Raw genomic sequence first — 72089 nt, 5'->3', positions numbered from 1 at the left:
CCTGCGGTGCAAACCAGGTTTACATATGGTAAGTCCAAACAAGGCATAAAACCATAACCCACACAGGGGCTGGAGATATGGAGAGTCCAGCTTGGTGAACATAGGTCTGGAGACAACATTCATCACTACCCAGTTGTACACTCTGCTTGTCCCCTCTCCTCTGAGTAGTACTAATCCCAGATGTACTTGGTGTTGACATTCCACTAATTTAGAGCTTGAGCCTTAGTCAAGCCTTCATGCAGCGGACATGGCATCCTTACCTTCAGAGAAGGGCTCTGTGGGCCGTTCAGAACATGTGTGGTCTCGTGTATTACTATGAAAACAAGGATTTTTAGTGACAGTGATGTTATCATAAGCATTTTGAATCCATTTTGAGAGTGGATTCAAAATGCTTATGATAATATCTATAAGTGCATTCTGACATAGATCCATTCGGTAGTTGTCACTTGATTTGGGGTCCTCCTGTTGAATTTTGTCTGGTGTGGACCAGTTGGACCACAATTAGTTAAGAGACATTGAAGACCTGATATCTTGGCACAGAAGAAAAAAGAGTGGCCTAGAATTAGGACATCTGCATAAGAATTAAAGTTTGGGCTCTGTGTGACTCTGGAAATGTCACCTATAGGACCATGAACAGTAATAATACAGACTTTATTAATTTTCTAGGAATGTTGCAGTTTTATGTTATTGTCTGCTCACTAAATCCTGCTTAAGCACAGACCCATGATTTTGAGACCTGACAGAAAGGAAACCAGGGGTCTATAGAACCTGAAAGTCCAGGGTGACAGTAGCAAGGGTATTGGTAATGCAGGACCAAGTCTTTGTGGCATTGTCAGGCTGTGCAGGCTGGTTGGAGGGACACATCTAATCACAGTGCCAGGACAGAGCCCAAGTCTGTCTCTTCTAAATAGGGCAACTATAATGTATTGTCCAAACTGGGACACTTTGAGAGTGAAGCAGACTGGGCAACTGTATAAACCAGGCCTGTCCTAACCATACGTTGAAGAAATAGTTGAAGGTGTTTTCCCTTCGTATCTATGTAGAGTTTGGTAGAAATATAAGAAAATCCATGATGGACCAGCCTGGTGTCCTGCAGAAATGAAAGAATTGGAATGCAGAGAGTCAGTGATCTGCTGCCTTTACCTCCTCAGTCTTAGACCTAAGACCTAAGATGCCATTCAACTCACAGCTCCTAGGAAGCAAGAAAAGATTCTTAAAGCCTTGACCTCAGGCCCTGCACGCCTCCAACGCTGGTGTCCGAGTCATTTGAATGAGTGAGCTAAAAATGACCCACAATGGAGCCACTTCCCCAAAGGCTTAATTCATGAAGTCTCAGATTTGTAAGCTTTTCTCGGTGATGAGGACAGAGATGCCCCCAACGTTAGCTGGCTTCAGTGCAGGGTCGAGGGTCCAGGTTTGAGGCCCAAGCACTCCCAAAGAGAAGGTCTGAGCAGCCTTCAAAGCAGTTTGGAGTCAGCCAGGAAGTGCTGATGTCAGGCTAGCCTGAGGGAGACCACAGAGAACCTCTCCTTACAACAGCTTCCTAACGCACAGTGACTTCCAGAAACCTCAGAGAGCATGGGCCCAGGACACTGTTACCAGTTCACCAAGCCCAGCTCCTTTTTCCTTCTGGGCATTTCATTTCCAATCTTGTTTTCAGTCAGAGGGAACCAAGTGACAAGAGTGTAGTCAAGACTAGTCTCCAGAGTGGTGGAATTAAGAGGTGTTGTAAACCTTTAAGAGGTGGGGGCTCATGGGTGGTCTTAGGTCATTCAGTGTGCCCTTGAAGGGAATTATGGGACTCTGGCCTATCTTCTTGCTCTCTTTGCTCTGGTTCAGATGTGACCCACCCTAATGTGCTGTCATCCATTGCCTTCATCAGAGGCCAAACCAATGAGGCTACATGATCTAGGACTGAACCTACAATACTGTGAACTAAATGAACCTTTTCTCTTTGTAATTTACTAACTTCAGTTATTTCACTGTAGTAATGCAAAGCTACCAAATACATGTGTCAAGCACTGAGTGATATTTTTGGTTGTTTGGTACCATCTCTCCTCACCAGGATGCAATGCTAAATCTTTCAGATTAGCTAAAACCAAAGCAATAAGGAGGAAAACCTAATGTTGAATGAAAACAGTATGGGGATTGCTCATGGTTATGGATTTTAGATTTTTCTGTGTCCTCATGAGGGGGAACAGCATGAGGCAAGGGGACTTTTGACCTATTTTCCCACCCAGGCCTGCTCAAAGGATTCAGAGATTCAAACCCGCCTGCACTCCCAGTTTTCCTTTCTCTGTCAAGTGGGATGGATTGACGCCTCCCAAACCACAGAATCCAGGCTGGGAGACATCCTCCTCATCGCTTACTCAATCCCTGCCCCGCAGTGGTGCTGCTGGCAAACTTTCCCATAATGATCCCTAAAACCTTCTGAATGACCAGTTAACACATCTCACTGTTTCCCAGCTCTTCCAATGAGGAAGTGCTTCCACTTGTCTGACCTAAATCTCTTTTCCGATGAAAGAAGCTCTTTCAGTCCTGTCTGTCCTTGGGGAGGACACACTCACACTCTCATCTCTAGACATTTGCTGTCACCCCACCCCTGGCCCAGATCCAGCAAGATCCCTGCTTGTCCTGTTTCTAGGCCATGACTTCCCCTCCCCCACTGCCTACCTGGGCAAGACGCAGTCACCGCCCTTTGGAGCAGGCACAGGGGGAGCCAGGCAGGCAGCCTCCAATCTCAGCTTCAGCCTTTCCTTGGACATTGCTTCGCTGGTCCAGATGGTGAGCCGGGTAAACAAGAAGTCCCTGTTCTCCGTCAGCATGTCAGCGAGCCTCTCGCTCCCAGGCATCTGCCGAGCTGGGGGTACGATCTCCGTTTATAGTTTGGCCCTCCTCAGCTGCCAGAAACGCCCTGGAGCAAACACTCACTGCGCTTCCTCCAGGGAGCAGGGTGCATCACAGGGCCAGGAGCACCTTGCTCCCAGTGGCAGAGAAAATGTCACTCTGCCTCCCTAACCCCAGCTCAACAACAACCAAGAGCCCTGACATGCAGGGAGACACCAACTGATTCACCTGTCGACTTTTCTGAGTCTGTATCCAATTGTTCATCTATTCATCCCCCTTGGCTCTGCCACTTACTAGCTGTGCGATGATAAGCAAAGCACTCAACCTCTCTGAGCAGCTGTTCTCTCGAATTATGGAATAATACCACAAGACTCTCCCCTTGCCACTAGGTCTTGAAAAAAATATATGTGAAAAATCTCTTCCTGAGGGATGGCCAGGCCTCTCTACAAGCATTAGTTTTCCTCTTCCCTGTTCTACACCAGTGCAATCCCCTGACATTGTCTGTTAGCCCAACAAGAGGTGGTAAGGACCCTATGTCAGTCATTGGCTTCAATGTCAGGGGATTGCCTTCAGTAGGTTCTCTGCTTGCTGGTGTTAAGCACCTCCCTCGGACTCCCTCCTGCACTTCTCATCTGTTTGCTCTTGATACTCCAGTGACTGCTCACTCAGGATCGCCTGCCTGCTCTGCCTCTGACCTCTGACCCCTGACCTCTGCTTCTCCAACCTTGGCCTTGCTCTCATGTCGGTACCTACCTGGGGATGCTGCTGTTCCATCACCCACAGTCTCCATATCTGGGCTCCCAACTTATGTCAGCGAATGATCAGATTAATGACCGAATGGATGAACAAATGAATATAAATATTATGGAAACTGAAAAATGATATATAACCTTCTCGCAGACTGGCCAGCCTTGAATCCTCAGACTTCATCCATCACTGTAGGGGATTTGTACTCACTATTAAAAATATTCTATGACATTATTTTTCTAGTTCTAGTAGGAGGCTGTGGCTGACACATATGTCTTAAAAGTCAGAGGAAAATTTTGCTACCACTTGTCTTCTGAAGAGAGACCAGCCAGAGACCAAATTTTGCTCTTCTACCCAGAGCTCCCATACACAAGCGGCCTGGGGGCCAAGAGGACCGTTCCTACACCTCATGTGATTCCTGAGTCCTCAGGCTGCTGGCTGTGGCCTGGGTGATTTCCTTTGCCCCGTTTTGAGGGCTGCCTGGAAGCTCTCTCTGCATCTGCAGGAAAACAGATCCAAGTCACCAGGAGGTTGTGAGCAGAGGTGTGTTGGAGCCAGCGGGTGCTAGTTTGCTGGAACTCATTGTTAAACTTTCAGGAATTCTGCAACCCGATTGACATCATGCTGGTATCTAGAAATAGGCCACAGTGGGAGTACTTACCATGGGGATTTGCAAATGCTTCAAATCAGGCCTTTTCTCCCTGAGCGGGTCGACTGCTGAACATCTACAGATACCCACTGGTTGCACAGGTGTGTGCCCTCGCTCTGAGAGCTTTGGGAAGCCAAAACAGCTTGGTACCTCTGTACAAGCCTCAGCTTCCTCCATGTAGATGGAGGGACTCTCCACATCCTTTGAGCTCACAGACCGGCCAGGGTCCCAGGTCGGGGGAAGAGAGGGCCTTCCCGGGGATACGACATGGAGGAATACAGATGGAATCTCCCCATCCAAATCTTAAACCCTGCAGTTGTTCCTAAAGTATAAACTTTCTCTTGGTATTTCCCAGCTCAAGAACATTTGATGCCCCCCGCCATCACTGCCAAGATACAGACAAAGGTTAGTCTCCTTCATGTATTACCCCATCTACCTCTCTAGTTTTCTCTGCTTCTAATCCTTCCTATACCTCTCACCCCAGTCACAGATGGAGACTGGTTTTCAAACAAGCTGTTATGAATAGCTCTGGTTATTGCTGCTCACTCCCCACGCCCTTTCCATTGGGGGAGACCACTTTAACTTTCAACACCATTTTCTGGAATAAAGACTGGGAATGTCTGAAGGGCAACCAGAAATGAAAAACATGGTAGGAGGTATTGCTTCAGGGGTGGGGCTCTGGAGACACACTTCTTGCAGGTGAGTTCAGTTCCACCGCTCACCTGCTATGTGACCTCAAGAGAGTTACTTAACCTCCCTGAGCCTTGGCTTTCTTGTCTGCAAATGCCTACCTTATGGGCGTTGCTGTGAGGATGAAATAAGTTATTGCATGTCAAGGGCTCCACACAGTGTGGGGTACAGAGCTAGCATTCAGTAAATATGAGCTGCTCTTATCATCATCATCACTGTCATTATTATTCCCAGCCTCAAGTCATCGTCACAATTGTGATTCCCAGAAGCATAGGGAAGTCTTTGCTCATGCATTCCTTTGTGTTTTGGTTTCCTGGAAATTTCTTCAAACCAAGAAAGGTTCTGGAAATAAGTCAGTGCCATCCGTCTTCATCCCCCAATGCTGCTGAGGACAGGTTTTGAAGTCTCCTGGAGCCCACGAACAGTCCTGACTTTCCAAATCCCTTATCAAAGCCCCACACTATGAGCAGATAAATAAACTAATAGCCAAGTAAGAACATTACTTTGGAAACATACAAAGGCAGAAGGAGTGTTCTACAAATGAGGCTCCATCCCGAGCTCTTCCCCTTGCACAGCTAGGTGTTAGCTCAGTCCACATTCTTTGCTGAAGACATCTCCTTCTAGAAGCTACACATTTTTTCCAAAATGGAAGCCCAAATGGCCAGGGCCATCTCTCCCCAGACCTTGCCAGGACAGCAGAAGTGCCCCAGAGACGGAGGTGGATCACCCCAGGAGGTTTAAAACAGGGAGGGAATGACCCAGGAGAGGCAAATGTGTTATGAATATGAGAAAATGTTCTCCACATTCGAATGCACTCCCATGGCAGCTCCAGGGAGCCCCTACGGCCTGGTGCATGGCAGTCAAACTCCCCAGCTTGCCAGCTCCCTCCCCAGCATGACTCATCTCGAAGCATCAGTTTGAAGTTCCAGACTGGGTTCACCACAAAGCCAGACTCATCTGCACATATCTGAAGGAGAATGTAAGAGGGGAGACCCTAACAGAGCAGGGGCCCTGCATGAGGCACTGACACCTACTGGGAATCATGGATTGCAGACTGGATCCACTTTCCATCTAGGAACACCTGGAGCTGCACGAGTCGGGAGGAGGGACTCGGAGTCACGTCCATTCCTGCTGCATCGCTTGGGTGGCCTGCCCCTGGACCCACACCCACTCCTACATGGTGGGGAGTGTGAGAAGGAGTGGAACCGAGAGGTGGGGAAGAGCCAGCAAAGTCTGCTTCCCCTCCAGGGGTGCCAGGAAGAGAAAGACGTTCACCAGCAGCTGAAGCAGGACCAAGAGCCTTGTGATGTTGCACCAGAGGCATGAGAGGAAAATGATCATCAACTGAGCACTAGCTGCCAGGGTAAATTTGAGGGGTCCGTGAGGTACTCTGGTGACACTCAGAACCATGTGGGAAGACTTTGGGTGGAACAGAGGCTTCTCTGGAACATAGCTTGACTCTACATGAGCCCCTGATGAGTGCCCAGGTTGGTACCCAGTCCTGGAGACAGAGGACTGGGCTGACTTCCACAGCATGCCAACATCAAATCCTGCCCCACCACTGGCTAACAGTGGCAGAGGGTCTGAGTGTCCCCACCCCTGAGTTCTCTGGGTCTCCATTTTTTCACCTACAATTGTACCTGCTTCTAGGGTACCTGGATTAGCACGTACAGAGGACTTGGGGAAGCACCCACCATATGGTTAGAGGTCGGTGCTAGCTATGTCACCACCCTACCAGCATTGTCCCAAGGTCAAGAGAAGAGCTGAACAGCCCTGAGCCTACCCTGGACCAAATTGTTCAGGTTTGAATTCCAGTAACAACACCCCCCCACCCCCGCCCCCACGCCCACCCCCATCACCACCTTATTAATTGAGAGACGAGACATTGGGCAATAGACTTTCTTCCTCTGTGCTTTGTTCTCTCTACAAGTGAGAATAATGCTAATAATTCTCCCTTAGGGTGGTCACAGGGATTCAGCAGCCCACAAAAAAAGGCTTCCATCTGATTCTTTGGAAGCACATCCTAGATAGCATTTATGCAGCATCTGGCTGGTCTTGCTGGACTTCTCACTACCCGCTGCCAGCACCCACCCCATGACAATGCCGAGCCTCACTGCTGCGCTCTGCTCACGCTGACCTCCCGACAGAATACTTGCCTTCTCACTTTCATCTTTCTAGACCTGCCTCAAGCGCCGCTTCTCCAGAACAGGGATCCCTCGCCTCTCTGACCTCTGATTCAATGTGCTCCCACACTCCTGATCATTTGGGTGTTCTCTGACCCGTGCACCTGCCACTGAGGACCCACCCACTACTGGACCCCTTGACGATAAGGGAAGTAAGGTCCTAACCAAAAAGGTCCTTGTCCTCAAGGCTCAGGTTTTGGGGGAACAAAGGGGCGTGTGCATCTGAGTTGACTGAGGCAAGGACAAGCCTGAGTTCAGAGGTCTGGGGAACATGGGGAAGAAGACCTCAATAGGGGAGAGTCTTCCAGGCAATGAGGACCTGTGTTGGGTCCCGAGGAGGAGATGCCAGCCAATGGGGGAGCTGGGAGAAGAGTACTCCAATGGTGCTCATTGCCTAGGGTCCATGGAAACCATCAGACTGGGGGGCTCCAAACATCATAAATTTATTCTCTCATGTCTCCGGAGACCCGAAGTCCAAAATCACGGCATCAGCTGGGGATGCTCCCTGCAGAGACTCATGGGAAGAATACGCCCTGGCTGCTGCCAGCTCTGGTGGCCCAGGTGTCCGTAGCTTGTGGCCCCAATCTGTCCCCAGCTCCACATGGCTTTCTCCTCTTGTGTTCCCTCTGTATGACTCTGATGTGGATATTTGTCACCAGATGATGCAGGACAATTGCATCTTAGGATTATTAACCAAATGACATCTGCATAAACTCTTTCCACATTAAGTCGTACTCACATTTCCAGGGGTCAGGATGGGGTGGCCACATTCACAACCTACTGCATAGAGGGATCAGGATCTGTTTGCCACCCTCCCGCAGGCACTCTGAGCCTCGGAAGCCAAGGGGCCAACCCTTGCCTCGTGTTGGACTTGGCCTTTGACCCATCCTAGCTTGACAATGGGGCTTTCCCACCTCCCCAGCATCCTTAGCACTCCCGCTTGCCAGGTCCCCCAGGTCCATCCTGTCCCTGTTTGTCCATCTCCACCATCCTCACCGTCTCCACATACTCCCTACAACACGCATACCCAGTGGTGGAGGAGGGAGAAGGTGGTGGGGCCAGTCCAAGCCAGGAGAGCCCCCTGGAGCAGGCCTAAAGTGGCCCCTTCCTCCAAACTGACTGGGCCCTTGAGGGAGCTCCAGCCCCGAGCCTGGCCCCAGCCCTGCTGGCACATCTTCCTTTCCTCCCTCACACCTGGGCTCAGAGCTTCCTCCTTGAAGCTGGCCCTGGTTAGCCCACCTGGCCAGGAGTGGGCCTTTGCAGTCAGAAAGTTGGTTTCTGGTTCCAACTCGCCACTCACCTGCGTAGCGACTTCAGACCCACCTGGGACTCGACTTCCATTTCCTTCATCATAAACATACAGAGTCACCCTGATGTGCTTGTTGCACCGCATATTGTCCCCTCCCCCCATTGGTTCTTTTCAGTTATACCTGACAGTGGAATCCTTTCTGACATAATTACAAAAGCATGGAGTATATCTTGTTCTAATTCAGACCCCAGCACCTCTCCTTCCCCTCCCCTCTCCCCACTCCCCACTCCCTTCCTGCTATTGATCTTTCTGCCATTTACCCATAGTTTCGTTTTTAATTAATTTCTTGTGGATGTTCGTGATGGTGAGATTCACTGTGTATGTCAGATTCATTCCCCGTCCTTCCTTTCCCCACCCCCTTCCCTTTATTCCCCTTTGTCTAATCCAATGAACTTCTATTCTCCTTCCTCCCCCACCTTTATTGTGGGTTAATTTCCGCACACCAGAGAAAACCTTTGACCTTTGGTTTTGGGGGACTGGCTTATTTTACTTAGTATGATAGTCTGGTCAGAGTGTTCTAGAAGTGGGAGCTCAGAAACGGGGGAGTCCTGGGAAACTGAAGGAAACAGGAAAAGAAGGTAAGGTGTGAATGGCAGATCGCTGTGGTCTGGGCAGACCTTGCAGGGAGCATGAGAGTGGGGCTGTCAGTGCTTCTAGGAGTGCACAGAGGTCTTCCCCACTATCTTGGCCTGTCCACAGTGCCAAGTGCCGGTTGCCACGTCAACTCCTACCCAAGGAGGGCGGCCTTGCCCAGGGCCCTGCCAACACCACTGGTGACACACAGTAGCACCCCAAGCTGCACTGGTCTGAAGGGTGTGATGGTCTGCTGGTGGCTGGTGTTCAAGACTCCCTCCCTCACCTCTCCCTCGCTGGTCACTGGAGCTCAGCAGAGGAACTGGAGGGACAGCACACCAACAACCCCAGTCATTATCAGGGCAGAACCAGGCCATGGCCCCAGGAACTAGGTTCTATGGAGAGAGAGAAACAAGGGGCACAGGAGTCTAACTTGTTTGGGTGCTGCCAGACTTCCTGCCAGGAGGAGCCCTCTGTCTGTTCACAACATGGCAGGCAGAGATAAGACAGGACTTCGGTTCCACAACTCTGGAATTTTCTACCCAGGCCCCTTCCCACTTGCTCCATGAAGGTCTTGTAAACCTTGACCCCCCCCCCCCCCAAATCCCACAGACCTTTGAGTAACTAGTTAAAAGCCAGATATGGGAGTGGGAGAAGACAGGGCAAGGGGAGGCTCTGGGGATGACAGTATCCCCACTCTGGACTGTCTCTGCTCAAGTCCCTCTGAGGGGGCTTCCTTTTTACTTCCTTGAGTCCTCATTTTCCCTCTTCTCCAGCTTTTCTGGAGCCTGAGACCTTCCTCCAGCCATACACAGACCTCATCCAGCCCTGGCCACCTGGGCCCACTTAGGGTCAGCTTCATGACCAACATATTGTCCGATACTGTCCACAACCCAATGTGCTTCTGTGCAATCATGCCATGAACAGAGGAGATGGGGAAGAGATCTGAGCACAGAAATTCAGAGCAAAGAAAAGAAAATGCGGCAAATTAAACCAATGGCCACATTCAAAGGCAATGTCATTGCAGGTTCTGGGTGACAGCCAGGCTACTCTGAACCCAAAGCCTCCGGTGATTTGAGGGAGGGGCATGGTGGGTTCTTCCTGTGCTCCCAGCATGACAGAGCTCCTGCCCTCCCCCACCTGGGCATCTATCCTCTCCCGGCTTTGCTTAGGCCTTTCCTGACCACCCTGTGATCTGCAGGCAGGCCCACCCTCTGTGCCCCAGCCTCTCCCACTTAACTCTCTTCAAAGTCCCTATGAACAGCGCTGGATGATTTGGCCTCCGTAAGGGCTTTAAAAATAGACTGTGGATCCCCTGAAAAAAAAAAAAAAATGTCCCTGGCTAAAAATAGCTCTCAGCATCTAGGGGAGAAAAAAAGAAACTGCAGCAAAATTCAACTGGAGCAGTGACTTTCCTATCTCTGATGTTCCGGGTCAGTTACAGCTTGGAGAAGGCTGAACGGGAGGGTGGGGAGGGGGGTCCTTCAAGGACAAGGGAGGGATCACAATTACAATCTGCGGCAAGTACTTCTCTCTGTTCCCTGAATTTTGGTCATTGGATCCTTCCGGGTCCATGATGCAGCCAGGCAGCATGTAACAACAGCAGAGAGCAGCATATGCCTGGGTCTGTGATGGAGAGGATGGAGGGGCCCTCAGGGTGGCAATGGGGTGCAGGGCTGCCAGGGAAGGGTGGGCCTCCTGCAGGGTCCCTAAACATGTGCATGCAGGGGGAGCTTTAGGGCAGCCCAGATTTGATGCTGGAAGTACCTGCCATCCAGACAGCAGTGGACTGCCAAGGGGCAAGGGAGACACTGTGCACCAAAGAGCTGCTGCTTCTGCACTCAGCAGGGCAAAGAAGCCTCTGAGAAATGGACTCTAGGCTAGTCTGAATTTACAGCCAGGGCTGGAGTGCAGGGGAGGGGAGAATATAGGGAAGGGGCACCCCATGGTCTTTTGTATAAGATCCTTTCCACAGCCAACAGTGAGGTGGGCTGTCTGGGAGATAAGAACAGCATGAAGACCTGGTTTAGTTTATTAAAAAAGCTCTAGGAATGTTTGGGATGGCACCTGAGAGATTCCAAGCACAGACACATATACACATACAATGCATACAGACGAAAATACATTTATACACACACATGCACACGCACACTCATATACAGATGCACATACATACATACTCATACACTTGCTCACATACATACTGCACACCTACACACATATACATGCTTATATACATGCACAGATACACACCCGTACACACTTTTCATTTACAATCATAAAAGAAGCAGGCTGCTCCCTTGCTCAGGTGAAAGTAACAGTGAATGGGAGAAACACAGGCTGAAGCTGGAGCAGAAAACTCTGTCCCTCTTTTGAGGTGTCAAGGGGCTCTGAGCAAGGGCTTTGCTTGCATTGGTCACAGGGCCAAGAGAATGCTAATACTCAAGTAGAGAATGCACTAGGGATTAAAGGGCAGCTCCCTGGGAGAGGCATGAGTGTTCTGTGTGCACCAAGTCTCCAAACTAAATTTTCACAGCTGGTGTTTTGCTGCCATTATTTGCCACAGAGGTCGTTCACCCCATGCACACAGAGGCGCTCATGCCACACACACACACACACACACACACACACTCATATTGTGGAAATGTTTTCTTTAAGTGAATTAGCGTTCAAAATACACATCAGGCTCACCAAGGATCCCATATGTGTTACCTGGACTCATTCATATCTTCTCTCTAAAACCACTAGACACATGCCAAGAAAGGGGGAAAGGGATTCTCAATGAATGAATTGCAAATAATGTTTGCAAATAATCAAATAATCTGGGAAAGGTTGAAGTTATTTCCAAAGCCCATGCATACTCTGGGGGAGATAGAGCCTCATGTGTGAGCAAGGGGGCTGTCATAGAACATTAGGAGGCGAGTTCCTGGTCAGCGGGCACTGCATCAGCTTCTCCATCCACCGTGGTGCTCAGAGCACGCCTGTCCCCTGAAGTGATCAGCTCACAGGGTGCACAGTGAGGACATGAGATGGCCCATAGACTGCACATCTTATCAAGTTCGGGGCAGGTAAAATGCCCTCTTGGTATTTTGTCTTCTTAGCCTCGAGGTCAGCCTTACTCGATGGGTCCTCTGCTTCCAAAAGAATTCCTGGACCTTCCCCCCACCCCCCCAACCCCCAGGGGAGAACATGATGATCAGCAGCACAACACGCGGGGTTGACAGAGACCCCGGGCTTTACCCTTCCACAACACACCTGGGCAGGAAACATTCTGGTCCAGCCGGCCCGGCCCTCCCCACTGTCTTCCTACGCAACCTCCTTTCTCCCGCTCCTTCACTTACTCCATCCGCAAGGTGGGCATAGCGATGGTCTCTCTTCTCATGCCACCCGTCATGTACTGCATAATGAGACTAATGTGCAGCACTTTGAAACCAGATGACTTTGGAAATAAACAAAACCCCTCCCCGCCAAGCCTGTGGCTCTGGATGGTGTCTCCGCACCAGATTGCGGCGGTGAGCTGGGTCCCGGCACGCAGCGTTGCAGTATTTTCTCGAGGCTTTGCTCACAGGCGCCCCAGTACTTTTCCTCTTCTCGTACCCTTCCGCTTGGAAAGAAATGGCCCTGGCTCCCCCTAGCGGCCAGAAGCTTATGGCGCTGACCTAGGATGTTTCCCATTGTCGTGGTAATTAGCCACTAGTTCAGTTGCAGCCACACTCTCCTCTGTTTCTTTGGAGACTTAACTATACTCTCATCTATTGCATTGACTGTTGCCTATAAGCTCAAAATGAAAAAAAAAAAAATCCAGGTTATTATTTTAGAGGCCACTACCCTATACAGTGCGGTAGATGACAACCTGTGTGTTCCCCTGACCTACAGTGCCAGCCCTGCCTGGGAGGTTGATAGAATTTTCATTCTTGGGCCCCTTCTCATCCCTACTCAATTGTTACCTCTTGGGGTTGGAGCCCAGGAATCTGCATTTTAATAGTGCTCTAGAGGATTCTGATCCACAACGAAGAATGGGAAGAACTGGTCTAGACCAAGCATCCATGGTATTTTGTTCCTATTAATCTCCAGAAACCTCATTTTATTATTAAAGAGCTGCACAAAAAGACTGTCAAAGACACTGCTTCCTTATTCCAATCAGTAATGAGCAATAATGCATTAAAGACCTTCCAGGAGCCCAAAAGACCTTCCAGGTTTGTCTCTGGATCCCTCTTGTAATTAAATGGAGTCTGGGTTATTCAGGCATCTTTGGAAGGAAAAGCTTGGAAATTAAAAGTGAGAACCCAGCCTGGGAGGCCACTTCAAAGAACCCCCATCACTTGGCACCAGCCCACTGTAGAAACCAGAGGCCCCCAAAGAAACTAGAGAGCACGCAGGTTGAATCAGAAAGCCTAAACTTTGGCTCTGTTTTCAGACTTTTCCAGTTTATTGCTATGAAATGCATCGATTGCTTTCAACACTGTTAAGCAAGGCAAGGCTCAGGATCAGTTGACTGGTTCCAAGAGGGTAATTTTATTTTTAAAAGATATTTATGTAGGGAGCGGGGCACGTTTAATAGATTCCAATTACCAGAAAACTAGTGACCAAAGGGCCTCAATACAGAAGAACAAACTGAACATACCACTGTCACAGAAAGGATTTTGAATCAACTCCCTGCTTGACAAGGGGGAAACTGAGTCCCAGAGTAGACTTGCACTGGTGGGGACAAAGTTGTGCACAGGGTCACCTTTCAGTCTGTCTCCAGGTACTTTCAACTGATTCCAGGTCCAGTCACCAGGTAACAGTTCTAAATCATTCCACCTGATTCTTAGCCTGGTGGGAGTCCAGAAAATCTCTGTGACCAACTGGTATTTGAACTGGAAAAATCATTTTTCTAAAAGACACCTGATCGCTTTGCTATGTCATCTCCTGGTCCCTATAGATAATACCCTTCCACAGAGAGCAAACTGGGCCAAAGTCCCCAGGACGTCAGTTCTCTGTTTGGAGTTTCCAAGGCAGTGTCCTTCAGTTTCCGGCTGCTCTATTGCCCCTTCCAGGAGATTGGGGACACCCCACAGGGTCTACCCCACAAGGGCTCTTGAGATTTCCCACCTGCTTTCACAAGCCAGGGATCAGAGAGCCTGTAACATCTGCACAGGAATAACCCTTCCAGGGGCAGCTCATTGTCCACGTTATCTCTAGACATCCACAACAGCATGGCTGGCTGCTCCTCTCTGCCAGGGAGAGCAACCAATAGGCCTAGAGGAAGGGCAGTACAGACTGTCAGCCCAGAACAGATTTCCACAACACCTTTGGTTGGTCCTTCCAACCCAGAGGTGCCATGACAAACCCCAGGGTAGGTAGGCTCTGAGGGGCTTTGGGGAAACTGGGTGATGTTGGCTCCCTCTAGTGGCGTGTTGTCGGAAATTGAAAGTGGCTCTGTCCAGTGAAGAAGGTGCAAAGGAATCTGCTGGACATTATAGAACTGAGGAGTGTGTCGCAAAGATTTTCACACACATCACCTCAAGTAACACGTCCGGTTTGTAAAGGAGGCTGTTTGGCTTTCTCCATCACATCGAGCACAGAAGGTCTGGCTACAGAGTCACTCCTGCTCTCTGTCTACGGGCCCATGACAACAGCAGGTCAGCTGCCAGAGCACCAGCAGTGCTGATCCTCTGCCCCGGCAGCCTCCTCCAGCCACTGTCACACTGGGGACAAACCACCTGCACTTCTCTGTGGATTTCTTCCCTCCATTAGTTAGGGAGTGTGGTGTCCAGGACAACCAGCTGACCCCCAGCTCTGAAATGCTGTAAAACACCATAACTCCATAGCCATGACTCTAAAATGAGCTCAGTCTATTGCTCATCTAAGAGGAAGCTGAAGCATTGTTCACAACCTCCTACGTTTGCCTGGAGTCTGACAGCAAGCACCTTCACGAAAATGACAGAACTTTGCTCTCACAGCCGCCGTCTGGCACACCTTATCCTGAGCCCTCCCACTCTGCCCCAGCAACCAGGTAGGTTTTGTATTCTGAGATGGAGCTAAAGAGAGAAAGATCCTCTTGTGTGGTCCACAGAGACCAAGGCTCCAACCCAGTGTTCAATGAGGTTCTTAGCTTGGCCTGGAAGCCCCGTGAAAATGAAGCAGAGGAACCCACCCTTCCTGGGCAGGAGGAAAAAGTCTATGTGACCCAGCCCATAATAGTAATGATAATGATAATGATGGTCAATGCTTACACTGGCTTACTGCCAGCCAGTCAGCACTCTGCTTATATTAACTCTATGTCATAGGTAATCCATAAGCCCACCGTTCTTGCCTGGATACCAGAATCCTTGTAACAGAAACCAAAGTCACCGTTATTATAACTTCCTACCACACAGTATCTAAACATCAAAGAATTGAAACAACATGGAACTCACTAGGAAAGAGGAAAGGGCTTTCATTGTCCATCATGGACCTGGAAATTGGCTTGCCTTAGGTTGTTCAGGTGCAGTTTTAAATCTCAGAACTCCAAAGCGGAGTTCCCACAAAGTGGGAAGCAACACAGGAGACCACCTGGTCCAACTCCCCACTCCCCAGATAGACAGGAAGAGTCTTGAGGTGTATCACGCAGTGAGTTAGTAGCAGAACCAGATCTGGCTCCCAGGGCTACAGATTCTTGGCCCAGAGTTCTTCCCCCTCTACCAGGCTGTGACTGTCCAGCACCTGAGCTGACGGACAGTGCTGGAGTCTCCCCCTTGAGGGCTGCAGGCACTCCCTGGTTATCAGCCAGCCCACATGAGCTCAAGAAGCAGAATCCTTCTAATGGCGACCAAAGGCACCTAAACTTCTGTCTGGTAAATCAGTTGTCTGCCACCTTGCCCTGTAAACAAAGACAGTAATTATTCCTGAAATAACAGACACAGAGAGCTGGGACAATCTGGGGCAGCCTGTGACAGCACTCTTGTCCACCACATGAGGAGGAACCTTCCTCCTTTATCCATCCACCCATCCACTCTAGACAAGACCTCCCAGGTCCGCACCAGAAGTTTTCATCAGAATTCTCTTCTTTTCTCCAAAGTGACTTTCAGTTCTTTTGCTGGTGCCCACCATGCACCCCACCTTTTCCTCACCCATCATCTCTGCCCTGGACATTTTGACCCACTTTCCATTTTGGTATGGCTTCCTCCAGATGTGACAATACTCGGCCACTCTGTCACTTCCCAGAGTCAAGTCCCTGACATTTCCAGGAGTGGTCCTGGTGGAAAGAGAGCCTCCCAGATGGTTTCTCTTTTTTACTCCAGTGGGCCTAGACTTGGGCGGCAGTTCCCTGGTCCCAGGGTACCCTAAGGTTCGCTGGCCACTTTGTTTATGGGCGCTCTGTCACTTGGCTGGGAAGCAGACTTGCTCGGCTCTCGTCTGAGTGGAGAGGGAGAGGAACGTGAGGAGGGTAGTGAATACAGTCCGGGGGTGGGCGCGTGGAGGAGGAGAGTGAGAGACCAGAATGAATCACGGAAACTCAGAAGCATCCTGTCCTAGACATGGGGTCAGGAAGACAGATGGGGCAGGGGCGACAACAGCTGCCCCCTCCCACTGGCAGCTCTTCCTTGAGAAAAAGAGGTGGGGCTGGGAGACAGTCAAACTTCAATGTACCTGGAGGAGTCTGCAGGGTGCAGAGCCTGCTCTGCCTCAGGGTCCTGGGGCAGCCCAGCCTCTGGGAGGGGCTCACCGGACTCCACCAGCACTGGGGAGGGGATCCAGCTTCCAACCTGTCACTGGCTTAGCTGCCTTTCTTTTCTTCCATGTGTCACTCAGATCCACCACCTTAGAGTTGTCCTTGCTTCATTCTTTCTCTCACACCCCACAGCAGTTCTTCCTGTTGACACTCCCACCAAAAGCTTCAGAATCGGTCCACATCTCACCATCTCCACTGTGACAGCCTGGTCCAAACCACCATCAGACTCCTGCTAGGTTATCTGACTAGTCTCCTACCCAGGAATTCCATTAACATTAAAGTCCAATCATATCATTTTTCTGCTCAGAACTCTGCAGGAATGGCTTCCCAGCCAGCTCGGTGCACAAGCAATATCACATAAGGCCCTGGTGGCCCGCTTCCCTCTCCACCGCCCAGCTCTCTCTAGCCTCATCTCCTGCTGCTCCTCTGGCTGCTCACTGTCCTCCAGTCATATGGCCTCCTCGCTGCTTCTAGAACATTCCAGCAATGCTCAGACCTCAGGGCCGAGCACAGGCTACTCACTCGGTGGAATGTTCCCACAGATATCTACAGCTCACCCTATGACCTCCTTCTGTTCTTTACTCAAATGCTACCTTCTAGGTGAGGATTTCTCTAAATCCCCTATTTTAGCCTCCTCTCCACACCCCCCCCCCACATTTCCTGATTTTCCTCTATTGCAGATCAACTCACATAGCACACAATAAAGTTTAGCTACTTATTGCATCAATTGCCTGTCTCTCCCCATCAGAACCTAGCCTTCTTGTTCCTGGTATTTATTTAGTGAAAAATGCCCTGCACATAGTCAGTACTCAATAAACACTTATTGAATGAACCAACAAACAAATGTCAGACACATTTTGAGAAGTAGGCCTTCACAGAGTAGGAAGGGAAGCCTGGTGAAATGGTATGTGTGTGTGTAAGAAAGAGAGAGAGAGAGAGAGAGAGAGAGAGAGAGAGAGAGAGAGAGAAAGTGTGTGTGTGTGTGTGTGTGCATGTGCGTGTTTCAGGGATGTTTGACAACCACCTTCACTTGGATTCAACAATTTGCGAGCACTTGATTATTTGTATACATGTTTTAAACTTATTTATTAACCAGAGTCAACCCTTCATTTGTTCTCTTGCTCAGGAATTCACCAGACACTTATGAGGGAAGATCGGTATCAGGTGCTCTGCTAGACATGTGGTAAACACGTGATGAAGAGCACAGTCCCTGCAGTATGATAATGAGGGCCCAGCACTTGGAACAGAACTGGGAGGGCCTCAGCATTAACTCAAATGGAACCCAGCCACATCTAATTGGAAATTAAATCCAGTGCAAGAAATTTATCCTAATGTGTTTTGCCACCAAAGGAAAAGACATTTGGATGAGTGGCTATGAATGGGAATGTCCCCATCCAGAGATCCTGGAAGAGCTTGGGATTGGTTGTCCAGGGCGTTCCTAGAAGTAAGACTGCGCTCCTTCCAGTGAGGACAATCAAGGGTGAGCAACTGTTAACTATGAGAGGGAGCAATGTGGGTGACTAGAAAGGCTGCCCTCTCTGAACACAGGAGACCCTGCACACCGTGTCCTCCCCGTTTGGGAGCGCACGTGAGAGACAACTCTGACCTTGATATTTGTCTAGTCCTGTAGATGTAAGGGGCAGATAACTCCTGACATGGTTGATCTATCTTGCCTTCTTGGAAAATTTCCCCTGTCTTTGGTGACCTGCAGAGGGGGATCAAGCCCTTTCTGTGCAGGTGCCCTGCACATGCTCACGTGTACTGACGACAGCTGGCAAGCTGGTCAGGGGACCTGGCATCTTGGCTATCTGCCTGCTTTCGTCAACCCCCTTGACGTGTCAGCTGGACTCAGCAGTTGATGTTTTCACGCAGCGTAACACACAGCCTCGGAGACTCTGCCATTTATTTATTTGTTACTTTTCCACAGCCACCTGCTCCTGGGTGGGTCTGCGGCTCTGCCATGCACTTTCTGGAATCTCCAGTCCTCCCCATACCTTGTCTCTTTTGACCACACCACCAGCTTTCACCCTCCTCCTCACAGCCTCACCCCAACCTTCTGGGCCCCATCTTTGACTCCAGGGGGTCCGATCTCAAGGTTTTCTGTCCTGGTTGCTGCTTGTGCAAGGCCACCAGAGGGCCATCAGGCAGGGTCATCCAAGGAAGGGTCTCGTCTTCCAGGGAAGTTGAGGGTTCAGGTCTTCTCTGTTCAGCCACTACCACAAATGTATGCATTAGTCTCCTTTCCAGGACCACTGTGCCCACATTTTCCCTGCCAGGAAGGAAGGAGAACAAAAGGAAGTGCAGTTAGTGACATGATGGAGGGACGTACAAGGGACGTATGAGGATTCAGCTTCTTTCCTGGCTCGTCGGTAGTGGCACTGTGACACCCCCTCCCCATCAGAACCTTATTCCTGGGCTCCCCAGTTTGCTCAGACCATCCTCCCACCAACCACTTGGACCCAGCAACTCACCAGCAACTACTGGACATGCAGCCTGAAGCCATTTCTGCTTGACTTGTCTTTCTACACTGCTGTCCTTAAGTCTCTACCTTGAATAGTCCCTTAGTCCCCCGAGAATCAAGTCCAAGCAATCTGCTTGCCTTCCAGACTGCCAAAGTGCTGCCTTCCATACTCCATCCAGCTGGTCTCTCTCTAACCCTTCTGGGCATCTACTTACACCTCAGGGGGACATCTCTGATCCTCAACAGGCATTCAAGTAAGGAACAACCCTCCTTCCCTGGAAGAGTCCTTGTCACGGCCTGACTCCTCCCTTATCCCACTCCCCAGAGCGCTTCTATTTCCCATGCCTACCTTCCTCAGTGCTCCCCTCCAGACCCAGTGAAACCCCACCACCCTCATGAGCCTCTCCCGCCCTCCCAAGGATGATTGATCTCTCTCTCTCTCTTCTCTGATTTCCTGCCGCTTTGCAGTGTGTTCGTTCTCAAGACACAGTGTGGTTGGTTTCTATTGGAAAGTGAGTGAAATTCTCAGCTCAAAGTGTCCGATGCCTGCCTCTGCCAGGCCCTGGGTAAAGAAAACAGAACTCCTCGTTTGTCAACCCCAAGGAGATGCGTGTGTCTCTGTAACTAGCACAGAGCACTTCAAGAGCAGGCCCGAACCAACATCACTTGCAGCTCTGTTTCTGCATGTGTGAAACCGGGCATGACAATGACATGGTTGTTCCAAGTGTGTGGAGCTAGTTCAAGATTCAGGTGTTTGTGAAACTGCTTTGGGAAAAGTGAAGAATCGCAAGAACTCCAGGTGATGTTGTTATCATGCCTACGCCGTGGACTCCTGCAGGATGAAGATATCTAATACTTGTAATTTCAATTAATTAGGAGCTTTCCCAAGGGTCCCACATCTGGAGGGACCTCACTGAAGCATGAACTGAAGGCAAGCGCAGACGGCCTGCGTGGACTAAGAGTCGCTGACCTTCTAGCCATGAGAGGACAGTGCTTTCAACTGGCCTCACCAGTAGGCAGCAGCTCCTACACAGGGATTACAAACAAACAGGAGCCAGGGACAGTGGTAAAAGCCTGTAATCCTAGAGGCTCTGGAGGCTTTGGAGGCTGAGGCAGGGGGATCACGAGTTCAAAGCCAGCCCCAGCAACAGCGAGGAACTAAGCAACTCAGTGAGACCCTGTCTCTAAATAAAATACAAAATAGGGCTGGGGATGTGGCTCAGTGGTTGAGTGAGTTCAATCTCCAGTACCAATAAAACAGAAAAGAAAGATTAAAAAAAAAAAAAAAAAGATGGATGGGGGAGGGGTCCACAAAAAATAACAGTAACAAAATAATTTTCAAAGAGGAAGGAAGAGGTGAAGTAATAAAGAAAATAAAAATTAAGAGAGTAGATGATGGAAGTAACAGCATTGAACTTGGAAGGCCAAGATTTAGGCCATGCCATTGATATAGAAGTTGATTAACTCCAGGGAACCCACAGTTGCTCAGAGTTGGAGATATCCCAGTACAACAGAAGCAGGGTCAAAAAATGATCACAGTGAGCCACACCCTTCCAGCTCTCCTCCACCATCTCAGAAAGCCATGCTGCTACGCATTCGCTAACCTACCAAAAGATGAGACGTTTATTGCAGAGAAACTGGATCAGAAGGGCTGGAGTTGGGAACAGCTGTCACTGTGTAAGACGGGCTGGGGTGGTGCACTGAAAATAGGGGACTTAAGGTTGTGATGTGAGAGACCACGTGCTCAGTGGTGAGACAGTCTGCCACCTTCCTTGCTCTGCTCCCAGAACAGTATCAGGCAGACAGTATCTTTCCTGGAGGAAATAAAGAGTTCCAAAAGAGAAGGACCTAGAGCCATTGGCTCCCAGAAGTCCCCAGTAAGACGTTCTGATCCAGCTTCATCACCTTGCAGTGAGCTCACCACGCAACAAGCCCAGACTCAGAGCCGCCAACCAGCTTATTATTAGCACTCCACTCTTGAAAATAAACAGGTATCCTCGGAGGACAAACATCCAAGGAAAGCTTCCAACAGTTCAAAACAGAAGAGAAAAGCGGGGGAAACAGAAAATCCCAGAAATAGAAAAATACTTGGAAAATATTCTAAATCCCCTGATAAATGAGAGAACATTTTACATATGAAACAAGAATAGACTGTCGTGAAAAAATGAACCGCCCAAGAAGAAAAGATATTCTTAAAAATCGTAAAAAATACGATAACCAAAATTTAAATGCCAATTGAAGATCTAGAAGACAATGTGGAGGAAGACTTCCAGAAATCAAGACAAAACTATCATGGAAAAGAGAAAAGATACAGAAACTTGAGAACCAGTCCAGGAGATCCAAAGTCTGATTAATAGAGTTCTAGAAAAAGAAAACAGGCAAAAAGAATGGGGGGAAAATAATGAAATAATTAAAGAAAAATGTTCAACAGTTGAAAAACATGCTTTTCAGATCAAGAGTGCTCACTGAACAACCATTAAAGGGGATAAAACTAGTCCTACAAGGTCCAGGACCATGGAATCTAGAAATTAGAATGGCATCAGATTTTACCAAAAGCATCACAAGGAGTTAGAAGATAATGGAGGTGATTTTCAACCTAAAATGCTATTCTCATCCAAGCAAGTGGTTTCCTAGTCCAGAGGTGAAGAAAAGCATTGGATAAAGTCAAGTTTAAGGTGAAAGTTAGCCTGGTATGTCCACATGAACTAGGAGATTTACATTGTTCAGGAGACATTTACTGAACCCCACCCTCCTTTTGGGCATCAAACAATGACAAGTATATAAAAAAATTAAGCAATAAAAAGAAGATATTTAGCGATTCCATAGGAAAATAAAGTCATGTGAGCAATGAAAAATAATTATAGCACAGAACACTAGGTGGCTCGATGAGGAATAATATTAACACAGTCATAATAAAGTAGAACTGAATAGTGAGCTAATAAATATCATGACATTTATACTATAGTGAGTTGAGAAGGTCTATATAGTGGGGTGTTTGTGTATATCATGGAGAGTAATGGTGGGTGGTGTTAAAAAAGCTAAAAGCTTTCCTAGTAGGAAGTCAATTTTTTAAGACTCGAAAAATAAAAATTAAAAAGCAATGGAAGTGTATTATTAGGAAGCACAGTCACAAGTCTAGATGAAACAGCTACAGAGCTGAAGGAGATTCTATTTGGGAACACAAGAGGGCAAGTTCACGGTTGGCTAGTGGCCTTATTGAATACATTATCTTTTAAGCTTAGACTAATATTTCAATTTAGAGGAAAAGAAATAACACATGAAAAATTCCCCAAACCAAAAGACGCAAGTCTCCAGAATGAAAAGCCAAGCTTCTAAGGTTGCCATATTTTAGCACAAGTAAGGACACTCAGTTAAATTTGCATTTTGGATAAGCAGAGAAAAGTGTTTAGTGTAAGTATGTCCCAAATATTACAAACTCTATTTACAGTTTATCTGAAATTCAAATTTAATAGGCATCTTCTGTCTTGTCCAGGAAGCCTATACCCAACACATCCACATGAAAGCACAGAGCCATGATTGCAAAGTACCAAGAAAAAGAGAACACGTTAACACTTGAGGGGGAGGGGGCACCTAAAAAGGAGTCAGAAAAGCATTGACATCTCAGGCAAGACTGGAAGTTAGGAAGGAGAGGAGGAAGGCCTCCAGAATTCCGAGGCAAAATGACATCCATCCTGGAATATTATATCCATCCAACCATAAATGAAATTTCAGAATTGAACAGAGGCATTGTGAGGGAAAGGTTAAAAACCCTAGTGTCTACTTACCTTTTCTTAGAAGTTGACTGGAGGATTTCCCTTCCCCAAAAGGAAATAAATCAAGAAAGAAGGAAACATAGTCCAGGAAAACAGAAACGCAACATAGAGGAGAAGGAAAACAAATTCCCATGATACTAGCTGTGCTGGGGCAGAGAGAAAGCAGGCAAGATGGACGGGGAGAATGAAGGTTCCAGAATGAAAGATTTTAGGGGGAAATTAAAGAACCCACAGTGTGATGCATTCTATACATTCAGTGTGATACCACACACACACACACACACAAAAAAAAAAATGGTGTCTAGAGGGATTTTCCAACTCAGTCGGAGAGTTCGGAACAAATTATAAATATGAACACAGAAAATTAATCAGGTGAAGAAAATGAGGCTATTATTAACAAAATGTTTACAAGAGATTAAATGAACATTATCATAATGCACTGCTTGGCAATGCAGAAAATAATACTTGATAATGATAATGACATAAACACTGAACACTGACTTAAACAAAATATTATGTGGGAGGCAGAGAAAGCAGTAGAAGATATATGGCTTCATGGACAAACACAAGAGGTAATGTTCTACCTCTCAGAGTCAAGGTGTTAAGAGTATCCCTAAATGATCTGTCAGTCCACCTTACCACTCTAACCTTAACCCTGAGTGCTGTCCCACGACTTATTTTGCTCCTGCGGTGAGGACCATAGGAGGTTCTCTTCCTCAATTATATCACATCTTCCCACCTCAGGGCCTTTGCACATGCTGTTCCCTTTGCTTAGAGTGCCCTTCCCCATGTATCCACGGGGCTCCCTCCTCCTGTTCTCCAGATCTTTTCTCAGATTTTTTTTTTCTCAGTAGCATCCCCCACTCCCACTTCCTTATTAAGGTTGCATTTTATCCCTGATATTCCCTATGTCACCCTCACCACAGTTTATCATTCATAAACTTCTGCAAATAGGTTACTACTTCTATAGAAAGAGGTGGTTAGAGTAATAGTTTATTTAAACATTTAAAAAATTTACTCTCCCCACTGGACCAAGGCTCCATGATCACAGGGAATTCTACTCCCTACATGTATCCACAACTTGTTCACCGATATATCCCTGCATAGAATACAGTGCCTGGCACCCAGTAGGAGCTTTAAAAGTATTCATTAAATGAAAAAAAAATAAATCAAGAAATAGCAGCATATATGTTTACTGAAAGACAAAGGTAAATACAAAAAAAAAAAAAACCTGTTAAGATAATTGAAACTCTCCTCTGAGGACTTGCTAAGGACAAGAGAGGGGGGGGGTGTGCTGGTTTTCCTGAGAAGACTTATATTCTTGTTTGGTTCACCAAAGCATTTTCAAATATTACCTTAATGAACATTAAAGTAATTTTTAAAAATATGATCAGTTTTTAGCCCATACACACCCAAATCCTACTTCACCAATTTCCAAATGACATGGTGACTGGTCACCTACTCCCATGTTCAGATGTGGTTTGAGTGTGTCTCCCAAAGGCTCATTGGCTGGAAGCATGGTCCCCCGGGTGGTGATGGTGAGCATGGCACCCTGATGAAATGGGGCCTGGTGGAAGGTAATTAGGTCACAGGGGCTCCACCCTCATAAACGGATCAGTGACATCCGGGAGAGAAGGTTGTTGTGGAGTGAGACCATCCATGCCCTTCTGCACATCGCCATTTTTCCTTTCCACTTCTCCACCATGTTGTGGTGCAGCCAGGAGGGCCCTCGCCTGCATGCCGCTGTCATGCTGTTTGGATCATTCAGCTTCTCAAGTTGAGAGTCAAATACACCTCCTTACCCAGCCTCAGGTATTTTATTATAGCAACACAAAACAGATCAAGGTACCTGCAGCTTTATGTAATTAAGGCCTACAAGTCATGCCCCTCTTCTCATCCACCCCTTTTCCTCTCATCTACCACAATCCATCCTGAGTCTTGAAGTAGCTCTCACCTTCTCATAGGTCTCAAACTCACTCACCTCTGTCCATCTGTGTCACTATTGCCCTAAGACCATCTTTCACCTGCACACTAGAAAACTCCATAAATGGCCCACCCACATTCATCCAGTACCTCCAACCTATTACACTGTGGCCAGACTGATATTTTCAAACACAAATCTGATCCTATCACGCCCCCCCCCCCACCGCCACACACACACACCTGCTTAAAACCTGTCCATGGCATCCCATAGATAAAACTCTTAACCTCTATGCCTGCAATTGCCATACCATGTTTTCCCACCCCAGGGGATGGCATGCTGTTCCCTTTGCCTGGAATGCGAACTCCATCTCCTTTGACTACTTAGCTCCTATTCATCATTCGAATGTCAGCTAAAATGTCATTAAACTATATTCCCCTACTTTAGGCTCTCATAGCACTTTTATGGGCATCGGTCCTTTGTAACACTTGGCACAGTTGCAGTTTTACACTCAGACTTATTGGGTTAATATCTGTTTCCACCCCCCATCCCCAACACACATACACACGCACGCACTTACACACACACACACACACACTCCAGAGAGAGGCTGAGTTCTAAGCTTCATGGAAGAAGTCATTAGTTTCATTATATTCCAGCTATGTTTTAAAACTTCAACAAGCAATATAGATGACATGGCTTTAAACTTCCACTCATCTGTCTCATCCCTACCCTAAAATTCTACAACATGGAGACGGCATGCTTTTCTGTGAAAGCCCAGTCACCCTCTGCTCTCTATACCACCAGTACCCATCCTCAGACGTGATTCTGGAAATATATGCTGACATGCAGTGTGCAGGAGATTGTGTTGCATGTAGTTGCTGGCCTGGAGAGGTGTCACCAAACCCAGGAGGTTTGCCTTTTAGACACAGTCATCAATGATATATTTCGAGCATTCCACATATGACCTTGAACTGATTCCTTCCTCCACAATCCACCATACCTTCAACTGGCTGAACCCCAGTGACCATCTAACTGAAACTAAAGATTCACCACTGTAGCAAATCTAATGACTTTCATCTTGTCTCAACACTATTAGCACAAGGCTTTTGTGTTGTGGATGTGAATGTGTGTATTTTCCCTTGTTTTTATAAAATTGGAGTAAAATATATAAGAAACTAACCAAACTATTGCACATACTTTTTTTATTCTTTATTTTATTTGTTTGTTTGTTTGTTTGTTTCATTGGTTACTAGGGATTGAACTCAAGGGCACTCGTCCACTGAGCCACATCCCCAGCCCTATTTTGTATTTTATTTAGAGACAGGGTGTCACCAAGTTGCTTAGCACCTTGCTTTTGCTGAGGCTGGCTTTGAACTCGCAATCCTCCTGCCTCAGCCTCCCTAGTCTCTGGGATTACAGGCATGCACCACCAGTGCACAGCAGCACATACACTGTTATATAAAGCTGGTGATGCTGATTGGCAGAAAGGGCACCATGAGAATGACCATTCATCAGGTAATGCACACAATTCTAAGCTCAGCATCAGATGGGGCATTAGGGGGCTCTAAATTTCAACATTTAATGTTGAACACCACTTATATACACTACCTGTGCAATTAGGCACTACCTGATAAACCAATGTTAATTTAACCCTTTGCTGAGTAAAATAAGTTTAAGTTCATCTTTTTGCTTTCTTCCTCTTTATCCAGAACTATATGAGAAACCAATATTTTTTAAAGTTCCTTTTAAAGAGTAAGACTACCAGGTAATCTTCCTTTAAAATAACTCTCCTTCAGATGCAAGTGGTAATTAGTCATGGGGACTCCCAATTTTTAAAATTCTACAATATAATGCAACTGGACCACTACACTTATATTTTTAAATATATATATTTACATATATTTTTTATATATCCATCTTTCCCCCAAATCAGTCTCTGGCATTACCTACTAGGGATCACATCTTTTTTTTTTTGGGGGGGGGGTATTGATTCAGGGGCACTCGACCACAGAGCCACATCCCCAGACCTATTTTGTATTTTATTTAGACACAGGGTCTCACAGAGTTGCTTAGCACTTTGCTTTTGCTGAGGCTGGCTTTGAACTCACAATCCTCCTGCCTGAGCATCCCTAGTCGCTGGGATTACAGGTGTGTGCCATCGCGCCCAGGTGGGGGTCACATCTGTAGTGGACTTCGCTCCCCAGAGCTTGGACTATGCCATGACATCAGGAAGAGTCGAGGACCAGAATCTGAGGGATCTCCCTTACTGGACGCTGCGTGAACCACTGACCAACTCCATCGCCCCATCAGCACTCCCTCTTCCTGTCACTGTTTCAGAAGTGAGGCCTGACACTGCTCCCCACCATCCTGCCATTTCTGGGAGTGACGCGTTCCTTCCTACTCCCTGCCAATACATCATCCAAGCCCTCTGCCTGCCCAGAGAGGTGGAGCTGTGACATGCGACAAATTAGGTCTACAGTTTATTTCAGCACCCATAGGAAAATTGTCAGGACACTCTCAAAGCTTCAGCTCACCCTTATCTTTAAGGGCATATCAGTCACAATCATGTACGAAAAATAAATTCAACAAGAAATGATTCTATACCCACCAGATTAACGCCTTCCCCGCAAACCCTCAGCTAGAACATTCAGGAGTGAAAAGCGTGACTCTCAAACAGAGCTGGTGATTTCTTCCATCTGTTAATCTCAATTTCTATATTCATCCATTGCAGTTTAAGATTTGAATTTTTTTCCTAATACCCCCCACAAAATATACTCATTATAAACAATCCACACACTTCTGCCATCTAAAAAAAACAAAAAATTTAAAAAAAAAAATTTACACTAAAAAAAAAATCACTTATGTCCTAAATGAAAACATCTTGCTTTGGAAGTCATACAAACTTGGCCTTAAACCGCTTGCTTACTTGGTGGAGGTGAGGATTTGAGACAGTTGTTGTTATAAGTCACAGTGTTCAGTAACTGTTTATAATTTATGGCTACCAGTGTTATTGATATACTTTCTAGTCTATACATATGTACATATCAATGTGTGGATTTTATGTTTCCAGGAGGTAACTTCTGCATGCTGAAAGGTTATTTAGGAGATACATTGTTTTAAATAAATAAATAAATAGATAAATATTCAGTTTATTAAAGTTACAAATCTTTAAGTCAAGTTCCTCCTTAATTTCTTGAGTTTAACCCATAAATTTTATTCTTCTATTCATAAGCAGAGTTTGCTTGTTTTGCATTTCTTTTCTTTTCTTTTCTTTTTAGCAAAAGCATGAATTCCTTGAGAGTCTTTGAAAGCAAATAGTAAGAGAACATTCTTAAAGTTATATGTTATTGACTGAATATTTGTGTCCCTCCACTCCCCCAAATAATTTAATGCTGAAGACCTAACCGGTGTAAATGGGACCTCTAATTAAGGTTAGGTGAGGTCATAAGGGTGGGTCCCTGATCTGATGGGACTGGTGTTCTCATGAAAAAGGAAGAGAAAAAGAGCTCATTCTCTCTTGTATGCACAGAGGAAAGAAAGGCCATGTGAAGGCACAATGAGAAGCCAGGAAGAGAGCCCTCATCAGGAGCTAATTTGATGACAACTTGATCCTGCACTTTGCTATCATGTGGATACCCAATGTTGCCCAAAGTCCCATGTGTTAAAGGCCTGGTACCCAAGGTGAGAATATTGGGAGGTGGTAGAGCCTTCAGGAGGTGGGGCCTAGTGGGAGGTCTCTAGGTCATTAGAGGTGTGCCCTTGAAAGGAGTCCTGGGACCCTAGTCCCCCTCTTGCTCTCTTTCGCCTCCTGGTGATAAGATGAGCAGTTTTGCTCAACCACATACTCCTGCCATGATGTGTGGCCTCACCTCAGGTCCAAAGCAACAGGGCCAACCAATCATGGACTGAAACCTCCAAATCTGGGAGCCAAAATAAACCTTTTCTCTTTATAAGTTGATTGTCTCTGGTATTTGTTATAGTGACAGAAAGCTGGCTAACACAGACTGCCAGGCTCCAGAACTGTCAAAAAATAAATTTGTGTTGTTGAAGTCACCCAGCCTATAATATTCGAGTATAGCAGTCTGAGCAGACAAATTTAATATGAGAAGCAGTGAGGATTCCCCAATATTTTGGGCATAAGAAAAAGTTAGAGGTCAGCAGTAGGGAAAGTGAAGGGACCCACACACCTCTAGATGTGTGGCCAGACTTGGAGATTGGAGGCCTGGAGCTCCCGGTCTAGAAAATGCAGAAAAACTATTGGGTTTGTGAATCAGAGATTGATACTCAGTCTTAAATTCACCAGATATAGCAAATAAAAATGCAGGATCCCCAGTTGCCCTTGAATTTCAGATGATTTTACAATATTTGGGACATTCTTATACTAAAAGCTATTCATTGCTTATATCAATTTCTGGACAGCTTATATTTTACCTGTCAACCCTACCCAGTATAGATACAGCCTCTGCAGTACAATTTAGTTATACATGTCAAAGTCTTTAAGGCATACACAATCTTCAGCATAGTGATTCTACTTCCAGACATTTATTCACAAGATAAGAGATAAATGTGTATAGGTAAGGATATTTATCAGTGTATTGCTTTATAATCATGAAAAAGTGAATTAACAGAAGATGGTTAAATAGTTATGGTATTTCTATTCAAATGTATGCAGTCTTTAAAGTCATAATTTTATGATCTATATTTATTAACACAAAAGGACATCCAGAATATAGGAAGTTTAAAAAAGATAATAAAGTAAATTTAAGTTTGATTTTATGTTAACTAAATATTTTATATGCACAAGACATATACACACCTAAACAAATCTGGAATAATTATGCTAAGATGTTGACAGGAGTGATGTCTGGATTGTGAGATTACTGGTAACTTTTACTTTGCTCTCTACACCTATATGCATATTATATCTCAATAATCAGAATAAAACAATAAAACTATTATCATTTTGAAAAAAGTACTAGTGACATGACATTTAGATAAAAATCATACAAAACATTCTTTGCTAGTTCTGTAATCCTGTATTCTGAAGTAGCAAGCCATGTATGAATACAGAAATTCCTTACACAAAGTCTGAATAGGTTCCTTTTCCTATTTTGGTGTTGGTATGAATAAGCTATGACATTTTTCTTGTGCTGAAAGAGCCATTGAAGAACCTAGATGCAATAGAAACTTGTTTCTCATTATTTGTTTGTTTGAAGAAAGGGTGTTACTTTCTTGGCTACCCAACATTTTAACCCTTTTTTTCATGATGGATTACAAATTTCCCTAGAGAAATTGTCTCCATATTCCATGATCAGTCTAAGTCCTTGGGGTAAAAGCTGCTCCAACCTTGGATCCAAGGTGTGCATGTAACCCAGATATGTCAAATTGGAGCATACCATTCCCTTGGCCTAATAATTTGTCCACATATAAGCAGAAGGTGAATTTCTAACCAATGAAAATCAGATCACAGGCGTTGTCAGGTCAAACACTATTTTTATTGAACGAGAACCTGGGAGGATGTATGCCTGGATTTATTAGCTATCTTGCCATCTTTGGAAGCCAACATGAAGAGCAAACTGCATTAAAAGAAATGAAAAAACAAATACCCCATAGATCACATACTGTACCCTTAGCCCAAGTTTAGATGAAGTTACATGAGTTAATCAAAGTCCCTTTTATGATTATTTGAGCTAGATTTTTAGTCACTTATAACCAAAATAAAGAACTGCACTAAATTAATTACAGAACCAATGAGATCTAAGCAACATAGCCTAATTATAATGATAATTATGTTTTATTCATCAGTTACTATGTTTAAGATGTTTGAAATAAATTAATCATGAATAAATCCATCCATCCTTTGAGATAGACATTATCTTCTCTGTTTCACAGATGAGAATCCTGTGGCTCCACAAACTTAAATAATTCACCCCAAATCACACTGCTGGCTAGACGAAACCAAGACAGCAAAATATCAAAGTCTATGTTCTTCTACTGCACCAGGATTGATCTTCATTGTAGACTTAGAACCCTCAGTTCTGGTCTCACACCACAGAGAATTATTTTACTGGGCTTTGGTTCACTACCAGTTGAGGCAAAGGAACTACCAGAAAGCCTAACTTCCCCTAAATAGCTCTGAGTTGAAGCCAACCATATAAAAAGGACACAGAGCCTCAGTTTAGGGTGGGGAAGGAAGCTGCCTGGTACTAGCATTTTCTCTAATTTCCAAGCAAGAATCAACTACTGAGATTTTAGCTCATCAAGTGAACTAAAATGTCAAACGACAATCACTACTATGAATCCCAGAAACATTACTTAAAGTTGACAATAACTGCAAACCTCCTACTTTTTACTACTTAAAACCATGTATGGTGGACATGAACTTTGCATTAATGCAAACCTGACACACAGGAGTCATCAGATGTCCAATAAATCATCTTACAAAAACACAAGCATATAAATAAAATGATTCAGACATTTACCCATGACCTAGTCTCTACGTAGAATTTATTTTCTTACTTTTCACAGTGACCCAAATCCCTCTCAAGAAAATGAGGTACAACAGAGAAGCTAATAAATTTAAATCCTTGACCTAATAAGCAAGTGTGATATCACAGGATACAAGATCAATGTGCAAAACTTGGTTGTATTTCTATACATCAGAAATGGGCACATGAGAATTGTGATTATAAATGCAATAATATTGACAACTGCTTTTTCAAGACACAGGTAAGCATACATCTAACAAAACATGTAACAGGGCTTGTATGATGAAAAGTTCAAAGTAATAATGAAAGAAATGAAAGTATATCTAATTAAATGGAGAGATGTAGCATATTCTTGGATTAAAATACTCTAGATGGTAATAAGATCAATGCTGAAATCGATTTACAGATTTAACACAATTCCTATCAAAATCTTAGCAAGACTTTTTTCCATGTAGAGTTAATTATATCTTAAATTTTATATGGAAAGGCAAAGGAACAGAAAGAGCTAAGGCAATTTTTCAAAGAAAAATAAATGGGGAAGAATCAACTGACCAGATTTTTCATCAATTTTTTAGCTGTAGTAATTAAGTCTGGTAGCTGACTGGATGCATGCATGAATAGAACAGAATAGAGCCCATCGACATACCCTCTTATAAGTACGGACAACTAAAATAATTTAATGCAGGAAGGATAGATTTTATAGCAAATGGTGCTGAAGTAATTGAACATCTATCAGATGGGGGAAAAAAGAAAAAACTTTGACCTAAACCTCATGCTACATAAAAAGAATTTCAAACAGAATATAGATTTCAATATAATATTTAAAACTACAAACTTTTTAAAGAAAATTTGGGAGAAAACTTTGAGGACCTACAGTTTGATGAACAGTGTTAGATTTTATACCAAAAGCATAATTCCATAATTCCTAAACTAAAGTATTGATAAATACGATTTTATCAACAATCTATGGCTCATCTTGTAAACAACATGTTAGATAAAATATTCATATCTAGAATATCTAAAGAACACAGAAAGGCAAACTATTTAATTGGGAATGAGCAAAAGACATGAGGGGACATTTCCCTGCAGAGATTACACAGTTCAAACACATGGAAGGAAACTGAACTTCACTTAGTATCAAGGAAATGCAAATTAAAGACCTTGATGAGCCATCACTACATTCCTATCAGACAGCTGAATTTTTTAAAAAGAAAAAGAACAATAACAACAATAGCAAAAATCCTGATAAGTTAAGTGTTGCATTCAAAGTCAGGCACACAAAACAGAACCATCCTGTCACATTTCGTGCAGGCAGCACTTGAAAAACAATCAGAGGACAAGGGTAGCCTCTGTTATCCTCAGGTTCTGCTCTCCAGGGAGCAGCACCAGGGAACATTCCAGGGGGCATCAAGGCTGGGAGCAATCCTGGAGGAATGGGAGCAGCAGACAAAGCTCTCCCTTTGTTTCTGAATAAGCCCATTTGTCATCTGGGCATGATGACTTCCTGGAAGTGCTGAATGCTTTATTGAGGATATTTCAGGAACAAAAGAGATGTTGTACCCTCCAAGTTGTGTGTGCGAGGTCGGGGAGAAATGTTCTCAAAGCTGCTAGGTGGGTATAGGGGATGTCAACTAGGAAATGGAATGTAGGAGACCCTTTGTCCCTGAGGTCAGTCAAATGATGATAACCACCCCTGGCGCCATCCCAGCCTCATCCTGAGCTCTGTGCATTTTCTAACCTCAGAACTCTTGGAGAAAGTTCTCTGCAGCCTGGTGCAGCAGCACCCCAATACAAATGTTCTTTTGAAATCCACCTCTGAGCTGCCCAGCCTTCACTGGGCCCATCCAACCACAAATTCCTAGCAGATGTTTAGCACGTGAGTGTTGCCCTCCTCCCTGGATTCCTGCAAGAGTCCCTCACCCCACCCCATCTGCTATGAACCAAGCGGGGTGCATTGAGGGTCTGCCCCTGCTCAGGGAGTACAGGGGTACATTGTTCACAGAGAATTTAAAAACCATCGTAAAACTGGCCGAAAGTCAGACCACTTTTTATTTTCATGTCAAATATAAATAATGTCAGTGATAAAATATTCCTCCTGGCCAGGTGGACCACCCTAACACCTCTCCCAGAAACTGGCAATGCTAGCCTTGGCTCCTAGGGGACAGCTAATCTTTCCCATTCCTGTCTTTCCTTCAGCAGGAGACTTCATTCAAATATACGTACTGAGCATGTCCTGCCCCTGATTTAAAATTCTTGCTTGCTCCCATGGCCACCAGAAGGGATCAACTTCTGGTAGCTTCATGGCTCTTCACCATCAGAATCCAACCTCGTTCTCCAGCCTGCCCTGCACCCTTTCTCCCATTTCCTGTACCCCAAGCTCCCAGTTCCTTGAACACACTATCTCATTCTCCAGCTCTGTGCATGCAAATGTTGAAGCCATTTCTTTTATTAAGAATTTTCTTTTCAACCTTGAAATTTCCAGGTCCTCTTCCAAGGCCCTGCTGATGAGGTCATTTCTCTGAGGAACCTTCCCTGATTCCCTCCAGTACACGGGAAGAATCCAGAGCACCTACTATGTGACTCTGTATCACTGCAGATTCTACCTGCTCTGCTTGTATTTCCTAGTTTCCCCTAAATGTTTCTCTAAAGCAGAGTAATTCCTAATCTAAAGGTCAAGCCAAAAAAAAAAAAAAAAAAAAAGGAATTTTTTTTTGGCAAACCAAGTCTTAGTAGTTAACTGAGTTACTGAGCCTTCAACCTGTCTTCATAACCAGCTTGCTTTTCAGTTCTTGGCCCCTTGGGCCAAGCATATTTTCTTCTGTCCATATGATTCACACTCTATGAAACCAACCATCAGGGTAAGTGGACCTAGAGCAACTTTGTGGTCTTGGTTTCTCTCTTTCTCCCAGAAGTCACCTCTAAATGAGAAGGTCACAGATTTTAGTTCTAAGATACATAAGAAAAAGAGACCCTCCCTTTGGTCTGTATCCCCGCCACATGTCTCAATTCAGTCTTTTACCCAAGAGCACAGAATTGCAGGCAACTGGAAGCAGTTTTAATTACATACTAACTAGATATTTTAACTAGATACTAACTAGTTGTATCCTGACTCCTGCATTGTTTGTTTTTCTATCACTCTTAGTGAGAGATCAGTGGTGAAGGGGTGGACAGCTGGGTGGGATCTGGGCCCTGCTGTAAGCCCCAGAGCTGCCCCCAACTTCTACCTCTCACCACTGTAACTTACCACAGCCAGTTGCTCACTGTCTCTGCCCTCAGGACGTGGTCTCGCTACAAAGACTGAAGTCCTGCTTACTTTCCATTTCAGGGGGCCTGGCACATTTAAGCTGCAGACCAATGTCCACTAAAGGGGGACAGCCTCCATGTAGAGTGTCCTCCACACCCTAATGATTCCCAGCCCTGCTGCCAACTCCTGCTTCTGTTTTCTTTGGTCTCTAATCTCCCGTTTTGTTCAGATTTCTGGTCCCTCCCCAGCCCTGCCGGGTGACTCCCACTGAGATCACAGTGGTGAGCAGGTGGTATGTGCCTGAAGCCCCTGCTACTCAGGAGGCTGAGGTGGGAGGATCGCTTGACTGAGAGGTCAAGCACAACCTGGGCAACAGAAGGAGACCCTGTCTCAAAAGTTAAAAATAAATAAATAAACACATCATGGTTATCCCACCCTCCCCGTGATCCTGGTTAGGGAGTGTCCTAACCACGTCCTAGTGGGAGCCGCAAGTTCTGATCCCTAGGAGGACTCTTGGCCCTTCCTGAATTCAGTCACAGCTGCGGGAGCACAGGAGGCCTGGAATTACTGCTGCCATCTGTGAGCACAAGGGGGAAGTCCAGCAAGTCCCAAGAACAGAATCCCTCAAACCAACATCATTGTCTCTGGCAACCCATTGCCAAAATGGTTCCATTTCCCCATGCGCCCTTGGCAAAGTGACTTGGAAGCCCCTCCCATCTGGAGACGGGGTCTACTTCCCCATTACAGAGCCTGGCTTGACTAGATCTTTTGTTTCTAAATGCCACTGTCAGATGCAGCCAAAAGCTCCCTAAAAGAGTGCTGCTGAAGAACTGAAAAAAAAAGAAAAAGAGAGAGAGAGAAGGACCCTAAATAATTTCAAAACCACACCAGCTGCAGAATAGAATACTGGGAATACAGAATATTATTGATTTAAATAGAAAGACCTCTTTTCTTTTATGAAGCAAAGATTAATTGCAAAGCGTCTCTAATCCTCATTAGAACACCCTGTAACAACAAAACCCCTCCCCACTTTTTTGTTGTTGTTTTTTGTTTCTTGTTGAATTTTTTGTTTTGTATTGTATTGCATTGCTGGATGGAACCCAGGGCCTCACAAATGCTAGGCAAGCACTCTACTGCTGAGTTACATCCCCAGCCCTATGATCCCCATTCTATAGTTGAGGAATCAATACCTAAATGTGAGAAATGTGCCCAAGGTCCAAATGCTAGTGAGGAGAACAGCCAAAGTTCAAGTCCAGCTCAGTCAGATGCTGGGACCTGTGCAGTTTCCACTAAACACCATGTAGTGCCTAATTAATATCATTTCTTCAAAATTTGAGCTGAATATAAGCTTCCATAAGATATTATTTGCCAATTCATTACCTCTTAGCCAAGAGAATATTTGTATTAACACTTTGAACACCAAGATCCAGCTCTGTTATAAAGTAGCTATAGTGGCCATGTGGATTTGGGTCAATCAAATGATCTCTTAGGTCTTCAACTCTTTATTTCATTTACAAATGGGAAGTGAAATCAGAAGATGGTTCAGACCCCTTCCAGCTCCCCTGACTAGAAGGTTTGCTATTTCTCCCATAGAGTACAAGCTGAACCAGAACCTTTTGTCCCAACTAAGCTTTCTAGGAAAGAGACTGAGACTGGCTCAAGTTCAACCCTGGTCCATCCACTGTGGGGAAATGGGTCTGACAATACCAATCTGGCTCATAAGCTGTGGATATTGGGAAGTAAAGGAGGTTACTGGGTAGGACTCTTGGGCCATCTGACAGATGTCAGACCACATCCAAGCAGAAAGGTAAGATCCACCAAACCAGATGTTCTGGGTCACATGTAACTCCAGGGACCACTTTGAGAGTCAAAATCTTTCCTTTGCTTTGGGAGAGAAGAGCTGGCCACTACCCTCCTTCCCTCTGCTCCTTCCAAATATCATCCAGCAGAAAGTTCACAGCCACATAAGGATCGTTGTATAACAGGAGAGGGACCCAGTAGCAGGCTGGCCTTGCTGTCAGAGAGAGAGAGAGCCTTCCCTGAAAGTCAGTGTGGGGAGATGAAAAGCCACGGACCCTCCAGGCCAACTTGCAGTGTGCAAGTCCTGCGAGAGGAAAAGAAAGATGTAGCTGCACAAAAAAGCTGGTGGTGGCTTGGCCTCAATGACAGGGCTGCCACATCAGTAGGCGATGTTAGATCAGCATTTGGTACTCCTGTCTAGGTGCAGTTCTGCTGCCTGCATCGCCTGTAAGGCCAAACCCCGCCTCCTCCATCCTGCCCCCCCCCCCAGCATCCCGATGGAGACTGCAGGATGCTGACACAGAAAGCCTGCAGTTGCTGGGAGCTTCTCCAGGATGCAGCCTGTGTGAGGAAAAAGGTTTGGACAAGGAGAAGAAGAGGAAAGAGAAACGAAAGTCCTCGGTTTGAGTCAGGGACAGATTTCGAGCTAAGAGCTGGTTGCTGGGTGGGGGCTGTGGAAGGGACGCATGCAGTTCCTGGTTATGGCTCTTCTTCCCCCTGACCCACCTTGCGAAGCTCCTGTCAACCCAGAGGGGGGACTCAGCCGCAGCAGGAAGTGGCCTCTCAGGAAGGACTCAGGTGGGCTTTGGGGTTATTGGGAAGTAGGGAGGGAGATGGTATTGGGTACAGGGCCAGGGAAGCTGTGATGGCTGTGAGAATGCTTGACTGGGGTGGCAATAGGGGAGAAGGGGACACAGCTGTGGGACAGCCTGGGTGTAGATGAGAGTCTCTTTGTGCCAGCAATGCACTGTGCTTTCTGCAGAGCGACAGCAGAGAAGGGCCTAGATCTGAGGCTAAGGGTCAGCATGTCTGTGTCTTCAGACCACTGTGGGTGATGTGGACTGGCCAGCTCCCAGGCTTTCTGTCCCTCAGTGTCATTCTCTCACTGGTAAGTGGGATGGGGCGTGGGAGGATGGCATCACTGCACAGTGCACAGGGAAGGAGGAAGGGTGCAGTCACAGAGGTGGGTGAGGAGGGAAAGAAAGGGCTTCCGAGTCAGCACTGAGAGGCACCTGAAGGACTGTTTCATCCTGGGAGACTCTCGGGGCATGGAGGCTGCTCTTCCCAAAGGGCCTGGCAGGACTGGCTGTGGGCTGGGCAGAGAATGGCAGCTGCTGACACACAGAGATGCTATGTGACCTTGCACAACACAGTCAACATCTCTGGGACAAGAGCAATCATAACACTGGATTGTTATGGTAGTCCACAGTAAAAGAGACTTATAAAATATTATAAAATTATAAAAGTATTAACTCTAAAATCATATATTCAATATAAAATATTGCATATAAATATAAATTCATTAAATATAAAATTACATATCGAGTATAAAATTGTTAAATATAAAGGTATAATAGAATTTCTTGGGCTAGTGGTGTCTTACTGGCTCCACACAAGACCTCTTGAGAATTTTTTTTCAATGCTGTATCTGGATTTCACCCTGGATCAATTATTCAAATTAGATCAGGGGACAGCAGACAGGCAGGAAGACTTTTTTAAATCTTCTTGGATAATTCCAATGCTCTGTAAAGTTGAGACCTGCTTACGGGTCATAGGAAGTCTAAATATCCTGAAATAATCACTTGGAGCTCATGTATTTTAAAAATGGAGTCTCCGACTTCTCCCAAATCTACTGACTGTTAGGGAGGCCTGGAAGTCTCTGTACAGCTGATCCTTTATATCCATGAGTTTCCTACCCATGGATTCAACCAACCTTGGATCAAAACCATTCAGATAAAGATTGTACCTGTACTAGATATGTACACTATTTTTCTTGTTCATTACTCCCTAAACAATGTAGTTTAACAAATATTTAAATATAGCACTTACATTTTTCTAGGCACACAAAGCATCTAGAGATGATTTAAAGCATACAGGAAGATGTCTAGGTTCTATGCAAATACTACATGATGTTACATAAGGGACTTGAACATCTGCAGATTTGGGTATCTGTGGGGAATTCTGGAACCAGTCTTCTTCAGATTCCAATGGACAACTGAATTTAGCAAGCAATAAAAGCAATGTAGACATGTTTATTCCAGCAAGAGTTTGCCAATTATCTCCTTACTTATTGGATGAATAATCACACCTAGTGATGGTTCCTGAAGGCACATTCTCTTCAGACAGCATATTCAGATGCTTGTTTTGAGGAAGGGGTCCTGTCAGACAGCCAAATCCAACCCCATTCCGGCTCCCCCGAAGTGATGGTCCAATTAAAAAATAACAAATTTCCCAGCCAGAGAGCCTGGGAACTTTAAGATAAAAGGGAAAGCAGGATGAGCTACCTGGATCACACCGATGAGCCGTGTTTTTGTGTTTTGTCGATAAGGTTGTTCAGGATTCCTTGCTTCACATTCTGTCTGCCGACTGTTCCATTCATAAGGCTGTACAAACACACATGCAGACATATACACACGCTCGCACTCACTCTACCCTCACCAAGCCAGGAATGGGAGAATAAAGAGGAATAAAGGAGCCTGTGAACTGGGATCAGGTGACTGTGTTCCAAGGGAACACAAATAGTGTTAGTTATGAAAGGTACCCTAGGGGTTGTTTGGTTCAGACTTTTGATCTCACAGAGGCAATATCAGCAATAGCAGTTGAGAGTAGGACTCCGCAGCCAGATGGCCTAGGGTGAAATCCCACCACCCTGCTTCCTGGAGAGCTCCTTCCATGAAATGGGAAGACCACGGCAGGGCAGCTGAGTAGGTTACAAAGGTGGGTAGCTGTGCCTGGTGTGTGGTGCACAGGACGGTTTTTGCTGCTATGAGCATTATTGCTGATGATTTATTCCAGGCAAGGAAGTCAAGGCCTGGCAAGATGATTGCTTTGTTCACACTCTCTGACTCTTATAAGAATATTGCCAAAGGGAAGAGTCATGAATGTGAGCAAATCTCTATACTAAGAGCGCTCACTGTAGCAGCACTTATAAGAACAAAAAACCAAGCAGCAGCTTAACTGTCCAACAGTGGGGTAGCTTACCAATCTGATGAAATTCGTGTGACAATTGCCTGAGAAAACTACAGCTATAATGTGAAGTTTTTAAAATGAAATCCTGCATGATTTCTGTAGAGATACAGAGACAGAACTAATGTTCTGTCAACAAAATATCAACACAGGGTATCTCTGGTTATGAGTTGTGGGGATTTTATTTTCTTTCTTATAGTTTTCTGAATCATATTAATTTTCATAGTGAGTAGTGAGTGATATTAGAGTTAAAAATAAATAAATAAATAGTTTGTTCCAGAAACTTGCTCAAGGCCAAACAGCACCTTAGAAGCACACAGGTTTTCCACTCCTGTCCAGGGCTCTGCCCCCAATTCAGGCTGGATTAATAGTGGTAGTAAGAGAAGTCAAATGGGACAAGAAGGATAAACAGATACCAAAAAGTGGCAAGATGTGGTGGAAACGTGCAGGGCTGGATCCCAGCCCAGAAGCTTCCTAGGGCATAGTTGCAAAGGCAGCCCTAGACACATTGCCCAGAACCTTCTATCCTAAAGCCATAGTGTGGCAGGATGTATGAGCCCAGCACACAGTGTGTGCCCTGGAGGTTGTTCTCTCAGAAATAGAAAGGAAGAAGAATGTGTGAGAATACGTGTTGGTAGAGGGTTCTACCAATGTTTCTTTTATCCTTTCTGCAGTCTCCCTAAGGTGCTGAGATGCAAAGAGTACTGGTTAGCATCCCTGCTAGTCTGCATTCCCCTTCTCCTTAATATAGAAGTGCCTCTCTGTGCCCAACATTTTTCCAATCATAATGCCAAGGTGCTCGACACAGCCAAAACCAAGGAATGTTTATTTTGCAACATCAAAATAAAAAAGGATCTGGAAACACTTAAAACTAAGATAGATCTCATCTAAGAAAAATAAAAAGGTAGAAAGAAAGGGGGGGGGAAGAGAGAGGGAGGGAAAAGTACAAAGATTGATCTTACTTGATACCAGATAAAATTATTACCTCTCTCTAAAAACTTCTCTATAACCTGTTCAGTTGGTTCTTTAGATGTTAAATTCTGATTTTTTTGTATCTAAAATAAGAAGCTGGAGCAGAGGAGCTTTGAGATTCAAATATTCCATATACAATTGAAATTTTAGCAAATCCAACTCTTTTTCAAAAATCTCTCCAGTGGCAACAACCAAGCAATAATGTGATTAAGGAAATGATCAAGAAGTGATCAAGAAAGCCCCCCCCCCCCGCACGCTTGGTGAATGCCCTTGAGCATCATAGGATCTTCAAGCAGAAATTCAACTGTCCAATCCCACTGTCTCATTTTACAAATGAAGACACTGGGCCAGAGAACAGTGCTACTGGCCAACACATGCTGAGAGCCAGACAGGTGACTCGTCCAGGGCCACACAGCAGCCTAGTGACAGACCCAGAATTAGATGCAATTCCCATCTTCCCCCACAGCCCATTTGTTCTGATTTTCAGTGGATTTAAAGATCAGAGATGCAAGCAGATATCAGAAATGCTTTCTCATGGCTCAGGATGTCTAGAAAAGGAACAGGAACAAAGGCATTCACAGGTAAAAGCAATGACGTCCTTTCTTCTTCTGATTCTGAGCACAGAAGGAAAACTACAGAAGAAAGGGTTTAGTCCTGGGCCAGCTGGTGGAGGAGCAGGTGGTGAGCCTCAGGACCTCTGGGATGAACACAGAAGAGTCAAGGCTGAGCTCCTCCAGCAGCCCAAAGAAATTCTAGCTGAAAAGAGCTGCCCTGGAAGAACCCAGTCCACCTGGAATTGTTCCACACTTGAAACACTTCAGGAGACAGAGCAAGTGTCACACTTGAAAGCAGTGTTTAAGGAAATAGGAAAGAATGAGAAAACCCAGTTGCTTATAGCTCACTAATGGTATTTGTGTCTTGCTCACATTGTGAATAAGATTTTATAAACTGGGCTCTGTGGTGCACTCCTGTAATCCCAGTGGCTCAGGAGGCTGAGGCAGGAGGATCATGAGTTCAAAACCAGACTCAGCAAAATTGAGGTGCTAAACAACTCAGTGAGACCCAATCTCTAAATAAAATACAAAATGGGGCTGCAGAAGTGGCCCAGTGGTGGAGTGAGTGCCCTGAGTTCAATCCCCAGTAACTCACCCACACACACAAAAAAAGATTTTGTAAATATGACAATTAGTAATATGATAATTAGTAAGGTTATGTTCTCATTAGAATAGTGCTCATGAAAACAACCATGTGACAACCTTTGATTTGGTTAAGAACATGCATAGATTAGTTAAGACCACACCACAGCGAAGTGATGCAGGCATCCTCATCCAGCCGGAAGAGCATCCAAATTGTAGACATCTGCTAACAAAGTAGATCAGAAACTGAATCTACAAAGACCAGCTCCCACATCTACCTTCTTAGAAGACTTTCTATTGAAGAAGGCTATAAAGGGCCATAGGGAGAGGGTGTCTCCTTTCACATTATCCAGAGCCTTATCAATAATTGTAAATATTGTGACTTTTATGTAACATAAATTAATAGATTGAGAGTTATTATGATGGGTTGTAAACAAGAATGGCTAGTGGAAACGGAAGAATGGGAGGCTCACAATGGGTTTCCTATTAGGGGCTGAAACGTGGCTCTGTGGTACAGCATGTGCCCAGCATGTACAAGGCCCTTGGTTCAGTCCCCAGGGCAACCAAAAACCAAGAATAAACAAACACTTTCTGCACAACTGAAGAGGGGTGTGGAGAACGCTAAGAGGATTGAAGCCACAACATGGTCCATATGAAAAATCTATGATGGTAGAAACTCCATGGACTCAAATCCATTGGAAGTAGTTTCAGATCTCTTTGACTTTCTCAACATGTATTTCTTGGATTAAACTTTCCATAGGGTAACTTGAGAGAGAGACAGAGAGAGAATCAGTCTGTGGCAAAATAATTATAATAATAATTTTTACAACCCATCATAATAACTCTCAATCTATTAATTTATGTTACATAAAAAGTCACAATATTTACTGGGTTAAAGAATTGACCTAGGCTTACTTGCAAGACTTCTCAGAGCCTTTAATTTGAGGTGCACATGTTCTGCAAATCACATCTGGGGAACCCTGGCATGAGTTATTGTAGTAGCATGGCCAGTTAAGCATCCATCTCAGTAGAGGACAAAATAGGAGAAAGGAAGTCGAAAGTGAGACAGGTGATGTATATCTAAGGCAGGAGGAAAACAACAACAAAGATCATGAAGCTCAAACACAAAGAGTTCAAAGGCATCTGTGCTAGGGATGCTCCTTCTCTGGGGCATATTCAGAACAGGTCTGTAATAACTTAGAAATGCTCCTAGTGCCCAGCAGAGTGATGGATTCCATGAGTTTTACCTAAGTCTCTTCCTGCTCCATTATTCTCTGTCACTTTGCTTTGTTCTCTATTTATGTACCATTAAGTGAGTGCAGATGGCTTACTTGTAAAGGAAACACATTCCTGAAATGCTGTGTATAAAGCAAATATATTATTTGTAAATGGAGTCATATTTTCCACTGATACAATTCCAAAGAAGAATGTTAACCTCACACATCATCAAAGGCGTAGAGGAGGCAATTCCACCTGTGTCCTTGAGCAGCTCTTGAGAGCTCTTCTCCCCAGGGCCAACCCTGGAGAGGGATTGGCCAGGGACTTCTGATCTGAGCACACTGTCCACAATTGGTTATGCAACCTCTCAGTCAATCCCCAAGCATGTTGGAAATTCTCAACTGATCCCAGAGATTCAGAATGGACAAGTCATCTCATTGCTTTCTCTGGGCCCACTTCTATGAAAAAGCACCTCTGATAGCAAAAATGATACTATTATACACACACAACTTTTCTGGAAGGTGTATACTGGAAAAACTGAAGCAGAACAGACATTGAAATGGAGGCTCAGGATAGATTTCTTTTAACTGCAGCCTGATTTAACTTTTTTTGCACTCTTGTCTCATCTAACCTGCTACATCTGAACCAGAGCCAACTTTGACAAAGTTAAGTTAGGGCATATATTCGGGGGAAATGAAAGAATAGGATCCTTTTACTTTTTTTTTAAATTTGTTATATACTGGGGATTGAACCCAGGGACACTTAACCACCAAGCCATATCCCCAGCCATTTTTATATCTTATTTAGAAACAGGATCACACTGACTTGCTTAAGGCCTCACTAAATTGCTGAAACTGGCTTTGAACTCACAATCCTCCTGCCTCAACCTCTTGAGCCCTGGGATTACAGGTGTGCATCCAGCAGATCCTTTTAAATTCTGGTTTTCAGAAATAAAAGATATCCCCAAGGAGAGAAGACCCACATGAAGTCACTGAGCTCTTGGAATCCCAAGGATTTGGAGCTGACTCTGGTTCTAATTGCTTTGGCAACTGACCTCTTGAATTCTGGCCCTGAAATATTTTAATGAAATCACAGGTAAAACTAGAAGCTAAGGAAGGTTTTTCTGATCTCCTTCCAGTAGCAGTTGGTTCAGTTCTAAGACCATTTAATCTGCAACCAATAAACTTCCAAGGCAGGAGAGTCCGCCTCAAAGCCAAAATACTGAGAACCACCCAGGATCGGGAACACAAGGGATCTGGGAAGGATAATAACGTCATTCCCCCAACAGGACAAGTGCAGAGCCTGAGCTAAGAGCCAGTCATTATCCAGGAAAGTGATGAGTCCCTGTCTCACGCCCTCTTGGTGCTGGCCAGCAGGAATAGAGTGGTAGCTCATTATCTGACACCCTGGAAGCAGGAGGCAGTCCTCAAATCAGAAATATCCAAATACTGAATTTTGCCCTGCCATGTAGTTTGAATCTTAAATGTCTCCCCAAAAGACTCAGTCCTCAGCTTGGTGCTGTTGGGAGGAGGTGAAAACTTTAAGAGGTGGGGCCTAGAGGGTAGGCGTTCAGTCATCAGGGGATATGACCTTAAAGGGGATAGTAGAACCCTGGTCCCTTCTTCTTCCTCTGTCTCTCTCTCTTCCATATCCCAGCCCCTACCATGATGTGCTTGCTATGCTCCCACTAGAGGCCTAAAAGTAATATGTCTGTCCAGTCATGGACTGGAACTTCCAAAACTGTTAGTCAAAATAACCTTTTTGTCTTTATAAGCTTAATTATCTGGGGTATTTGTTACTGTAATTTGTTACAGTAACGGCCTGATTGCTCATTTTAATCACTTTAGATGGAAATTCTTAATTGCATCACATATTTCTCTGCCTGCTTAACTGGACAGAGGACACAACACATTCTTGTTACTATGTGGTACCGTCTTCATTCAGCCTCGTGATCCTGTCTCTCCTAGGTCACGGGGATCATCTTCTCCCAGATACAAGCTTCCACTTCCATGCTCACTGTCCTTTCTATCAGCCACATGCACTCCCACCTCATCTAACCTGCTACCTCTGAACCACAGTCAACTTTGACACAGTTAAGTTAGATCACAGAGGAAAGCTCTGCAGAGAGGCCACAGTCACCAAAGTCTACAGGGTCACAGGATGACAGAGGTCAGTATAGTTTCCCTAAACATGGCACCCTTTGGTCTTTTGCTTCATAACCTTTGGCAGAAATGGACATATAGAGAAATGTTTTCCACCCATGAGGAAAATAAGGCCATGGGCATAATGAAAGCTGACCAACAGCCCTAGTCTCCGCATCCAGAAGGCTCACAGACAGCCTCTGGCCTTGGCAGCAAGACCCCAGGCTTCTGGTCTCATGGATTGAGGGTCCTTTTACCTTTCAGAGACTTGCTTTTTCTGTTAAATTTATTGACTTGGTAAAGGAAATCGTCATGGATTGGAAATCAGGAATGAGGATTATTGGAAGCAAAAAGAGACTCAACTCACTCTGAAGGGAACAACTATAACCCAGCTCCTGCTGATGATTGTTGGAAAGCAGATCAGGCCCAGACCTTTTGTTTTTCAATTAAAAAAAAAATACAGAACTGTGAGTGAAATCTCCCAATACTTCCTAATATCGCATCATTATTGTCACACCCAATTGATGACTTAGGACCTATTGAAAGGAGTAACCTACAGTTTTAGGGTAGGCACTCTGCTTGTGCTCCTTCTATAGTCATTAAAGCCATGTACAAGAAGGTTCCATATGCAGAAAATAAATGAATAAATAAATAACAACACACACACACACACACACACACACACACACACACACACTTCCAGGTGCGTGTGTTGGGCTCCTACAGGTGCACATATGTGTGCTCTCCTGGGTGAATATGGTCCCTGCTGCGAAGCACAGAAAGCAGTTACTGCAGGGAACACAAGCTATTTTCCCCATCATTCCAGACCTTTCTTCTCTTTCCAGCAATGCCAAATTGCCTTAAGGCAGCTGGGGAGTGCTTGTCTGATTTATGGCTTGACTACCATGGCTTCTGGAAACTTTGTTCATTCTTGCCCTAGTCCTGTGATTTATAAAAGACTTCTATAACCCAGCAGCAACTTTTCCTTCTCTACCAGGGCAAGCAAGTGCAGGAAAGAGTGGAGAAGCTGGTTTCTAGTTCCCAGAGCATCTGAAATCAGCACTCTTGGGTAAGATGCTAAACTTTTGCATTCCTTCTTCCTTCCTGAATCCAAAACAGAAGCCTCAAGTGACCCCCTGCTTTTCTGACAGGGGTTCCTCTAGCTAAGCCTGATGCTTCGGTAACCTGTAAAGTCTGGGGAGGGAAAGATAAAATTGCAAACATTTTAATTCCATTTCCTATGGGAAGTTCTGCTAAGGAGTTTGGTTGGATAGGAAATAAAGTCATTCATTAAAAAGAAAATATTCAAGTAATCCTTAGATTTCCATCTTCTGGGGAAAAGGATGCTGGGATCGGAGTCAGTAAATGAGTGTTCCCGACTCAGTTCTGCCCACATACCTGTGGGGTCTTGAGTTAATCAGTTCACCTCTCTGCCTCAGTTTCCTCCTTCATGAAAAGAGGCATTTACTGCCCCTTTCAGCTCTCACATCCCGTCTGTCTGTGACCTTCAGTACTGCCCTTGGCAATGCTCTGGTGCTCAGAGAAAGGTTTAAGTAAAATTTCTCCTTTTTATTTTGGAAATATATATATATATATATTACCAGTATATCCATCCTATTCCTCCGATAATCATTTGGATGACATTTCTATACATTCACTCATATCTTAAGTGCAATTATTTAAAGAAATTCTGCTGTGATTCTTCTAGGCAAAGAGCCTTCTGGTAAAGCAGAGAGCTAACCAAAGTCTATTTTTTATGTCATTTTTCATTTAAATGTTTGTGTCAAAGAACAAAACCGAAAGGCGAGGACCCTGCCTTTCTTTTGAGAGAGCGGGTGGGCCTGGGCCTGCTCTCAGGTGGACATTCAGTGTCACTCATCAGAACTGTGCTTTGCTGAGAGTTCATTTCCTGCTGAGCCCTTTAACTGGCAGCCTCGTGTAACCCTCACCACAATCCTAAGAGGCAAGTGGTATCAGCTTCCTTGTTTTGCAGATGACAAAACTAAAGCTTAGCAAGGTCAAATGAGGTGCAGACCCAACTTCAACTCCAAAGGCAGGCAAGCTCTGAATCCAGAAACAGGAGGGCAGCCATGCTTCCTTGCCTTGGTCTGGGTCCTTCAAGAGAAGCGGAAGGGGTCACAGCAGTGCGCTGAGGGCATGCAGAGCACTCTGGGCTGCACTGAGACCCCCAAGGAAAGCTGCGGTAGTTGCTCTCTAGCCAGGAGGAGGCAAATGAGACTCTCATATGTAGAAGAAGCTGGCTTCTTCCAACTTCAGGGTCTCCTCTCCCTCCACCTTTGAGAAGGACAGGGAAGCTGAAACACAGCCTGCAAAGTGGAGAGGACATGAAAGTGGTCGGGAAACCAATGGGTAGAGAGGATGATGACCAGAGGGAGAAGAGTGGAACAGAGTTAACAAAGGGCTCTGTAGAACAACGTTCCCTTTATCTGAGACGTCCACACAGACATAGGAGAAATCTCCAGGTGCTTTCAGAGCCCCATGGGGGAGGGGCTTAGCACACCTGCAGCTTCTCCATCACAGACAAATTGGCACGTAAACAAAAATTTATATATGCAATTAGGAGCCACAGCTTGGCTCTTTCTTCTTGCTCAGTATGGGTCAGACGCTCACTGCACTCCATTCCACACACCATCTGTGATAGACCACACATAGCCATGTGCCCTTGAACATGTCACCACCCCTCTGAGCCTCAATTTCTCTTCTCCACCAAAGAGGAAAACAACCTGCCTACCTGCCTCGTTTTGTGGTAGTAGGCACATGATCATCATAGTCAGGGATGGGATTGTGGCTTGCCTAGCACCGGCGGGAACCGGGTTCAATCCTCAGCACCACATAAAAATAAAGGCATTGTGTAGAGTCCATCTACACCTAAGAAATAAATATTTTTTAAAAATCTATTTAATCATCAAAACAGCCCTATGTTATCAGAGCTATTTTTAACCCCCCCCCCAGTTGACCAAGAGGGCAACTGAGGCTCAGAGCAATTTCATAACTTGCCCCAGTGTCACCCAGCAGAGGAGGGACTTGGACCTAACCACCTGGCTCCGGCGTTCATGGCCCTCACCATTTTATTCTAGAGCTTACTGCCCGAGGAGAGCGCTGGGTGGGTCTTTGTCAGAGGACAGCCTCCTTCTTGTTTCTATCAGAACCCCCCTCAGAGGGGAGGCTGCACAACAGGGTCCAGTTCACCGGGGAGGGTGAAGTTGCCATCGAGGGTGGCAGATGCTAGCCAGGTGCCCGGCAGGCTTCCTGGAGGTGAGGGAAGGAATGGGCATCCTCCAGCCCCTCCCAGCCAAGGGACTGTCTTGCTATGTTCTTTTTCAAAGTGGTGTCTTTGCTGCCAAGACCGGGTTTGTCTGTCTCCTGGAGACAGCGGTTGTCAAGCCCTGAGAGAACAGCAAGCATGTCAAAAATAGCAGCGCCAGCAGACTGCGCGGCTGCAATTTCCTTTTGAAATGTCGGCTTTGCTCTCGCCAAAGAGCCAAGGTCTGTCTACCCTCCTTGCAAACTGCAGCAGAGGCAACTTAAGGGTCCGAAATGTTTCCCAGGGGCAGGCAAAGTGTATCATCCAGGGCACAGGAGCAACTGAGAGAAAATTCTCCACATAGTAACAATGATACGGTTGGAGTTGGGTTAAATGAAGAAGAAGAAAAAAAAAATTGCCTTAATCTGCAGCAGGGTTGGCCCCAAATAGGTCAAGTGATAGCTGAGGCTAGACCAGTGTTACCTGTCCTGGCTGGTTCTCTCATTCTCTCTCGTTCTCTCTCTCTCTCTCTCTCTCTCTCTCTCTCTCTCTCTCTCTGTCTCTCTAGGAAGGAGAGAGTCATTATCTTGTTGGGATAACACTTCCTAAGTGTCACTGATAGGTTTCCACTCCTCCTTTAGGGTCACATGTGAAGCAAGGGGATGAGGACCAAGAAGGAACAAAGAAGCAGGCTAAACTACTTCCTCAAGTTCAGAACAAAGGGATGTGTAAACAGGACAATCTGCAACTCTGCAGGGACTGCAAGCCCAGAAGGGAAAAGTGGTGCATCGGGAAATCCAGCAACATGAGAACTAAGAGCCCATCTGTCCTTATTCCCAGTGGCCCGTGTGTGGGAAGATATGTTCTCTCCCTCCAAACCCCCAAGCGCCAGACCTTATTCTGCCATGAGATATCTGTGCAGCCTGGTATAAAGAGGAACACAGAAAGGAACCCTACTGTTGAATAAATGGATTTCTTTCCCTCCTCTAAGTGATCATGACACGCTAGAATTAGACCACACTTTCCTTCCCATGGCAATAGCACACCGTCAAAACCAATCAGAGCCAGGATGGCAAGTCCAGCCACATTGTCCTGGGAGGACAATGTTCTCTGGGAATCTAGCTTGGCATTTATGTAGAGATGCAGGGCAACAGAAATCCTGCCTGAAGCAAGAGCTCAACCAGTAGGGAGAAGGAATAATAAGTTGGCAGGACTAGAAAGTGTCATCTGGCAGAAAGCCCTAAGGGAGAGAAGGAAGAGATCCTGTGGCACAGGCCAGAGGAAGAAGAGAAGGAACTGCCTCACAGATAACAATGCAAAGGTAAGATGAATGAAGGTTGTCATCTCCCACTTCTTTGGTTTATCCAAAGCACTAGAGACTGCTGGTCCTCATTCTAGGGCAAAGAAGGGTTAATGACTACTTTAATGGGTAGTTGGGGTTGGAGGCTGGGAGAAATAAAACCTTGGCTTCTAGGAAATTTCTTAAGGAATTCAAAGTTTACAGGTCCAAGAATTAGGTGAGGCTTTTGGTTTGTTTGCAGAGGATTTATTTATTTGTTTGTTTGTGGCCAAAAAAAACCCACATTCTTTGAGCAAACTCACCTCCCTACTCCTATATAATTAATATGTCCAACACATTCATCATTAGTTCAGGACATGCTAATCATACTCTGCACCTACCAAAAGAATGGCTTGACATAATTTTGGAGAAAGAAAAAGGATATAAATCTTACAGTAGCTTCATTGACAAAATAAACACACATACACTATCAGCTCTTGGTATCGTACACAAATCACAAGTTGCAACTGCACGAAAGCTGAAGTGTCCCCGTGTGGCAGAAGAAAAATAACTGTCATTCCATTACAGACCTTCAATCTGGTCCATCACTAGAGATGCTAACCTTGACTTATAAAACCAAATCTTCCTCCCATTGCAGTGGGAGACTCCCAGGTTATTAGACTCGTGTCTCCTTTTCCCCCAAATTGCAATGTTTTCTGTTGTTGTTAACTTTTGGAGTTGTTAATGACAATAATGATTGTCCCCACAGTCCTATTTCAGAACATTTCCATCACCCCCAAAAGTACTTTGGTGCTAGCTTAACAGCCCAGTCTTGGGCCCCTGAGGATCCTGGGGTTGTCCCCATGTTCTGATGTCCTGATGCAGATGGGACTTAACCCTATGTGCCACAGCCTCCAGTAGGACAACCACACAGTCAGTCTTCTTACGGACTGGTGGGGAATCTTAACCTACATCCCCAAGGAGCATCTCCTGCACCTTACACCACTGGGAATGGTGTCCCTCCTTCTCATTCTGCCCTTAGTGCACAAGGGAGCCAGCCACAGGCTAAGCAAACCTCCAAGTCAATGACTGGCAGTTATCAGGCGACACCGAGTGAAGGACTTTTCCATTCTAACTTCAATCTTACACCTTCCTCCCAAGTCCTCTTTTTTTTCTGTTTATTTTACTATTCCTACTGTTCCTTTGTCTTCAACATCTCTGCAAGGCTCTTAAGGTTCAGGAACCCTAAGATGACATACTCTAGTACTATATGGCAGAATATTAATATAAGACATCAAGCTCATTCTCTCTCCCACTCCCTCTTTCATCTTTATATGTTCAGGAAATTGCTGGGAGATGTTTTTTCTAAACCCAGAGCATCCCAAGTTCCTTGGTAAGTGCAGGACATCCCCCAATAGGGGAGTGTGGCAAGAAAGGATGGGGAACTGAGATGTCAGGAAACAGGGAATCCTCTGGCTGGAGGCCCACCTTTTCAAAAACACCCAGGATCACAGCTGTCCTAGAATTCAACAGAAACACGGTAGGTGCTGCCAGCCACCCAAAAGGTACAGAGAGGGAGAAAGAGGAAGAAAAATACACAGAGAAAGAAGAAGAGTTTGAAAACAATGGGGTGGGGGCAGGAGAAATGAAACAGAGAAGGAAGAAAAAAGGCACAGAAAGTGAATAAAAACCAAGGAGAAAAGGGAGAGGAAGGAGAGGAGGGAAAGAGATGGTAAGAAAGGTGTGGGAGAAGCAGCATTGAGAGGACAGAGACAGAGGAAGAGGAAGTGAATGGAGGCACAGGAAATACACAGAGATGGAGCAAGGTGGCCACAGAGAAAAGGCCAATGAAACCCTGCTCCCCCACCCAACTGAATCTTCTCCTACTTTCTCTCCCTGCCGTCCAGATTTCTAATTTGGCTTGGAGGCTGATCCAGGAGCAAAATTCCCCCACAGTAGGACCTACCTCAGGTACAAAGACAGCCAGCTGTCCCTCCTCACTCCTCAGGGACGCTCTCGGGCAGAAGGAGCATCCCTTAGTCCAGGCTGAGGCTGACAGTCCCAGGAAGTCCTCTGGGAGCCCCTGCCGGCTCCAGTCAGGTATAAAGATGGCTTGGTATAAAGAGTCCACCTTTCCTGGCAGCTGGGAGTCCCCATCCCAGCTGGGCCAGCAACACACAGTGCGTATTCTCCTGATGCTCAGGTCACGACATCCACATAAAGAGGCTCAGAGTCAGAGAGGGGCCATTGGTCAAAATCCTTCACAGAAACTAGGTTGGGCCACCGTCTTTCGGATTTTCTTCCATGTCTCAAGAAGAACTGTGAGATCCCTCCCAGGAGCTCGACTGCTCCCCGAGAAGAAGGGGCTTCATTTCCCTCAGTCTCTCTTAGAGCTGGGAAGATCCTCTGTCTTAGATGAGAACTCCATGACACCTAAGGCTAGGACTGTTCTCAGCAAAGCCCAGCCTGGCTGCTTCTGGAGGAACACATTGTCCATTCCGAGGGCTCCCCTGGTCATTTTTAAAAGCATAACATTGATGTTGGTTTAACTGGGCAGCTGCTAAGCATTCAAGTTTCTGAAGACTCAGGGGTAAGATGAGGCAACTTCAAGGGCTGGGTAGGGGAAACCAGGAAGAATCCAAGGAGGAAGTTCAAGAAGTTTAGTTTCCTCCACATTTTCCAAGGTCCTGTGTCCCTGTCCTGGCTCTACCTGCCCCTAAACCAATAGTAGAAGGTGCTCCCATTTGAGAAGCTGGGAATATGTAGTCTGTTCTCCCTTGATGCCCGAATCAGAAGAATGAGAGAACAGTCTGGAAGGTTGCTACGGCAACCAGAGTCCCTAGAGATCCCAGCTCTCCACAAACCTTTTACTTTCAGGCATGCTCTGATTTGAAAAGGCAATGTTTGCTCAGGGATGATGATGAGCATGATCACATACACATATCTACAGATACATGCATACATGTCCCAACAGGGGGCATCCCTTTAGCCACTGACATGGGCCCTTCTTTTCCCAAATAGCCAGGAGTAACAGAAGAGATTTGGAAAAATAGCACTTCCTGACCTTGGAACAGGTTTCTGAATCATAAACACCTTTGTCTCCTACTGTGTTTCAGGTTTAAGGAAGCCAATCTCCTAGGCAAGGTGACCTCCAGTCCTAAAAGGATCTACCCAGCCTGTCTAAAGGTGATTCTCCATTCCGAAGGGTAAGAAAAAAGACTGAGGCCCAGCCCAAGAGCCCAGGGAGGGATTTAGGAAGTGAAGAGCTCATAATGAATGGCTATTCTTGGGTTTTGGTCCCAAGGCAGAAAATCTGGTGGGGGGTCTTACTTCTGGGAGGTGGGGAGACAGGATAATGAACTAAAAATCAAATCAACGACTATAATTCACACATGTGCATAGTGTCTTCCCCAGCTTCCCAGATGAGCTCATTGACATTCACCATGAGGTAGGGAGGGGAAGACATTAATGTTCCCATTTAATGGGGGGAAACTGAGGCACAAAGAGGGACTGTGGTGCCAAAGCTACCCTGTAAAGCTGTGGCAAAATCCAGATTTCAGTCTGGCACTCACAGAAGCTACACTGCCTTTCAAGCAAACCCTCAAAGGCTATCCCTCAGAAGTTGCTCTTCGGGAAGTTTTATTTTTAAAAAATTTTCATCTAAGAGTTTTAAAGCATAGTTATAAAATTAAAAGCATTGTAACAGTCCTTTCAGTTTCAGAACTGCACCCAGAAGAGATTCGAACAGTACATCACAGTTTATCAAAGGCAAGAAACAAATGGTAAAGTGACTGGGGAGAAAAGAGGGAAGTGGGCAGGTGGGATGGATGGCAGTACTTTCACAATGGAAGAGGATGGCTGAGTCCAGGTGGGAAACAGCCAGATTACCTTACCAGTTAGAGCAGGCCAGATGCAGCTCCAGGGGGCAGAGCAGGTGAATGTTTGCTTGACTCAGCAAAAACCTCTACCAGTGTCAGCAAAGGAATAATGCTTGTTCCTTAACCTAAGCCACATATGTCATTACCCATAAAATGAGAAGAAACTGGCAATCAATATGTGCTTTCACCTGTCTACAGATTTGAGCTGGGGTTGCTTTAGAAAGCCTTCACCTGAAATCCTAAGTCAAATTCCCAGGAAGAAGAGTGGAAAGCCAGAGAGGGTTCTGGTGAAATGAGGGAGAAAAAAAACTGACATCTGCAACAAGATTCCTCTGCCCCTCCAAAATGACAATCTCTGCTTAGTGGTACCTTGCTTCTGGTTTGTGATCAAGCCAGTTGCTTGACTATATTCAGCCATTTCTCCTGGTTCTGTAGGTCCTGTTTCCAGTTCCTCTGCACAGGAAGGCACTTGCACAAAAAGAGTATTTGGCTCTGAGAAGGAACCTTCCTGGAAGCTCAAGAGAGAGTCAGGGATAAGAGTGGGGAGGACTAAATGCAGATCAAAGACCAGTGTTTCCTATACCAGATCACAGCTGGGAGAATCCTTTGGCCCCTTTGGTCCAGGACTGACCCTCATGTCCTCCAGATCATCCACTTTAATTGCATTTTCTTTCATTCCATCCAAGATTAGAAATGGATAACATATTTTGAGGCTGTACAACTAAGTCTCTATAGAGGGTGCTCTGCAGGATGACCAGCAGGTGTTACAGTTCATGGAATGAAACAGCACATTGAGTACTGTTTCCATCTTCCAGCTTCCACCAGTTATCAAGGAGCTAAGACAGGTACATGCCCCCCAAAGCAAAGGACAATAAGGAGAGTAATAGGACCCAAGTATGGCTGATTTCCATCCTATTAACGTTTCTGCTCCTAAACATAAGACAAGTTCCAGACAGGAAAAATCAGAGTCTTGAGGGAAGGTCAGACAGAACAGTATATCTCATCCACGTGACAGAAGATGGACATGATTGGGTGGCACCATTGCAATTTCAAAAATGTCACTTAGATGGATAAACCTTGAATGCTGTTCAGGTCAAGCAACAAGGTTGACAGTCCAGGTATTTGGTCCTGGTTGCCATGTACTGGGTGTAGGGGGAGGGAGTCAAGAGGTCAGCTGGATCTAGGGTGAGAGTTGTGAGGATGAGAAAGAAGCCTAAGAGTTAGTTCACTTAGTACACCCTTCTCATGCAGGCTCTGCCCGCCTGGGTCAAACCTCTGTGAGCATCCTTTTCTCTGCAAATGCCCGATGTGGAGTGGGAAGGTAGCTGGGCCTCCGTTCCCGGGGGGCCTCAGAGAAGTCCGGCTTGCCAAGTCCATTGTCGGTTGCCTTCAGGTCTGGTGTAGGCTGCCCACAAGTGACGTGGGTATACTGGCCTTGCTCCTCCTGCTCTGTCTCCCGATGGTAGAAGTAGTTGAAGTTGGAAACAATGACCGGCACAGGCAGGGCAATGGTGAGGACCCCAGCGATGGCACACAGAGAGCCCACGATCTTGCCCCCCACAGTCATGGGGTACATGTCTCCATAACCCACTGTGGTCATTGTAACCACTGCCCACCAGAAGGCATCTGGGATGCTGGGGAAGAGTGAATCATCATCATCTGCCTCTGCGAAGTAGACGGCACTGGAAAAGAGGATGACTCCAATGAAGAGGAAGAAGATGAGCAGGCCCAGCTCCCTCATGGAGGCCTGCAAGGTCTTCCCCAGGATCTGCAGCCCTTTGGAATGGCGGGAGAGCTTGAAGATGCGGAACACCCGAACCAAGCGAATCACCCTGAGGATGGCCAGGGACATGGCCTGCTGCCCATTCTGGCCACCCCCTCCACTGGCTGGCTGCTGCTCCTGCTGCTGCACTAATTCAGTGCCCAGGGTGATGAAGTAGGGGAAGATGGCCACCAAGTCAATGATGTTCATGATGTTGCGGAAGAAGGCCGGCTTGCTGGGGCAGGCAGAAAAGCGCACCAGGAGCTCAAAAGTGAACCAAACAATGCAGAGAGTTTCCACCAGAAAGAAGGGATCTGTGAAGAAGGAGCCCCCAAGAGTACTGAGTGAGGACGAACCTCCTGTCCCCATTCCCCCAGAGGTGATGCCGGGGTGAAATGTATAGGAATCATCTTCCTCTTCCTCCTCCTCCTGACTTCCCCTGGAAACTGGGGAGACTCGGTTCACACCACCATCATTGCTTCCACTGCGACCATCTGCACGAAACTGGGGCAAGGTCTCCAGGCAAAAGATGACGATGGAGATGAGAATGACCAACACGGAGACAATAGCGATGCCCCTGGCGGGCCCGGAGCTCTCAGGATACTCAAAGAGCAGCCAAACCTGGCGCTGGAAGGGCTGGGAGGGTAGCGGCTTCTCGTCCTCTCCACCTTCGGGCAGACAGCCCTCATCCTCCCGGAAGGCCGCCAAGGCTTCATCCCCCAGTTGATAGAAGCGAATCTCCTCCATGAAGATGTCGAGGGGCACGTTGACTGGCCTCCGCAGGCGGCCCCCCGACTGGTAGTAGTACAGGATGGCATCGAAGCTGGGCCGGTTGCGGTCGAAGAAGTATTCATTCCTCAGTGGGTCAAAGAAGCGGACTCGGCGGCCGGGGTCCCCAAGCAGCGTGTCAGGAAATAGCGACAGGGTGCGCAGCTGTGTCTCAAAGCGCAGCCCGGAGATATTGATCACCAGCCGCTCGCTACTACAGCAGCCCCCGCCGCCAGCGGCCTCCGGGAAGTCTCCGGCATCCTGTTGCTCCCCCTCCGGCCCACGGACCTCCCCCGGCGCCGCCAGCGTAAGGGATTTCTCCGATCTCATGTCCTCTTGGCTGTGCGCTCCCCGCCACTAGGACGGCGCCCACGACCCAACCTCGCGCGCGCTGCACCCGCTTCCCAGTTCCCGGTTGCGCTCCCTCCTTAGGGTGGGGCTCGCGCCCCTGCAGGCTAGCGGTCTGACCTGGCGTTTGGGTTGGTGAGCCCTGAAGCCCTGATCCCTGCAAGGATAGGTCTGGGAGGTGACCTGGGCGCAGAGGATTTGACTCCGCGCTTCTGATACCCGCGCCTCGGTGCTGGTGCTTACTGGGATGCCTGGAATCTCAAACTGGAGCGTGAAATTGGCCGTCCGAAAAGACGCGTGGCTTCGCCCCTTGATGTGCCTGAGACTGGGCTCCTGGACGCTGGGGTCCGCCCTCCAGACGAGCTGGCTCTTCCCAGCTCCCACTGCGCTTCTCCAACAGCTCAAGCCCCCGGCGGCCGCTGGTACCGAAGCGCCAGATGCGCCTCCCTCCGGCTCGGCAGACTCCTGCCCGAACTCGGCCTCCGCCCTAGGTCCACCGCGGGGTTTGGTTTGGCCAAGGTCGTGGTTAAAGCCGCCACAGACACCACCTCCTCCCCAGGAGCTGCTCCGCAAGCTTCGGAGAGGGCCCTGAGGCTGCCCCAGCGCCGGAGCGCGGGGACCCACCTCCCCACGACTCTAGCCTTCGCTGCCGCCGCAGCCGCAGCAGCAGCAGCTCGGCTCTCCGCTCTGCCCTTCCTTCCCAACACACTCTCCAAGTGACGTGGCAGGCCCCGCCTGCTGCCCCCTCCCACCCCACTCCCACATCACACCCCTCACCCAGCCAGGGGCTGCAGGGAGCCAGGGCGCTGTGGAAATAGACACACACTTGCCTCCCCAGTAATCTTCCCCGCGCTCTCTTGGCACGCCTCTCGCTTTCACACAATCACCATTCATGGTCCCCCTAAACGGGAGCCAGTACCCTAGTACCACACCCCCTCAATTGCCGCAATCAGCTTTTCTCATATGGGTTTACCGAGTTGACCTGCGCAGTGTTCGATCAATAAGAAATCACACCGCACCCCAACCTCAACACACCCCTCCCACTACTTGATACAGAGCAGTGTGCCTCCAGTCATCCAGACATCTAATTTAAAAAATTAAATCCTATGTTGTCTCTCTGTATTTACAAAGACCCATATGCTGGTTTCTCCAATATCCTACTGTAAAGAAGAAGAAGAAGAAGAAGAAGAAGAAGAAGAAGAAGAAGAAGAAGGGGGGGAGGAAGAAAAAGAAAAAGGAAGTATTTTTGAAATGTCTTGAAAGCTTCCAAATTAGATTGTATTCCAATGCAATTCCCCCAGGGAATATCTCTTTGAAAACCTGGGAAGGCGAGGCTGCAACTCTTCCAGGATGGCAAAGTGATAGTAGGAAAGGGTTGGGAAGCCTGCCAATGCCTTTCTCATCACAAGTCTTCCTTCTCCCAGGGAGTCCTGGGAACGTTAGGTAGCAGCCCCAGTGAAGAAAGAACCAGAAGATGGTGGCATCAAAGACATCACAGCCAGGAAAATACACCTGGGGGAAGCCTTTGCTTCCAGCCTCCCTGGAATGCATCTGGAATTTCTGCTTATTGCACAGCCAAGAAAAGGGAGGAAAGGGTGGAAGAAAAGGTATGTCAGAGGCTTAATTTTTTTTAAAAAAATCTACATTTATTAAGCATCTAATGTGTACCAGCCACATTCTAAGTGCTTTACCAGAAAGATGGCCTCTGCTCCTAGACCAGGCTACAATGAAGACCCATTCACCAATATTTGGATAGGACAAAGTTTGTTATTAGGGACCACTTAACTCTTTCCCTGACTCTCTAAGAGCATACAAGTAAGAGTGGCTTTCTATCCATTTCTGCCTTTCACCAAATAGTCTTTCTTCACTACACCAGCTGATTGAGGGTCTATAGGGGGAGAGCTCATCTTTTCAAACTGCTACTTCCAGGTATATATTCTTAACTCAGCCCCAGGTCCTAGAATGTACCCCAGGTAGATTGACATTTGCTTTTCTATGCCTCAGTTTTCTCCTTTCTGCCTGGCTGTGGCCAAAATTAGCTAACAACTTTGTGTGGTTGCTTCTGCATTAGTAAGAATTCATTGAAGATAGCAATGAGAACGATACATAAATGTACTCTCAAACCACAAGATGCATGGAAGAGTTTGTTGTATTGCACAAAGTGTTTTAAAACTGCAGTTGTTCTCAGCAGCATTTGCTCCCAGAGGGGGTGAAGGGGAGGAGGGAACTAAGGCTTCTGGACCTCTAGGGAAGAGGTCAGGTGGTGAGCGGGTAAGGGAGATGCTAGCTTTAGAACTCACTGCATTCTCTACTTTGTTCCTCACCAGGTCTTCCATGCTACAGCTTCTGCTTCTTTTCTACACTGTTAGTATCCTTTCCCCCCTCCTCTCCCTTGCATGTTTCATTGAAAGGTGAGAAAGCTAGTATACTGGTTTACCCAGTTTTCCCATTTACAGCCTTTTAATTAAGCAATTTGGTCTTCATGCAAAAATTGTTCCATTAAAAAAAAAATAAAGGGAAACAGCAATATACAACAACATAGGAGATACTTTTTTATCTTTGTCCAATTTTCTATAATATTCTCTGGTTTATAAACTGGCTGACTCTTGATTCTTTTTGGTTTTGTTTTCAAATTTTATAGTCAATTATTCACTGGCATATTCATTTAAATCATTGCCGCTTTTATTCAGGAGATTGTCAACTAGGTCAGTAACTTCGAAACAAAGAAGAATGGGAAGAACCCTGAATTCTGCCAGAAGGGTACACAGCCAGTTAAGCCTGACAAGTGCTGCCTGCCACCCTACAGGCAAAGCTGATGTTCTGTGGTCAACCTTCACATCAGACATAAGGCTGAGCCCCAAGAAAGGTTTCATTGTGCACGGGGAGGATCCCCTGAGAGGGAAAAGCCATTAGCAAGTTCATGAATCAGAGTTCTGTTTTTAGTTCTTTTGTGAAATAGACTCATTTCTTAGCTCAAGAAAATCCCTATGCCTAGATCATTCTTCCTAAGTATATATTAAGGATGAATCAAATCACACCTTCAGAAGTGCCAGTTCCCAGGTGAAGGAAGACAGGAGGCTCAGCTCCTTCCGTAGACACTGCAATGCTGCTTCTAGTGACAGGTGATCATTTCCCAACACACACCCAGCACAATTTCATGCCGGCACAGATTGTTTTCTTATGTTGTTGTATCTAGATTCAGATGTCTGCAATGTTCATATGGGGCTGTTCATTTACTTAACTTGTATTGGAGCAACTACTGGGTGCTCTACATGGTGTTGGGCACTGAGAATTTAACAGTGATCTAGACAAAATATCTACTCTTGTAAGTTTATATTTTAATGCAATATATACATTACTTCCTAGACAGAAAATTTTCATGATAAACAATAAAGAAGATATTTACATATTGTATAAATGTTTTAGAGAAAGGGAGGCTATGTCAGAAATGAACCTGGGATTTAGCTTTGAAGAGAGTAGGTTGGTGAGGGAAGTTCCCTCTGAAGAAGTAGTATTTCAATGGAGATTTCAAAGATGGGAATGCAGCAGCCATGCTAACAAGCAAGGGGAGAGCATTCTGAGCAGGTAAGTAGCAAAGCCCTGAGCTATATAGGTCATGGGTGTTGAAGGGTCAGAAATAAGACCACGTATGAGAGAAGTACAAGGTGATGTTGGAGAAGAAGCAAGAGATAAGGTCTTAGGGGGTGAGCTATTTAGATTTTGTCTTAAGGGCCATGTGAAGTCAGTGACGGTTCTTAAACAGAGGAGAGAGATGATGTGATTCACATAGAGAGTGAAATGAGGATGAATGGCATGATGGCAAAGACCAGGAGATCGCAGTTGTCTGGGGAAGGGGTGGTGGTGAGTTGGACTAGGGTAATGAAAAGAGAGTAAAGACAGAGTTGGGAGGTCGGGGAGGATCAGGGTGGTGACTTTAGGAGATGGAAGCAGCAGGAATTGATAATCCATAGGCATGAGAAATAAGCAATGCCAGGTTTGGGGTTTGAGCAACTAGTGGTGCTATTGATTAAGAAAGGTAACATGAGGGGTTAAACAATGGGATCTATCGAGACCTCATTTTTACACGTTAAACTGGAGAGAAGAACTAGACATGCAGATGAAGACATCAATGAGGCAATTGTTTATTCACGTCTGGAATGGGGACAAGAAATCTATAATTATGAATTTAAAAATCAAGAAATACTTAAATCCATGATACTAAAGTCTTCAAGAAATACAATAGACACCTGGATGTATGTACCAATTGAGATAAGTGCACAGCATGGTACATAATTTGATGATCATTGATATTCTTAACTCAGCCCCAGGTCCTAGAATGTACTTATCCCAGGTATATAAATGATTAGTCTACCCTATTTTCTTGGCTTCTTTTTGTTACCTTTGGTACTTTGCTGTATGTGTGTGTGTGTGTGTGTGTGCACGCGCGCATGTGCACGGGCACTGGTCATCATCTTGGCAGTCAAACTCCTAAAGTTTTGTTCTGGCTGAGGAAGACAGTGGTTATAGTCTCAGCTTCATTATTTCAAGGGCTCTGTGGGAATGTTTCTTCTCTCTGCCTCCTACCCACAGGCCCCTGCAGTAAGGATGGGTAGCACATGGTCAGATCTCTGGCCACTTGCTGAGTGATCACATGTGCATGAGGATACGCTCCCTAAGAAATAACCTGGTCCTAAGCATTTCACTGTGGAATGCAAACCACTCAAAGCCAATTGGATGCAGACCTGTGTCCCTCATCTCACTGTCTCATCTCTGGGCAAGGCTCATGTCCTATGCTTCAGTTCCTCAGGATGTACTATGTGGAAATTCCTCTGACGGAAGACAATCATGATCCACAAGACCCAGCCCATCTTTCTTGTACCTCATTTACCCCTTTACCCAAGGGGAACTGGGCCATTTTTACCCCTTCTCCTAATCTTCTCCCACTTTCTCAACTGGGGCAATGAGGGAAGAAAGTTTTGAACCCTAGGAATCCTGGGGAACAATACCTGGTGATTGGATGGTTCTATACTTTGCAGCCAACTTTTGCTATTTGCCTTTTGTTTTCCTCTCTCTACACACACACACACACACACACACACACACACACACACACACACCGTCCTAAATTTTGGTTATCTAAGAATTCCATTAAAAACAAATCAGATATCCTCTACTTCGAGGGCTAATTTCCTGTTGATGACACCCACTGTTTACACAAACTAAAGTCCCCTGCACATATTTAGTAGCATCACTCTTAGACCTAATGTCCCCTTCCATTTAGTGCTTGGAAGCAGTGTGATCATTTCCTTCCTCGTGGGCTTTCCCCATGACCTAGTGGACAGGGGGAAGGATAAATGCAAAGACCTGTTCTATAGATAAGCACTATTTATAATTAACTGCTTAATCAGAGTTTTTAAAGTGATGATGAGGATGTCAATCACAAAAATAGTGATAATGACAATGAGGCTCCAGAAGTCACTAGAGAAAAATCTAACAGCTTTCACCTAAGTGAAGTGTATATTGAGTAAGGAATGCATTAGACGTCCATGCCATGAGAATTGACAGCCTTAGGAAAGGATTCTGTGTGCCAAGAAATACATCTATAAGAAAACCCTTATCTTTCAGGAGGATTCCAAGAGAGCTTGCTAGTATGACAAGTATGCAGTCTGCTTCCTCCTGCCATCCCCTTATTGCTATAGTCATGAGTGCTGTTTTCCAAATCTTTCCAGCTCTACCTGCTCTCAAGGCTCTTTAGTTCACATATGCCTGGACAGTACCAGACAAGTAGGTCCAGCCAGTGAATTGCAAACAGAAGGACTGTTTGTAATCTGACTTTTGGGAAGGGCCCCATAGTTTTCTTAACCAGCATCACTCGAGATGATGGCTGATCCACCAGAAGTGTGTCCTAGGGTGAGGTGACATGAAGCAGGACCCCCAGCCAAAGCAACAGTAGCATAACTAGGAAGCAACCCTTTGTAGTTCTAAGCCTCTGGCAGTCAGGGATTGATTTACTACCATTGGGTAATTGTGTCTGTACAAATTGATTCAGATATTGGTGCCCAGAAGTGAGAAGTTGCAGCAATAACCATACTTAAAATTTGTGATGTTGGCTCAGGGGCCAGATGATGGACAGTGAAGGAAATTTATTAGAGATCATTGCATGCAATCCCTGTCAAAAGTAGCAAAATATTTAAAAAACTGTTGCCTATAATCATTTAGAAGGCCGATTAAAACTTGCATATCTAGAAAGAGGTTCAAAAACAGATTGTTACTATCATACAGTGGCTACTCTTGGCTGTGGGTAAAAAGACAATGAGCTCAGAATAGAGTTGGCCAGTGAACAAGAAGAGATGAAGAGGACGGGAGGGTCCAAAATGGTAGGGCATTTTCAGGGTTGACCGAAAATAAGTAAATAAGATTTAAAACATCTTTGTGTAATATAGGTTGACTAGGACCCAGGCTTGCTTCATAGAACAAATCTTCTGAATGGATTAAGGTCGATCAGAGCAAAACTTTGAAGCTGTGGATTCCAGAAAAGTACTTTGAATTGGACAAAGTGAATTAGGAAACAGAGAAAGACTGAGACAAAGTTGTAACTTCTCACAGAAAACAGATAAGACTTGTATTACCCACTGTTAAGTTCACTGAGAAAAAAATGTAAGTGTGATTATTGGCTATTGGCACAAGTTGACTGGAACAGAGAAGGAAAAGCTGTGCTAGTCAGCTTTCTATTACTGTAATAAAATACCTGAGAAATCAACTTAAAAGAAAAAAAAAGCTATCTTTACTCAGAGCTACAGAATTTTCAGACCATGGTCACTTAGCCCCATCATTTTGGGCCTATGTCAGCACAATCCATCATACTGAGAGCCCATGATGGAGAAGGCTGCTCACCTCATGGCAACAGAAAAGCAAAGAGCGAGAGAGAGAGAGAGAGAGAGAGAGAGAGAGAGAGAAAAGAGAGGGGAAGAGTCCAGGATCCCAATATCCCCTTCCAGTGGACATCCCAATGACCTAACTTCCTTCCACTAGGCCTCGCTCCTAAAGGTTTCACCACCTCCCAGTAGTGACACAAGGCTACCAGACCTCAATACATGGGCCTTTGGGGGACATTCAAGATCTGAACTATAACACAGTCACACCATCAAAGGAACCATGACCTGTAGCCATCCATCACTGTTTGCAACCTTTAGGCCCCTAAATTTTTATGGACAGGAAGAAAGAAGAAGCTGCTCAGGTCCCAGGGAAGATGTCATCTCATTGCCCATCTCAGCTATAATCCAGGAGGATAACAGAAAGAAGGACCTCGGAGGGAGAAGCCAAGGGCCAGAATACAGTGGACTGGGAGCCCCTCCTGGGCAGCTGAGTGACACTGAACTCTGCTTAGCAGGACTTTAGACTTGTGATGGACCAGAGATTGCTCTGTTTCCTCCATTTCCCCACTTCTGAATCAGAATGTCTAATGCAGTTTCCCTATTCCAAGGGAACCACTGCACAGTGTGTTGTGGGAGGGGGGCAGATCACTGTCCTTTCCATTCATAAATCTCTGAATTAGAAAAATCTACACCCATAACTAATGTGGAGACTAGAAATACAACCTCCTAATGTACAGCTTACTTACTTACTTACTACCATGAGAGACCCTACAACTTCATTGTGATACCACCAAGACTGGTTGGACCTTTAGGGTTAGCTACCATAACTGGGAGCCCAATTTTCCATGGTCAAAAGGGTAGAATGTAGTAATTATTGCTGTTCATCAAATATTTCCAGCTCTCCACCTCCTGAGCATTTTGTAGGATTCTTGCTGGTGATCGCATGATTGAGTAGGAATCGTGTGCCCAGATTCAGATTGTGTCATGTGTCATAACTGACCTGCAGCATTCAATTGCTAGAATTCTTTTTGCCTGCCATAATAATCCCTAGCACTTGAGAAGGTGGAAGCCCCATCATTTTATGATCCAGACTGAAAGATATAAAACAGAGCCCCAAGAACGCCAAGAATGAGCAATAAGTAGTTTGAGAAATAAACAGTCCTTTGTTGTAATCCACTGACACTTAGGAGTTGTTTGTTACTGCAGCAAAAACCTAATCCCTCCTCACCAATATGCCTACTTACATTCCTGCTTAGAAGATATATACAGAGATGATTAATGTTCTGTTTTCTATTGCTAACAAAGAGAATTGAACAGATATCATGATTTCAATTAGCTTTGGCCAGTGTTTTGTTCTCATTACTGCTTACTTTTCCTCCTACCATGCCATTTTGTAGGTATCTTTATGTGGGTTGTATTGAGCTGGTTTGGAATTTTTCCTCTTCCTTGTCTATTTTCTGACCTAACTCTGTACCACTGAGGTAGCAGCCACCTGTTGTCTAACTCTAGAGTCCTGTCTGACACCTCCAGTAGAGGCAGAGACTTGGCCAAGTCTTTATGATAAAATGTTATAAGCTCTTTCTGCTTATTAAACTAACAATAAATATTTTCTAAGCTAGTAATAACTAATTATAAGCTTTAATGTGTGTTCTACTGGGTCCTAAGCACGTTGCTAAGAGCCCTGAGATAGGCGTTTTCCTAACCTCCTTTATCTTATTTTATATTTATATTCTGGGAGCACTGGGAATCGAATCCAAAGGCTTGCACATGCTAGACTAATGCTTTACCACTGAGCTACATCCCTAGTCCTTCTTCTTCTAAAAAAAATGATAAAAGAGAAGCACAGAGAAGTTAAATCGTTTCCCAGGGCATAGAGCTGGTAGGTACCAGGCACCAAATACAACCAGCAGTGAGAGCAGAGCCCACATTGGAGACACTCTGTTCTTTATTCTCAATCTGTGTTTTACACAATTCTAGTTGTACATCATGTTTTTGTTTGAGTGTTTCTGTGGTGCTGGGCATGGAACCCAGGGCCTGGCACATACTAAACACATGCTTTCTCACTGTCATACATCATGCTAGCAGGTGTTCACACACACACACACACATAAACAGTAAAGTGAGTTTGGGATTCATACTTTCTCACAGAGAGGTTCACGATAGACTTTAAAATCATAAAGGCTCTAGATAAATTCCTTATGATTATTTAATCCAATATTTCTCAAATGGATTTAACCATGGAAACCTATTTGTCAGCAAACCTTACCTTCTGAGAGACTGTGTACAGAAGAACATACTTTAAGAAATGAGATCATAGAAATCAAGCTCTAGGAGAAATGGTGACCATCATCTCACCCAACCACATAATTGTTCTGATGCCAGAATGGGAATGTAAAATGAATAAATAGCTTCTCCACGGTCTTGTGGTTACAGTGACTAAAATCTAGATCTCTTGATTCCCTGTTCTCCAAGATAATGATGCTCCCTGATTATAAATAGCAAATTCTTCCAGGACAAATTCTTCAGGCAGGACAGAGAGGAGAACAAGTTTTCTTTAGATTCAAATTTTTGTCAGTTGATGTTAGTTGATGAATGACAGTAAGAATCAGAAAAAAAGATAAAGTAAGCAAGGGATCAGGTGGCCTATGCAGAGAACACTGGTTACTAAGCCGGTAATATAAAGAATGTCACAAGACCCAAAAAGCTCTCCCTACAAAAAAAACCACATGGTCCTTCTTGAGGTACTGATGGAATAAAAGCAAATTCTGCATCATTGCATATGTGAGCATGAATGTGTGTATGTGTGTGCACATACACAAAAGGAAGAAGTTGAGGTGGTGGGGGAAAGGGGAGCTCGACAAGACAAAGATTTTTCTGAATAGCAGGTGCTGGGGAGAGGGTAACCAAAACCGCTTTCAGGGCTGGGGATGTGGCTCAAGCGGTAGCGCGCTCACCTGGCATGCGTGCGGCCCGGGTTCGATCCTCAACACCACATACAGACAAAGATGTTGTGTCCACCAAAAACTAAATAAATAAATATTAAAAATTTTCTCTCTCTCTCTCTCTCTCAAAAAAAAAAAAAAAAAAAAAAAACGCGTTCAGCAATGGAAGAACAAAAAGTTCTGACTGTGAAAGTATGTTCTGGTGAGATGGAGGAAATCCTGCTTCTTCTACCACTGGAATGAAGGACAAGTGCTTTGAACATGATTCTGAAGAGATTGGCCTTGAACCTTTGGCACTGAAAGATATTGTAATTTCAAACTTTCCATCTATTGTTTATTTTGTTAGATGGGGTAGAGAGCCCTTTTAGTTCTGAAAATGAATCAAAGAGCTGTATGATTAAGAATGGGAAAGCCCAGGGTACGGTTTGTGATGGAGAACCTAAGGCCAAAGTTAAATTGCTTTGCTTCAAAAAAATAAAATGAATTTCAGGGTTTTTTTTTTCCCTAGGGAAAGGAATTTGGGAAAGACTATAAATTGTAAAAGGGAAGCTCTCTGTTGAATGGAGTAGGTCTCCAAAATAGAGTGGGATTGCCAAGTTCTCAGAGACATCACTTATAAGATAGAGTCTCAATGTGGATGCAGAAATTTGAGTGATACCTGATGTCTACTTTTAGACTTTTTCTATTCTGGACTAGACTTGAATTCCCCTTCCAGTCTTAAGGAATGAAAGGGAGTGTTTCAGGAGAGGATGAAGGGGAGCTTGGAGGGCATCCTAAAAGAAAGAGAAACCTCTTACTCAACACTTCCCGTCGGGTGCTGATAGATGGGCGGGGTACACGGCCACTGCCTGTTTCCTTCCACCCCCGGAGGTGGGTCATGTCACTCTTGTAAGCACACTCCAGGCCACCGGCAACTGAGCCCAGTGAGTTGAAATTGCATCTTTTGGGGCCTCTGTGATGCTATTTCCCTTCCTGAGGAGCAAAGGGTGTGATTTTAATGTTCTGCTTCCCCTGCGTTACCCATCTAATGAAATAGCTGGGACTAAATAATGCAACACTCCTGGTCCACTGATGGTAACTTCTCTCTTTTTTTAACTACAGTTTCTAATTCACTCAAAGGAACAAATTATGTTTTATGGCCTTTTATCAATTATTCATTCCCTCCTCCCCTAGCGCTCTCCGTGGTTCAGGAAGCCAGCAAATGGCCTGCTATGAGGAGGCTCTCATTTCCTCGCAGACACAATTTACAGAGGCCAGCCAGGCTCCCGGCAACAGAGGGGCACTGATGCCAGGTCAGATTGAGAGAAAGGCCCCCAGCGTTCTGCTCCCCCTACACCCCGACTTTGGGGAAATTCAGAGTTGGGTCCAGGGAAGATGGAAGGCAGATAGTGAATGGGCGCCATGTTGCTCTTCTTTGGAGCACCAACACTTTCTCCACGTCTCCCTACAGGTGGAAGCCTTGCCCAGCACCCTCCCAGACCAGCGTTCTCCTCTCCACTCCCTTCTCTGACATTCTCATGCTAATTCCAACCAAACCTAGATCTGGGGCAACAGCAAGGTGATCAGAACCCAGAGAAGGGAGGGACCCATGGGTGGAGGGTGCAGGAAGAGCTCTGGGAAGAGGGAGAGATTCTCTCATACACCGCCTCTCCTTTCCATTTCCATTTCCCATCAGAGTGACCAAGGGGTACACGAACGTCACTACATGAATGATGACCTTCTTTGGAGGATACTTTACAATTTTTAAGGACATTCACGATCTGAGCTTTGTAAATTACAGTTGGAGCCAGAAGCCAAGCCAGTCTCAGCTGCTGAGGGGCCCATGTCACCTAACTTTCCTGGCCTCAGTTTCCTTTTCTACGCAGCCAGGAGCTTGGACAAGAAACCTGAAGTTCAATGTTATTTAAAATTGCTAGTGTTGTCACCCTCAGAGTCTGGAAATGTGCTCCTAATTCTAGGCTTATCTTAATTCTGCTTCCTAGGGTGTCTGAGCATCTGCCTCTTGACTGGCAGACCATTTTCCCAAAGAACAGCAGAGGCAACTCCTTGTTGGGGAGTCCTTCCAATTCTTTGCTGGCCTTCATGGTGACACCTGACATCAACACCCAGGTCCTTTCTGTGGGGTGAGGACTGGGGTTTCTGCACGGCTGCCTGCAGAGCCTAGGGCCTGATTCTCAGAGGGCCTCAGAGGGGACATGTTCTTGCAGCTGCAATATATACAGCACAGGCAGAGAGAATGCAAACACACTTATCACCCCAGTGCCATTTCCCCATGTTCCCCTCTGAAGTATTCCTGCACTGTTCTATATTGGGAAGTGCCATTTCTGAGGAGAAGATGAAGGATGGCAGAAGCTGAAGAATTTTATACTAACAGCCAAAATATGGGGAGGTGGAAATTACAGAAGAGGACATTTCCAACTGATTTGTGATCTAAAAATCTCAAAGTACTCTGTATCTCCCATTTATTCTTAGAACCTATTAATCAGAAAAGCCCCAGTCAATTAATGCAACCATATATTATCATAGTATCATTAAGGATCTGTGAACCCTGATCTCCCCAACCTTTATTAATTGCAAAATACATAGAATTCTATACTCATTTAAGGGGTGAGCAGTATTTTTGCATATGGAGACAACAAAAAGAAGGCCCCGGGGCTGGAATTGTGGTTCAGTGGTACAGTGCCTACCTCACACGTGTAAGGCACTAGGTTCGATCTTCAACACCACATAAAAATAAATAAATAAAATAAAGATTCATCAACAACTAAAAAAAAAAAAATTAAAGAAAAAAAAAGAAGGCACCTCCAGAAGACTGTCTCCTTTACCCAAGCTCTGTCCTGTTATCACTGCTTCCTGTATTTTGCCTGTACATACTGGACGCTTCACAAGAATTTTTTCATTTATTCAACAGACATTTATTGAAGATCTTCTGTGTATCAGATATTGTGTTGAGCAGTGGGTATGAAAAGGAGAACAAAATGGTCATGGTCACTACCTCCAACGATGGACTATCTAGACACATGTACACACACATGTACATATGCATATAAGCACACACATAACATACATAGATTCACACAAGCACATATACATATACCTACATCTACATATGCACACATACATACATTCAAATGTACACTTACAAATATAATCACACACATGCACCTATGCAGATTTATACACACATATATACATATACTACATACATACACATACAAATTTCTACCTGTATACACACACCCATTACATCTACACACACACACACACACACACACACACAATCCCCAACCAGCCTCAATTGTTTCAGTGTTCTCCATTCAAGTCATCCCAGCTGAGGCCTCAGACACCAGGGAACAGGTATAGAATATTGCCACTTCGACTCATCTGAATTCCCCAACCACAGAAATGGGAAACATTTAAATAACAAGAAGTTTTTTAAGCTACTAGTTGCTGGGTACCTTCTTATGCAGATACCTTCAGAGCCGTCAATAACTTGTAAAAAGTCACTCAGCTGATAGGTCATAGAGCAGAGATTCAAACCCAGCTGAGCTACTGTAATGAGTGCCTCCTGGGTCGTGCATAAGATGCTAGAGTCCAGAGGGCCCAAGTGGTCAACCTGTCCAAGTGCTTTCCTGAATGCAGAACTCTGCAGCTTCCCTTTTCACAGGTACATACGTGCACACGCACAGACACAGACACAGACCTGGGCTTGGCATTTCGGTGTCTCATCCCAGGTAGGGTGCACTACAACTTTGTACCATGACAAGGTTGTAGTGCAGCTTCTCATTTAAGGAGAAGGGATCAGCTGAGCTAACTCAAGAGTCAGCAGCCCTCCAGAATACTAGCTGGAGACCATACTCTAGCCATGCTCTGCAGCTCAGAGAAACCAGACATAAGGTTCCAATTTGAATTCCATTTCCATGAAAGAAAAAAGAAACCTTCCAGCTTAATCCTCTGGTCCTACCCAAAGCCAGGAAGGGGCCTGCTCTAGGGAAGTGCCCCACCTCACCACAAGGCACAGTCTGCTCCTTTGTCAAAGTAGGGAGCCTAAGAACGAAGAAGGAGGGCAGACCCAAGGCCATCCAGGGACTCTGCAGTGGGCATGCCTGATTTTGTCAGCTCAGAAACTGGCAGAGAAAGGAGCAAAGCCACTTCAGGGGCACAGGAAAGGGAAATTGCGATTTTTGACCTCTTTTATACATCCAGATCTCATATTCCCCAGCTTCTTAGGGAATTGGCAATCTAAGTGAGCATCCTGGGTTCCTTTAAAGCCATGGATAGACTGGGACTAAGCAAAGGGGACTTGGGCCCCCATATTATAAAGGGAACATAGAAAATTCTGAGTGTGGAGTCATATTCAAGGTAACAGACAATGTCTTATTCATGATCACAGCCCTACTGCCTAAGGTGTGCCTGGTAAATAAAAGACTCTCAGTGTTTGTTGAATGAACTAGTTTGATGTCAAGTTTCTAAAATTCTCCCGGAAGTGGCCTGATTGCTGTCTGTTCAGAATCATACCCAAGATATTCTGGGGAAGAATGAAAACATGAAAAGGAGAGGCTTTCTTGCCTACTGGTAGAGTTCAACATGCTGAGAGATTACCCCAGATGCCACTCACCAGCTGTGTGATCCTGAGCATGTTTTTAACCTCTCTGAGCCTCAGTGTTCCCATCTTTAAAATGAAGTTAAAATTTTTCTTCTTTTCAAATTAACCTGAAGATATCTAGAATGTTTTACATGAAGTAGATGCTTAAAAGTTGTGAATTATGGGCTGGGATTATGGCTCAGCGGTAGAGCGCTCCCCTAGCATGGGTGGGACCCGGGTTCGATCGTCAGCACCACATAAAAATAGAGGCATTGTGTTGTGTCCATCTACACCTAAAAAATAAATATTAAAAAAGTTGCGAATTATCTATAATTTATTATTAAGATTACTATGAATTCTCTCTCTTTACCGTGAGTTTATCACAATTCCGGGGATAAAATTTTGCCACAGAAATGTATAACCCTACATCTCCCTGTCCTTTCCCTTTCTCTCCACCATTTTGTTTTTGCAGTCTGGTGTAACTGACGGCCCAGGTTTGCAGATACACTTTGGGATGTGAAGTTACCCTGGGGTGTATTTGCTGTTCCAATGAGAGAGAACCTCTATGAAGTTTTAGGGAAAACTGTCCAAGACTTAAAGTAGCTTGGGTTTAAATCCTATTCTCCTGGTTCAGGCAAGTTTCTTAACTAATATGGCTTCCAATTTCTCCCCTATAAAAAAGGGCGTTAGAACAGAATCACCTCCTGCCCATCATGGGGCTGATGGGCCACGAATGGGCAGACTGTGCCTGCACAGTGCAGCTGGTGTGAGTGACGTCTGTGCTCCCTGGTGGGAGGCTGTTGACTCCCATAGGGAAAGCACCTTTCTCTCATCTGCACAAAGACCTCAATGAGCTAAGGCAGCCCTGGGCTGGTGGAGGAATTAAATGAGATACAGTGAGAACATCACCGCTACATATCCTTGTGCAAAACAGGAGGAAGCTTCTAAAATATACCCCAAATCTAATTATTTTCTCATGCCTTTGGACTGTTCTAGAAGCTCTCCTTCAGTCTCCTGCGGGTGGTATGCTGGAGTTGACTCACAGTGGCTCCCAAGAGCTGACTACTCCAATTTCCAGGAGTTGTGAGACCCAGTTGTCAAACCGTTGGTAGTTCGAAATTGGCGACGGAGGGAGCATTTACATCCCAGAAATTAGCAAACATTACAAACCAGGGCCTTTATCCCCCCAGAGAGCTGTAAAAACAGCACACCACTCACGCCAACCCTCCCTCAGACTATTCTCCACCCACAGCCAGAGCAATGTTTTAAAACCATAAACCTACATGTGTTATTTGTCTACTTCACAGACTCCAATAGCTTCCCACCCCGTTAAGTACAGAATCCGAACTC

At 45.5% G+C, this 72089-nt stretch overlaps 1 protein-coding gene across 1 annotated transcript; it reads right to left on the bottom strand.

The window, feature by feature from the left end:
- Positions 1 to 18580: 18580 nt before the first annotated feature.
- Kcna6 (potassium voltage-gated channel subfamily A member 6) lies at positions 18581 to 56403 on the bottom strand. The gene is made up of 2 exons (XM_076852563.1): positions 51548 to 56403; positions 18581 to 18963 (listed from the first exon to the last, which is right to left on the bottom strand). Exon 1 carries the CDS (start codon positions 56317 to 56319, stop codon positions 54727 to 54729), a length of 1593 nt encoding a protein of 530 aa, XP_076708678.1. The 5' UTR covers positions 56320 to 56403; the 3' UTR covers positions 18581 to 18963; positions 51548 to 54726.
- Between the last annotated feature and the right edge of the window lie 15686 nt (positions 56404 to 72089).

The sequence above is a fragment of the Callospermophilus lateralis genome, chromosome 4, assembly GCF_048772815.1.
Source record: "Callospermophilus lateralis isolate mCalLat2 chromosome 4, mCalLat2.hap1, whole genome shotgun sequence".
Lineage (NCBI taxonomy): Eukaryota > Metazoa > Chordata > Mammalia > Rodentia > Sciuridae > Callospermophilus > Callospermophilus lateralis.
This window is presented reverse-complemented; position numbering and strand designations above follow the sequence as displayed.

What these genes read in the sequence shown, in the direction of transcription:
- Kcna6 (XM_076852563.1), bottom strand. Translation starts at nt 56,319, where the DNA reads ATGAGATCGGAGAAATCCCTTACGCTGGCGGCGCCGGGGGAGGTCCGT.